At 38.7% G+C, this 58,781-nt stretch overlaps 1 protein-coding gene and 1 long non-coding RNA gene across 6 annotated transcripts; one reads left to right on the forward strand and one right to left on the reverse strand.

Annotated features, from left to right (window-relative positions):
* Positions 1-16,239: 16,239 nt before the first annotated feature.
* LOC103101640 (uncharacterized) lies at positions 16,240-22,379 on the reverse strand. Its single transcript, XR_465161.2, has 2 exons — positions 20,799-22,379; positions 16,240-17,520 (listed from the first exon to the last, which is right to left on the reverse strand). It is a non-coding gene; the product is annotated as an uncharacterized LOC103101640 (long non-coding RNA).
* Positions 22,380-28,651: 6,272 nt separating this feature from the next.
* Positions 28,652-55,178, forward strand: LOC100028661 (ribosyldihydronicotinamide dehydrogenase [quinone]-like). 5 transcript variants are annotated; one of them, XM_056823368.1, is made up of 7 exons: positions 29,601-29,740; positions 32,964-33,131; positions 33,819-33,983; positions 35,255-35,385; positions 40,917-41,030; positions 43,028-43,129; positions 51,371-55,178. In XM_056823368.1, exons 2-7 carry the CDS (start codon positions 33,125-33,127, stop codon positions 51,545-51,547), a joined length of 696 nt encoding a protein of 231 aa, XP_056679346.1. In that variant the 5' UTR covers positions 29,601-29,740; positions 32,964-33,124; the 3' UTR covers positions 51,548-55,178. The 5 variants fall into 5 exon arrangements, with proteins under 5 accessions (XP_056679343.1, XP_056679344.1, XP_056679345.1 ...); XM_056823365.1 differs by lacking the exons at positions 29,601-29,740; positions 32,964-33,131 and adding an exon at positions 28,652-28,918; XM_056823369.1 differs by lacking the exon at positions 32,964-33,131 and having other exon boundaries at positions 29,603-29,740.
* Positions 55,179-58,781: the final 3,603 nt, after the last annotated feature.

The raw sequence follows: 58,781 nt of genomic DNA on the forward strand, positions 1-58,781 counted from the left end.
CACTGCCTAATTGAAAGAGATAATATGAAGACAACTATGCATGAATGAGAGAGAGAGAGAGACAGAGACAGAGTCAGAGGGAGACAGGGACAAAAAGAGAGACAGAGACAGAGATAGAGAAAGGAGGCAGGGGGGGAGATACTAGTGTTAAGGGAGATCAGAAAAAAAAATTTCATATGGGGTTTTAGCAGGAATCAGAAGGAAACTAGGGAATCTAGAAGTCAGAGATGAGGAAGGAGAGCCTTCCAAGCAATGGGGTGTAGGCAGCAAAAATGCCTAGTACCAGGAAATGGAATGTCTTGTTGAAAGGACAGAAAGAAGACTGTGTCAGTTGATCAGAGCATGTGGGAAGGAGCAAGGTTTAAGAAGATTAGAAAAGTTGGAAGGGGCTTAAGAAGGATCTTGAAAGTCAAATGGAGATTTGAATATTTCATCCAGGAAATCATGGGGAATCACTGGAGTTTAATAGAGGGGCTGACATGGTCAGACTTACTCTTTAGGAAGACTCATTTGACAGCTGAGTGAAAGGATGGACAAGAGTGGTGAGAAATTTGAAGCAGGTAGACCCCCCCTCCCCTTGAAGGCTATTGCATAGTTCAAGCATGAGATAATTGAGGCCTGCACCAGAGTGTTGATAGTGTTAAGAAAATGTATACAGGAAATATTATGAAAGTAGATTTGACGGAACTTGGATATTATTGGAAATGGAGGTATGTGAGAGAGAATGAACCAAGGATGACATCTAGTCTTGGTGACTAGGAAGATGGTGGTACCTCAACAGTAACACAGAAATTAGGAATAGGGAAGAATCTGGGAGAAAGGATGTTAAGTTTAATATGTCTACTAGACATCAGTTTCTAAATGTCTGAAAGGCAATTTGAGATACAAGACAAGGTCAGCAGAAAGGTTAGAGCTAGATAAATAGATTTAAGCATCTATCAGCACAGAGATGATAATTGAGCCAGTAGCAGCTGAGATCACCAAATGAAAAAATATAGAGGGAGAAGAGAAGAGAAGAGAAGAGAAGAGAAGAGAAGAGAAGAGAAGAGAAGAGAAGAGAAGAGAAGAGAAGAGAAGAGAAGAGAAGAGAAGAGAAGAGAAGAGGAGAAGAAAAGAAAAGAGAAGAGAAGAGAAGAAGAAGAAGAAGAGAAGAGAAGAGAAGAGAAGAGAAGAGAAGAGAAGAGAAGAGAAGAGAAAGAGAAGAGAAGAGAAGAGAAGAGAAGAGAAGAGAAGAGAAGAGAAGAGAAGAGAAGAGAAGAGAAGAGAAGAGAAGAGAAGAGAAGAGAAGAGAAGAGAAGAGGGTCCAGGACAGAGCCTTGTGAAACCCCAGACACCCAGGGTTATCAGATACAATCCAGGTGAAGATCCATCAAAGGAGTCTGAGAAGGAGGGAGGAGAACCAGGAGAGCAATGTCTTGGAAATTTAAAGAGAGGAGAATATTAAGGAAAAGAGTGACCAACAGTGTCAAAGGCTACAAACATCTCTCTCTCTCTCTCTCTCTCTCTCTCTCTCTCTCTCTCCTCTCTCTCTCTCTCTCTCTCTCTCTCTCTCTCTCTCTCTCTCTCTTCACTTATTACCTATCTCCATTTCTTTGGACTTCTCTATCATCACCCCAGGAAACTCATCATCCTGCAAGATCAATTCAGCCTTGGTACTCACACCTCATCAATACCTTCTGTCCTCTGGGCAGTCATGAGCTCTTCACAAAATTTCTATTTAAGGAAGCTGACCACACCTTCCATCTCTGTTTCTCTCAGCTTCACTCTTTTGAACTTCTCTATCATACCTTCATTTCAGGTACCTTTTCTTCTTCCCTCTATCTGCCTTATCCTTCCCTTTTCAGCTTCCTTTTTGTGTGTTGTCTTCTCCCATTGTAAGCTCTTGGCAAAGATTGACTTCATTTATCATATCTAAATTCTCAGCACTTATCACAGTGCTTGGCACATAGTAGGCACTTAATGTTTCTTGACTATTTCTGTTTTTCTGTGTGTCTCTGTCTCTATCTGTGTCTCTTCTGTCATCCTCCCTCCTGCTCATCTGTATATAAATATTATAAATAAATATAAATAAAGATATAAATCTTTATTTAGCCCACTTGCCATCACTGGATTTTCTTGTCATTCATAGATTTGCATCCCTTTTCCTTCATGTCATATCCTCTCTTACTCTTATACAGTATCAGGTACACTATTGCATATGGCACCTTGTGATTTGACAAAAAGGTGTAACTATTACATAGTACAGCAATCATACCTTAACCTGAATTAGGAAAGGAGGGTACTAATCAAGAAATTAAGATCTTTACTTTTTTTATATATATACTGAGAAATTGCCATTCCATTTTCTCTTCCCTTTTTCTCCACAGAATTCTCATGGTTTTTAGAAATGTTATTCCTTAGTAGCTACTGCCAACAGAAACCAATGAATAGGTCATGCCCTGGGCATTGAATGTATTAATCCGGAATGGATTGGCTTTACTTTGCTGTTGATTTATTTCCTTCTATTGTTTACTCACAATTTATCCAATGATGAGATGAATAAAAAAAATAACCTAGTTTCCACTGTTTTCACTTTGGTTTTTGTGCAGCATTTCTGATTTTTCATTGTTACAGCTGTTTTCCTGTGGTGGGTGTAGCTGAAAATTGTTTTTACTGCTGAATACAAAATTAAGAAAGTTCAAGAGCTAACAAATTCTAGAATTAAACTAATAATGATTTTTTTGGCTATCTGTTCTTAGCTCTAACATCATCTTATTTCTCCACTTAGGAAATGGATTTTTCAGACAATTGAAATATATCCCTGTAAGCAGCAAACTTTTTTTTCAAATTGCATAACCAATTGGGGTAGAAATCTTTGTAAAGTCTTTCTGTTCTTCCCTACCTTCTTAAAGCCCACTTATTTTAGTGACTTACATTTATTATTAGGAAAGGAAGCATTGTTTAGTATGATTATAAAAATGATGCTTTCTTCTGGAGATACCCATGAACCTGTTATGGTCCTAGGCTGCCATTATAATGTTATGTCTACATTTTGTAGATGTTGGGTTTTGGTCAGTTCCCTTGCTATATTCACAGTTACTTCTGGCTGCTGTGAGTATGCTTCTCTGACTAATTCTTAACCCCCCCCCCCAAGTCCCACACCTCCACCTTCTCATTTTTTGCTTGTAATGGCCTTAACTCACTCCCTTGAGAATGTCTTTTTTTTTTTAAGGTCCACCATCAAATTTAAGTAAAGAACTTAGCACCTTTTAAATGGATAGAAAAGTGTAGGTACCTAGGTTGTGTAAGGAGAGTGAAATAGTCTTTCAAGAAGTGGTTGTTCAGCCATTTCAGTTGTGTCCAATTCTTTGTCATCCCATTTGGGTTTTTCAAGGCAAAGATCCTGGAGTGGTTTCCCATTTCCTTCTCTAGTTCATTTTACAGATGAGGAAATTTGGGCAAATGGGAGTAAGTGACTCATCCAGGGTCACACAGCTAGTAAGTGTCTGAGTCTTCCTGGCTCCAGGCCTGGCATTCTATAATTTAGGCACTATCTAATTGCCCAAAAAAGACCTAAGATTAAAATTTGCCTCACATGCTTACTAGCTGGGTGACACTGAGCAAATTACTTCACCGTGTTTGCCATAGTCTTCTTATCTGTAAAAGTGGCTAGAGAAGGAAACGGCTCCAGTATCTTTACCAAGAGAAGCCTATGGACAAGTCCACAAGATCATGGTGTCAAACACAACTGAATAGCAATATTTACATATGACAAAACGCATAGGTCAAAACAAGGATAATTGCACAGACTTTACCTCAACAGGTATTGGAATTCATTAAAATAGGAATTGTGAACAAACATTAAAAAACAGGCAGACTTTGAAATGGGAGTTTACTCTCCAGCGTGAGGAGGGAGAGAGAGAAGAAGAAGAAGAAGAAGAAGAAGAAGAAGAAGAAGAAGAAGAAGAAGAAGAAGAAGAAGAAGAAGAAGAAGAAGAAGAAGAAGAAGAAGAAGAAGAAGAAGAAGAAGAAGAAGAAGAAGAAGAAGAAGAAGAAGAAGAAGAAGAAGAAGAAGAAGAAGAAGAAGAAGAAGGAGGAGGAGGAGGAGGAGGAGGAGGAGGAGGAGGAGGAGGAGGAGGAGGAGGAGGAGGAGGAGGAGGAGGAGGAGGAGGAGGAGGAGGAAGAGGAAGAGGAAGAAGAAAGAAGAAGAAGAAGAAGAAGAAGAAGAAGAAAGAAGAAAGAAGAAGAAGAAGAAGAAGAAAGGGCAGAAATGTATAAAGCAATACCACTATACCTCTTGGCAATCTGGCAGTCACTATTTCTCTATACTGTCCAGAAGTGCTTCCTTAAAGTTTAGGCAATTTAGGCAACTGGCTATTAACTACAGAACTTATTACATTTTGTAAATGGACAGGCAGCTCTAGGCACCTGGGTTGTAGTAGAGTGTAAAGTGGACTTGGAGTAAAGAAAATCTGAGCTTAAAACCTGCTTCCCACACTTGGTGGTTGTGTGACTTAACCTCTCTCATCCTTAATTTTCTCACCTGTAAAAATGGGGATAATAATAGCACCTGTCTCTCATAGGGTTGTAAGAATCCAGTGGGATAACATGAAGAAAACTCTTGGGAAACATCAGAAAACTATATGATATATATAATGTATTTCATTATTAGCATGCCAGAAATGACAGTCATAAGTCTGAGAAAGTATATTTATTCTTCTGTGAGTAAAATCAATAAGCTTTAGTGCTTGGTCCTTGATATCCATTTAAACCTTTTTGTTTGTTTCTAAGTCTTGAGTCATGTTCCAAGTAGCTGGGTTATGTACAAGTGGGATCCAAACAGTTTTATAATTTGATTTGTTAATAGTAGCTGACAAATCAGTCACTTTTCTTCCAAGGGAACCCAGCTGGGTTTACATAGAAACTTAGAAGAGATTATCTCCTCATCCTATCTATCCTATCCTTTCTCTCTCTCTCTCTCTCCTCTTTCTCTCTCTCTCTCTCTCTCTCTCTCTCTCTCTCTCTCTCTCACACACACACACCACACACACACACACACACACACACACACGGAAAGTGGTAGGAGAAGGAGAGACAGAGACAGAAACAGAAACAGAGAAAGAGGGGGTAGGGAAAGGACAGAGAGAGGGAGAAAAAAGAGAGAGAGGGGGAAGGAGAGGAGGGGGAGGAGAGAGAGAGAGAGAGAGAGAGAGAGAGAGAGAGAGAGAGAGAGAGAGAGAGAGAGTCTGAAGCCTAGGAAAGTGTACCTTCATGGTCTCACAAATTTAAAAGGAATAATGTTACAATTCATTCATTTGATTCAGTCTCCATCCAACTTCTGTCCCATCCTTCAAGCCCCAACTACATACCTACATGCCTACATGCCTAAATGTGCCCTGTACTCGGTGCCCTGCAGCTCCTTCCCCTAAAATCCTCTCCTTGAGAGGAAGCATTTAGCCCCACAGAACCTGAGAGCATGAGACAGGCAGCTTACACATAGTAGCCGATTTTTATGTGATAAGGATGGAATTCAAACTAGCCTTTGTTCATTAAGCTTTGTGTGGTTTGAGGTTTTTGAGAACAACATTGTCTTTCACATACACAGAGACATCCCTCAGTATCTCGGTGTCAGAAGTCCTGTGCAGCCCCAGCTGTTGAGAGAGGACAATTAGCTTGGATAGAAGTGTGGACTCTTCAGCTGGTACCCTGGCAGGTCTCCAAGACCAGGGACAAGTGACGCAAGGTTGCCCATGGCCCTGTGCCGACTAGTGCCAAGCTCTCTCCTTTGGTCACAGCGCTCACTTACCCTCTGAAGCTTTTCTAAGGCTCCTAGAGACTACGGAGAGCTGCTGACAGCTTTCTCCTAAGTTTCTGCACAATCTCGGAGGGAGGTTAAGTCAAAGACTTTCCATGAGGAGCCTGTCCTGGATGGACAGGGCAGACAGGGCAAAACTAAAACCAAGGCGAATAAATGACAGCAAAGAACCCCAAAACATAAATAATCAATAAATGCCTTTTTGAAAGAAGTAGGTCCTGAAACCCCACTTCATTTAATCACACGGGCCACTTCCTGTGACACAGTAAGTCATGCAGAGCAGGCCCATCAAGATAGGTCCCTAAAAAGGTTAAGAAAAACTCCAGATCCAGAATTAAAAAAAAAAAACAACATGATCAAAAGGATGCTGAATCATGCCACAGTTAAAAAGGGGGGCTGGGGGAGGGGGGAGTTTCTCAACTTTGTCAATATATATGAAAAAGGTTTAAAAGTAGGTTACATAAAGGAAATTAGGGGAGGAAGAGGAAGGAGAGCTCTGCAGATGTACATTAAGGAAGTAACTTTTTGAAACAAGCAAGGTGTTTCTCTCCGTGGTGGTGGATCTGGGAGAATGATCACAATGTTTCAGGAAGTTGGGGCTGTCAGTGTGTAGGAGGGATCTGGTGAAGTGGGGATACCCCCCAAGGTGCAGTAATTTTTTAAACAACAGAAAATAGAATGTATAGATACATTTGTTCATGAGAATCTATCTCCTTAGATATTTCAGAAAGCACTTGAGACCTGTAGAATATTAACTCATTGAAAGTTGGGATTGTTTCATTCTTTGTGTACTTAACAACCTAGCACATAGTAGGTGCTTGATATTACTTGTTGATTTATTGATATAATGGAAAGAGGGCTGGATTTGGAGTCAGAAAACTTGAATTCAAATACCAGCACTATTGTTTACTACCTGTGAGTCACTGGAAAGTGAGGAGAATCATACCTGCCCGATCCTCTCATAGAGTTATTTGAGTTTTGTTTGTTTGTTTTGTTTTTATTGAATTTTACTTTTTCAATTACGTGAAGAAACAATTTTTGACAGTTGTTTTATGACATTTTGCTATTCAGATTCTTTCTCTCTTCCTCTCCCACCTCCACAAAGAGATAAATAGCCTGCTATAGGTTTATATCAGTGCTTTCATTCAATACATATTTCTATATTCTCACAGGGTTATTCATAAGGATTTAATACAATGTCACCTGTGAAAGTGATCTGTAAATTGCAATGGTTACACAACTGTAAGATGCTCTAAGCACTTGCCATATGATCTGTATTGCTTCATGTGTGCATTATCTCTCCCCAGTGGGATCCTAGAGATCAAGGATGATGCCATTTACTGCTGCTAACTTCCTTCACAGCAACTAGCAGAGGGCTGAGCATATAGAAGGTTCAATAAATGTATACTCAATAAATAAATGTCCAAGGAAGATATTCATTCATCTACTCATTTATTTACTCAACAAATATTTTTCTTAAACCTACAAGATATTTAATAAAGTTTTTGCTGGGGTAAATTGTGAAATTTAGTTAAATGACACCAAAGGGCAGAGTGCCAAGCCTGGACTCATCTTCCTGAGTTCAAATACTAGCTTTGTGACTCTGGACAAGTCATTTAATTCTGTTTGCCTCACTTTCCTCATCCATAAAATGAGCTGAAAAAGAACCACACTAGTATCTTTGCCAAGAAAATTCCAAATGAGGTCACAGAGAGTCATATATGATGGAAATGAGTGAAAAACAACAAAAAGAAGGGCTAGGATATAAAGAAGAACATTCTGTCTCTGATTTATCTGTCTCTTGATTTATTCAATAAACTATGCCCCTTTACTGTTCATCACCTATTGATTTCATTGTATGTCACTTCATTCCCAGTAAGCCCTCAAAACTATATTTTCTGCCCAATGTTTGACCTTCTAAGCAAGAAGTATAGCAAACTGGGCATTGGGATACCCCAAGGTATCTAACACTGTGAGATGACCTGAATTGCAATTCCTTTGTTTCCATTAAAGATCCTTATTGTTGCTTTGAAAAAAAGGATAGTAATCCTAGGTGTAAACCTCGACATGAAAGAATTCAATCAGCCAGAAGGTCAACCTGACCAATAGATGATAAAAGGTTGCAATGAACTCTCCTTTCACTCCTTACCAACCACAACTAGGTCATATCAACCACCACCCAGCAACCAGGTTGTTTTTTTTTTTTCTGTAGAATGAATATTTCTTTGGAGCCCGAGGTACAGTAGGGCTTTATGTGAGTAAATGGCCATCCTTAATGACTTGCATTTCATTATCTGTCTGCTCTAAAATTTAGCAGAACCAATAACCCATTATCAAGCATTTCATTTTGCAAAGTGATGACCTCAGGTCCACTGTCCTCTACCTAACTTCCTCTGGGTTTTGTAGTTGGTCTTACTTCCATCTTATTTTTTATTCACTTCACTTTGACCCTAGATTGGTCTTGGAAAAAAACAATAGTCATGTGACCTGGGCAAGTATTTTAACTTCTGTGACACTTCTGCCTCTGTAAAATGGGGACATTGATGTGCACTCTACATGCGTCAGGCTAATTGTGGGAGATCAGATGAGAGACTAGATGGAAAAATACTGTGTAAACTGGAAAGTACCAATATCAGACAAATAAGTAGAATGAAATTGGCATGAAGGTCATAGAAGTTTCTGCTATAGCCACTACTCCTAAAACAGTCCAAGTTACATGAATGCACCAATCCACTGATCATACCCATTAATAAATTTACCCATGGTCAAAGAATCTCAAACCAAGGTAAAAATTTGAAAGAAATGGAAAATGTGAGTCCCATGCATTGGTAACATATATCTTCATTCCAATAGTTCTTCCAGAAGTAGTTTCTTAACACTGTGGAGCATGAGAAACATAAGGGGTTTTTTGTATGAGTGTGTTCTTAAAGCAATGACAATATTATGTTTTGCATGATAATAAATAAAAAAGAAATATAGGAGAAATAATTCAAATTCATTGAATTTAAAGGTAAGACTTAGAACTGTAAAGTCACTCAAATATACATAAATCCAATTCTCTATGGGGGTCTTTGGGAGCTATGACAGTTAGTTTGAAGATGGCAGGACCCAACAGAACTCTTTTTCTTTGAGGCAGACAGAAGCTGGGTGGTGAACACAATTCTCTTCTATTCATAAAATCATGCAATCTGAATATTACAGGTGCAAGAGGTCTTAGGGACTAACTGGTCCAAACTTTCTGGTTGATAGTATTATTGTAATTTCACTCATTTATCTATTATCCCAGCACTGAAATAAATAACTCACGTAGGCAACTGAGAGGACACTTTCTCCCATGTTGCTTCCAGTCTGTCATTACCACTATTACTCAGTAGTAGTTGTTCCACAGTGGAGTAGATGGCTCAAACATCTGCTTATCCCCCTTCTTTCCTCTAGTATCTCACTGCATCCCGGGCAATATTTAGGATATCTAAAGTGAATTCTGATAGCTTTAGAGATACCTAGGAAAACGATATAAACTAATTTCAGAGTAAAGTGAGAAGTTTATATAATATATGAGAACAATTTATATAATGACACTCTAAAGACAATCAACTTTGAAATATTTAAGAATGCTGATCAATATAATGACCAACTATGATTCCAAAGGGCTGATATTGAAGAATTCTACCCACTTCCTGACAGGGAAATGATGGATACAAGGAACAAAATGGATACATAATTTTTTTGGACATGGCCAATGTGGGAATTTGTTTTGCTTGACCATTCATATTTGTCTTGAAGGTCTTTTTTACATTAGTGAAGAGGAGAGAGAATATATGCTCATTGACTGAAAAAAAATTAATTAAAAAAATTCTTATCTTCTGTCTTATTATCAGTTCTAAAGCAGAAGAGCAGCAAGGGCTAGGCATCAGGATTAACGATTTGCACAGAGTCACACAGCTAGGAAGTGTTAGATGGCCTGATTTGAACCGTAGGCTTCCCATTCTAACCCCCTAGCTGTCCCTACCATTTAATTTTAAAAGTAAAGTGGGCCTCCACTTGAGAAAAGTTGAGGAGCTACAGTAGGAAATGGCCTGGCTTAATAATATTCATCCTGGTCCTTTGTCCCACAGATAACCCTCTGTAAGTACTTGACACATCACTTAGTAAAGCAGTGGGAAATTCAGAGGTAAGGCCTCGTCACCCCTCGGTTCCCTTTTCCCTCCCCTAAGCAGCACACATGGTCCTTCGGGGGTTTCCCCTTTCAGAAGCCTGTCTTTCCAGTGCCCCCTGCCCTAGCAGGGGGAAGCCACCATCACTGTTGCCAAAGGTGTCCATGAGAGAGATGGAGGTCTGAACGTATGTAACTCATGTGCACACACCAGATGTAGGAGAGCAGAGGAGGTCTGTTTGAGAGAGCACAGAGAGGTCCTGGGATGGGGTGATGGTGGGACGTCCATCCAGACTATTAACCAAATTTGGGACAAACTTAAATAGTAACTTTAAACAGTAGCACATTGATCTTTCCTTAAGGGTCAAACCCTTTAGGGTGAGAGATGTGTGATAACAGAAAAACGGGTCTGGCGGAGGGAAGACTAGTACTATAGTGTTCTAACTCTTCTCCTTTCTCCTCTGCCTCCTTCTCCTCTTCTCCCTCAACACTACAACACTCAATAATCATTTACATGTATAGTGCTTTATATACTTAACAAAATCAGCCCTTTGGAAGCATAGCTGGCCATTATATTGATCAGCATTCTTAAATACTTCAAAGTTGTTTGTCTTTAGAGTGTCGTTATATAGCTATGTGACCCTGGGCAAGTCACTTAATTCCCATTGCCCAGCCCTTATCACTCTTCTGTCTTGGTACCAATATACAATATTGATTATAAGGTGGAAAGTAAGGGTTAAAAAACAAACCAACAAACCAAGGCATGTCCCATACATATAGGTGTGTGCTGGAAAATGCTTAATAACCAGCACTCCAAGGGGGAAAATGTAGGCGTGACATACTTTTAGGTCTAATTTGTGTTATAAATATTTTTGCTATTTTTTTTAGTCTCAACATTCAATAAAACAACAAACCAGGTCTTGACTTACAGCATTTTCCAATTTTCAAGGCTGTATAGGGTCACACTGAAGATTCAATCATCAGCTCTCATCATCTTGCTCCAGCTGGTTTGAGCTGGCTCCAGCACTCCCTTGTACATGCCCCACTGTGATGGAGATAGGGCACGAGTACCATCCCTTTACTTAACAGGTGGTTCTGAGAGATGAGTGATTTGTCTAGAATCACATAGCTACTATGTGCCACAGCCAGGATTCAAATCTAGGTCTTCCAATCTTCAGTTTGGAGTTCCTACCACCATGTCATGGGACTTTGAACAAGATGCTCAGTCTCTCTGGGGAAGAGAAGTTTTCTCGTCTGTAAATGATGATGATCTTCAAGTCCCTTTTACCTCTAAGTGTCTGGGATTCTGTAATAGAAGTCCATGAGACAAGTAGACCTCCTCTTGGGAGCCAGGGGAGTTCAGCCAGAAGGATAGTGTTGGCCCATTTTCTTCTCTTATCCAAGAGGTAGTCTACTTTCTTTTAGTTGGCCAAGTAAGGAAGAGAACAGGGTTAGCAGCCAGTCTCAGGAGAAATGGTGTCACCATGCTTGCCAACAAGCAGAAAATCTCTCAATTACTAAATCCTTGTCAACAATCATTTCATGAATAGCTCCACCAGAGAATATGTAGCATGATATTTTGGTATTATCAATCCAACTATATTTAATGAATACCTACACATTGTCCAATATGAGAGAGGAGGGGGAAGAATTCAAGAGATGCCTAAAACAAGGTCTTTGACCTAGATAATACTATAGTCTGAATGAGGAATTAAACCTATCATACATAAAATAATAAAGGAACAAATATGTTCATTGTGTGGTACTGACTCTAAGTGTCATTGAAAGTTATAGAGACCAGAGTCATTAGAGGGGCTTTATAAAAGTAGTAAAAATATGAGCTGGTCCTTGCAGCAAAGGTAGAATTTAGATAGGCAGGGAGGCATTCTGGGTGGAGACATAGTTTAGGTAAAGGTGAAAAAACAAAGCCCAGTGAAAAACCCCCTGCAACTAGAACAAAAAACTACCTTTTTAGGAGCATGGAGAACTAAGATGGCATAGCTATGGAAGGCTTGACAGTGAGACAGAGAATTCATTGATTACAGTGACCAATTGTGGTCTTGGAGAGCAGGTGAAGAAACATGCTTTCCTCTTCTTGGTGGAAGAGTGGAAAGATGGAAGATTGGGTGTAGAGAAAGTTGTACAGGTATAGTCAATTTATAGGTTAGATTTATTTAAGTGCTTCTCTTTGTCATAATAGAGCAGTCAGTTGGAGGGGAGGAACACTTACCTCCAAGTGATTTGGAGGGTAACTAGGTGGCTCAGTGGATTGTGAGCCAGGCCTAGAGAGAGAAGGTCCTGGGTTCAAATTTGGCTGAAGACTTTTCCTAGTTGTGTGATCCTGGACAAGTCATTTAATCCTTATTGCCTAGTCTTTACCCCTCTTCTGCCTTAGAACCAATATACAATGTTGATTCTAATACTGAGATTAAGGATTTTTTTGAAGAAGGAGGAGGAAGAGAAGAACAAGAACCAGGAGAAGAAGAAGGAGAAGGAAGAGGAAGAGAAGAAGAAGAAATTGATTGGGGTAAAAAACACAAGACATCAATAATATGTTTAAGTAAAAAACATTTGGGGATCAATTTCACAAGCAGTAGACTAATTCATGGGGTAAATTTCCATGGCAATAAAAATCTGTTTTCTCAGTTCTCCTCAAGAAGCGAAGAACAAAATGTTCTCTTTCACTCTTCAAATTTCATAGAAAATTAACCAGGCCCTACTCATTTGGGTCATAGTATCTAAGGACCACGAAGGAATTTCAGTGACACATTTACATTATTACTCATTTATATAGTCACAACCCCAACAGCCTGGGGGGCCTCCATATGAGGTTGGACCACTTCAAGGTGTTTGTCATAGGTGAATTTAAAGCTCTGGTCTAATGCACACAATTACCATCCATCCTTCTCAAAGGGCAAGTAGTTCCCTTTCAAAGTGTTTTCCACAGATGTTAGTAAGTATGGGTCCATGAAATGGGGCAAAAGTTGGCGCCCTAATGGGTAATAAAGGACAGACTTATCACCAAGGGCTTGTTTGTGCCCTTCAAGAAACACCTGTGAAGATGCTCATAAACCAGTGTGAGAAACTGCATTCAAATGAGAAGAGAGCTGAAAAGGTGGTAGGTGCATGGGGCAAGAAGTCTAGATCACAGAACTGCCACTATCCACCTTTATGGAACAGCATGGAGAGGCTAGTATAATTAATTAGATGGCATTAACAGGCTCAAAAGTAATTGTCAGAGCAAACAAAGGCTTGTTTTAATAATATTGGAGTTTTTTTTTAAAGCCCAGAATGTCAGAATCACTGATGATTCATATGATGACTTGATTCCTAAGGGCAACAATGCCTAAAATGTACTCAAATTACACCATGCTTTGATTTACCCCGACCACCACCCTTTACTGCCCTTAGGATGGATGATGCTAAAGCACTATGATTAGCCTTTGTATCAGGGAACCTAGTTTTCTCTTTCATAATTCTCTGGCTCCCTCTGGTGTATCTTTTCACTCCACTTTTTCCAAACCCAAGCTTTCTATCAAAGTAACTAGCTGTTCCTCTCATCCTTCTCATCTCCCCGTACACTTCTCTCTGCCATGTTCTCATTCTACACCCTTCCTCTCCTATAGGTTGAAAGGATTATTTGTGAAATAGACACTGATGTTTCTTTGGGGATGGCGCTTAATGGACTAAAGAGCTATTTGAGGAGGAGGCAAGCTGTTGGGTGGTAGAAGTGGCTCCTACCCTCCCTCTCTCTCTCTCTCTCTCTCTCTCTCTCTCTCTCTCTCTCTCTCTCTCTCTCTCTCTCTCTCTCTCTCTCTCTCTCTCTCTCTCTCTCTCTCTCTCTCTCTCTCTCTCCTTCTGGGCTATGCTGGGACTCAAGAAATTGGGGTTCCCCTGTTATAAGTGGGTGATGGGAAGATGAAAGTCTCCCATCAGGTGATGTAAGGGGTATCCCCAAATTTCTTTGCACGAAAAGCCCAGAAGGATAAGCCTCCCCAGAGTCCACTAATTTAGCGGGGAGGCATCTTGATCTGCACTCCGTTATGGCTAATCTGTAGCCACTGCAAGTTGCTTTCCTTTAGCTCCTTGAATAAGCCACTTGAAAATACCTGACTGCATGTAAAATGATTTAATGGACAATGCCTAAAAGGAAAGATGGGGAGTTGGGTTGAGGGAGTCAGGGTCCCTGATATCTATGTCCCCAAAGGTCCCTCACTCTGTCAGCTGAGGAGCGGGGCAGAGTTTCACCTTGCCTTCCCGCTATCTCTCACTCCTAAATAAGTACTTAGAGGGCCAAGGAATAAACAGGGCAGGTGCAATAGGTTAAGAGGGGGTCTGGCCTCTCTGGCCGAGAGTCCTAGACCCTCAGAGGTCTGAAGAGACTTGACTCTAGTTAGATGTCCGAAGTATTATGATGGTGAAATACTCTTCAGAAGAAATCTTGGAGTTGGACACTTGGAAAATCTTTGGTCAGGCTCTTGGCAAATCTCTGCTAAGGCCAGATGCTTCCGCCCACCTTGAGATCTCCACACCAAAAGCCCAGAATTCCTTTTGGAGTTCCTCCAGATCAGTTCTCTCCCATGATCCTCTGTTACCAATGGTCTCTGGTTGTCAATCACCTCTTCTTTCAATGTTCCATCTTTTCCTTTGCAACCTGCCCTTACAAGGTACAATTATCATCTCTATGTAAATAACTCCCAAATCCAAAAATTCAGTCCTATACTCTGTCCTGAGTTCTAGGTCCCCATTGTCAGTTATTTATCTTGTTATTATTGTTCAGTCATTTCAGTCATGTCTGATTCTTCCTGACCTTATTTGGGGTTTTCTGGGTAAAGATACTGGAGTGATTTGCCATTTCCTTCTCTAGTTCATTTTGAGGCAAATAGGCTGAAGTGACTTGCCCAGGGTCACACAGCTAGTATCTGAGATCACATTTGAACTCAAATCTTCCTGGCTTCAGGTCCAGAGGGATATGAAGGAGGCATCTCAAAGTTAACATTTTCAAAATAGAAGTCATTATCTTTCACAAGAAACAGCTTTTTCCCTAACTTCACAATTTCTGCCAAGAATACCATCATCCTTATAGTCACCCAGGTTCATAATGTTGGGGACTTGATTTCTCAGTCTCCCCTCATATCCAATCAGTTTCTAAGTCTTATCATTTCTATCTCCACCGTATCTCTTACAACTATATCTTTCTTCAACTTTTTTTTTAACAGTCAGGGATCACTTTATTTCAAAATGTGGACAGTTACCATCTGTCGTGGTTAAAGCAATTGAACGTTGGGCTTTTGTAAAAGTAGTCCTTACTATAATGTTATTTGAGAGGTTCCAGGAAACCTCTCTGACAGAAGTTCTACCCTTAGATAAATACTCTCAGACTTGATTTAAATGTGTACTCCCCTTAGGAGCAGAAATACATTGTAGGATATGACAAAGGAATACTGGTAAATGTTTAACAACTAGCTCTCTGGGTGGAAGATGAATATAAGGCATCCTCTTAAATTTGGTCTATATTATTAATATTGTCTCCATCACTTTCTTTAATCTAAACAACCAAGAAAACAATAGAGCAAGTTCTGGTTCATAGAATTTGCCAATCTGCTATTCCAAGGTCTAAATGCTTACACATAAAATTTAACAATCTATCCTCACTCATAAGCTGACTTGAGCTTACTTCAGCACAACTCTGGTTTCTAAATAAGCTGATCAGATCATCTTCCTTCTTATCTGCAGAAATTATGACAGTCCCAAGCACTGAGCAAGAGAGGTAACTGAGCTTTGATGGTTCTCTTGAGTTTTGTATTTGAATATCAAATTTTCTATTCAGCTCTGATCATTTTATCAGGAATGCTTGAGTCCTCTATTTCATTAAATATCTGTTTTTTTCCCTTGAAGGATTGTATTCAGTTTTGATGGATAGGTTATTTTTGGTTGTATTCCTAGCTCCATTATCTTCCTGGATATAATTTTCCAAACCTTCCACTTCTTTATAGTGGTAGATGCTAAATCTTATGTGATCTTCATTTTGACTCCTTGGTATTTGAATTATTTCTTTATGGCTGCTTGAAGTATTTTCTCTTGATTTGGGAGTTCTAGAATTTGGTTTTAATATTTCTGGGAGTTTTCATTTTGGCATCTCAAGGGGTGATTGGTAAATTCTTTACTTTTCTACTTTACCCTCTGGTTCTATAATATCTGGGCAGTTTTCCTCTATAATTTCTTGAAATGTGATGACTACATTTTTTTATCACAGGTTTCAGATAGTTCAAAATTCTTAATATCTTCAATCTATTTTTTCTAATGACATATATAACATTTTCTTCCATTTTTCTATTTTGGTGTTATTTTATTTTTTCTTGATATTTCATGGAGTCATTAGCTTCCATTCGACCAATTGTAATTTTGAATATTCTTTTCTTTCATAAGGTTTTATACATCTTTTACCAAATTATTCATTCTTTTTTCATAATTTTCTTGTGTTTTCATTTTTCTCAAATTTTCCTCCACTGCCCTTATTTGATTTTAAAAATTATTCTTAGTTCTTTTTTAAAAAACCTCTTTAGCTCCTCTAAGTATCCTTGTTGGGCTTGTGTCCATTCCACATTTTTTTCCTTTGAGACTTTGCTAATAGATATTTTCTTCTTTTGAGTTTGACTTGAGTTTCCCTATTTCCACAGAAGGTTTTTATCATCAGATTTTCCCCCTTTTTAAATTTTTCTAGACTTTTTTGATTTTGAACTTCATGTCAGAGTTGGACTCTACTGACCTCTGGAGGGCATAGGGGGAATAGAAGGGGATAGCTAGTCAAAGCTTCTAAGTCACAGATTTTCAGTGCTTCCTAGATGGGGAGGTCTAAAGAGAGTTCTGATCACTATCTTCCTTGTCTACACTCTGGGCCTCTACTCCCTCATGACTACAGACCATAAGTTCTCCTTTTCACCTTGGACTTGCAACCAAGAACTGGGTAATAGGTAAAGAAACTGCCAAATAGTTCTTGGTCCTATGCCCAGTATTATAATAGGCGTTGTCTATAATAAATTCCTGCCCAGGTGTTCACTCTCCTTACCACCCTTAGGTGTTCAACACTCTTGGAGCTATCACTGCCAGCACTGCTGCTACCACAACCAGTGCTGCCTTCTCCATACATGATCCCAGCCAGCCCCTATCCCAGTGTCCACTGGCAGACCTCTCTTCCAGTCTTCCTATGTTGTCCTGGATGGAATAATGAGATTCTGTGACTTTTTCATTGTTTTCTCCCACTCAGAATTTTTTTGAGGCATACTTTAAAAAGGTGTTTGGAAGTTTGGACTGGGAGAGCCCAGCAGAAATGCTCAGTTATCTCTACCATCTTGACTCCAACTCTTAGTTTCTCTAAGGGGAAATGTCCCCAAATCTCTAGTGCAGCAAGCTGAGAATAATGACTTGATAGGGCCTGCTGGCTCTTCTTATTTCTTCCCAGAATCTTTTCCTTCAGCAACCTGAAGTGAACAGTTGGTTTATTCCATCTTATCTCTTGAAGCTGGAAGCTCATTCAATGCTGTTCTTGCAAGAGATGCTCAAATGGATAGTGCTGAAAGGGAAGTAAAACAGACTGTAGCCCCCAAAAGGAGACTAGCAAAGGTGGTGTCCTCTCACTTCTTTTTTTTTTTAACCCTTACCTTCTGTCTTGGAGTCAATACTGTGTATTGGCTCCAAGGCAGAAGTGTGGTAAGGGCTAGGCAATGGGAGTCAAGTGACTTGCCCAGGGTCACACAGCTGGGGAGTGTCTGAGGCCAGATTTGAACCTAGGACCTCCCATCTCTAGGGCTAGCTCTCAATCCACTGAGCTACCCAGCTGCCCCCTGCCCTCTTACTTCTCATGAACTCTGCTCAACCTCTCAATGACCATTCCCTTCTTTCCATTCATAATCACCACCCTAGATCAGAGTCTTTTCTCATCATTCGGACTATTATAGTCACATCTTAAATGGTCTCTCCCTGTCTCATCTCTTTTCTTTTACATTTCATCCTTTACATTTGCGCATGTGATAATCCTAAATCACAGGTCTGACCATTTCATTTCCCTTTTCAAAAAGTTTCAGTGGGTCCTTCTTGTGTCCAGAATAAAATACAAAATCCTATTTGGTATGCAAAGCCTTAGCTAACAGCTTACCTAGAAGGAGTTGGTGGTGCCATAGAAAGAGTGCCGGGTTTAGAATAAAGAAAAACTTGAGTTCATATTTGGTCTCAGAAACTTACTTATGAGTCATATAAGTCAGGACAAGCCACAACTTAAGTTTCCTCAATTGTAAAATAGGTATTATTATAATGACAGCACCCTTTTACAGGGTTGATATTCTATCTGATGATACAATGATATAAATTGTGCCTGGCACATAGTTGGCGCTATATAAATGTTTCCCCTCTTATTCTCTTTTCCTCTTTCTAGATATCTTGAACTTGAGAGAAGTACCCCAAAGCTCCTTTGAATTTTGAGCTAGCTTTAATCTGCACATGAAAATTCTAGAAATAAAGTAAGACAGGAAGACAGCCAAGACTGTGATCTTGTCCCTTTGGCTTAGCTTACCCCTTCATCTTTTCTTCTGTTCGACTTGAAAACTGGGGAATCCCATACCACAGAATTGTTTGGTAGTTGAATAAAGTACTATTACTTGTAGACTTACAGGCTTATAGACTAGACTTCTGAGATAAAAAATGGAGAGGCTTACGGAATACTTATCATAAGCTAGAATGAGCCTTTGACAGAGAGGACAAATCCCCCAGACCACAGAGAAAACATCCAAAAGGAAAACATCCCCCAAAAGACTACATCTAAAAACTTGGCACCTGGGCTAAGAATCTCCTTCTGGGGAACAAAGATACCTCCCTAGTTGAGACTCTAAGGGAATAAGATGGAGGAGATTTCTTAAAGAACTGTGGAAAGCCTGTTGAACGCTGATAAAGCACAAAAGCACTCCTTTTTCCTGTTTAGAAAAAGACAAGGATTTCAGCTGAACTAAAAGCTACAGGTTCCACATCTGGAAGAAACCATGTGCCCAGCTGATCAGCATCTGGTAGAGTGGCAGAATATTATCCAACATGACCTGGAGAAGTAGGCTTGGTTGACAATTTCAAAACATTTGTGACTCTAAGACATTGGAGATGTGTGCTATACCCTGAAAACACATGCTCTCTCTGCGTGTGCCCTTTATGCCTTCCCTGATTACCCGGATTCCCTCTATTTACCCACTCTTTTCACTGCTTGCTGAGTGTATTCATGGGAGAGAGTACCTCTCATTTATGGCTGAAGTGTGTTTGTTGCTACTTTTCTTATTATGCCATTTCATTAAATGCTTTAGCTTTGAATTAATTATGTTGTTGGGCTGATCATCAAAGATAAATATATGACTTTAGGGGATGCAGACAGTATATCCTGTACCATTGCTGGGGAACCCATCTTGTGAGCTAGGACAATGCTGGTCCTTAGGTGCAATAGTATCTCATTCTCCTTGATATCTTCTACATTTCAGGCAAACTAGACTGCCTTGTGCTCCTTATACACAACCTGCTTGCTTCTTTCCCAGTGCTTTCTTTAGACTGCTCCCTTGCCTGAATACACTTTTTCCTCTGCTTTTTAGAATCCAAAGCTCCCTTCAAATCTCAACCCAAATACCACTTACTACATTGATCTTAGCTATTGTTGTTCAGTCATTTCAGGTGTGTCTGACTTTCCATGACCCCATTTGGGGTTTTCTTGGGCACAGATATTAGAGTAGTTTGCCATTTCCTTCTCTAGCTCATTTGACAGTTGAGGAAGCTGAGGCAAACAGAGTTAAGTGACTTGGCTCAGGGTCACACATCTAGGAAGTATAAAGCTGGATTTGAACTCAGGTCTTCCTGATTTTAGGCCCCTCCCCAATCTATCCACTCACTGTGCCCTCTAACTGCCCATCACTTTTTTTCACAGTACATTTTCATCAGTAAAATAAGTTTTGATGGGAAGGGGGAGGCAAGGAAGAGAGGGAGACAATTCAGTTCATATAAATTCAGAAAATTTAACAAGGAAAATTGGTATTACATGTAATTTGATAAAATAAAATATCTTTATCCAAAAAAAGTTTTGAGCATGCATTCCCATATATGTGCATTTACTTCCTTGCCAGTTATATTCATGGACTACTGAACTAATAATTGGGAACATTTTAAAGCTTTTAAAAAAAAGTGGAAAATTTTTTTTATTTTTAATTTTATTTAATCAATGAATGCTATTAGAAAAATGCTGTAAATTACTCCTTTTTAGAAGCATATTAATTCTTTTAGACCATGGGGATATTTAGTTTACTAGAAAATGTCTTCACTTGCTTGGTGGACCTTAGAGTTCTGAGATATCCTATATCTATAAAGAAAATATAGACAGTATACAACTTACAGATGGGTTGTTTTCCAGAAATGGGCTTGTGTAAACTCAGTAGTTTAGAATTTGGAAAGCATTTGCCTTAAAAATCAATTGTTATGGCTAATATGGAAATATGTTTTGCATGACTTCTAATGTAAAAATGATATAAAGTTACTTGTCTTCTCAAAATACAGTGGGAAGGGTAGAATTTGGATCTCAAATTTTTAAAAAATCAATGTTAAGAATTATTTTACATGTAACTGGGGAGTATTTAATGAAATAAATTTTAAAAATGGAAAAAAGTTAAAACAAATGTTATATAGCATGGTTAGGTCCTCGGGGTTAGTCCACACACACAAAAAGAAAACCCTAATAAGGACAAGTCCATGGGATCATGAAAAGACAGATTCAACTGAACAACATTCATATATAACAAAATACCCAGGTCAAAACAGTGGTCAAGAATACTTTACCTTAGCCAGTATTAGTGGTAGTCTCTCGGTGACCGAGAATGACAATTCTCGAGAATTCTCAAGAGAGAAAGAACATTGGAATAGAAATTTATTCTCCTGTAGAGGGGAGAAAGAGAGAATGTAAAAAGGGAGAGACATAATGCAATGACACCTTCCTTCTTGGCAATCTGGCTACAGTTTGTCTTTCATATGTGCCAGTTGAACTTCCTTCTGGTTTAGGCACCTTCATTGTGATTATAGCAGAGGCTGCATAGCAGCAAACGTTTCTTCAAGTGTCTCCAGTTCTTTCCTTGAATCAAACACTGCCTGTCTACCCCCCAACACTAAGTCCTAGTAAAAATTAGCATCCCAGTATCTTCCAGAGATAGGAGAAAATTGATGTTGTCCCTTTAAGACATAACCTCTTGGGAGCAGCTAGGTAGCTTAGCACATAGCCTAGAGACTGGAGGTCATGGGTTCAAAGCTGGACTCAGAAACTTTCTAACTGAACAAGTCACTTAACCCCCCCTCCCCATTGCCTAGCCCTTTCTGATATCCTGCCTTAGAACACAGTATTGATTCTAAGACAGAAGATAAGGTTTTTGTTTTTTTTTTAAAGATATGACCCCCTTTGCCCAACAGAATGTCTTCTCAATGTGGTAGAAAAGGACATTACAGAAATGAAGACAACTTTAAATGGTAAGAAGACTTAGATCAAAGACATTGACAACTTTGATATTAACTTTAAAAGAACACATCGGCTTTTCTCTTAATAAACGACAAACCACCAAAGCATAGAATTGCATGTCACATTCATTCTTTTGTGACGTTTTGTTTGTTTTATGAGGATGAGACACTGTAGAGGATTTAATTATGAAAATGGTGGAATTTTGTATATGTCAAACCAAAATTTATCAACAGAAATGTTAGCAATGTTATCAAGAAAACTATACTGCCCTTAGTTTAATTTTACATTGCAAAATTTAGGGTATGAATATTTTCCCTATTTGATTAAGATGTAAATGATTTCTAGTTGGAGTTTTTGTTGAAGGTTCACTTGTTGGTCGCTTGGTATTTGTTATTCATATTCACTTTAATAGTTTTATGTGTTATTATTCAGTTTTGTCAGTTATGTCTGACTTCCTGACTCCACTTGGAGTTTTCTTAGGAAAGATACTGAAGTGGTTTGCTATTCCTTCTCCAGTTTATTTTTATAGATGAGGAAACTCAGGCAAATCAGGTTATGGGGCTTGCCCAAGGTCACACAGCTAGTAAGTATCTAAGTCCACGTTTGAACTCAGGAAGATGAATCTTCTTGGCTTTAGGTCTGGTACTATATCCACGGTGCCACCTAACTGCCCCTAGTTATACATAGTATATATAACATATAGTATGATGTTACTGTCAATATATGAATTAAATGAGTATATAATACTATGATAAATTATATAACATTGTTACAAAACATGCAGCATAGTACATAATATATACTACATACTATACTATAATATATGTAGTATAATGTATGCTACATTGAACAGAATATAGTATAATCTAGGGGGCAGCTGGGTGGCTCAGTGGATTGAGAGCTAGCCCTAGAGATGGGAGGTCCTGGGTTCAAATCTGACCTCAGACACTTCCCAGCTGTGTGACCCTGGGCAAGTCACTTGACCCCCATTGCCTAGCCCTTACCACTCTTCTGTCTTAGAACCAATACACAATATTGATTATAAGATGGAAGGTAAGGGTTTAAAAAAAAAGAATATAGTATAATCTATTATATATGTAATATAGTATAATTTATAGCATACATAATATAGTATAAGCTATAGCCATGTTGGCAAACCTATGGCATGTGTGCCAGAGGGGGCTGCTCCCCTCCCCTTCTCCACAGGTGCCTGAAGAAATTTCTCCCATCACCCACCCCTCTGCCCAGCAGCCCAATGGGAACACTTCCTCCCTCCCCTGTCTGGGGTAAGGGGGTGGCTCAAATGTGGTGTGAGGGTTGCAGTTTGGGCACTCAGTCTTTAAAAGGTTTGCCATCACTGATCTATAATATACATAATATAGTATGATCTCTAGCAAATATAATAATCTATATAAAGTATACTCCATTATATATGTATTTATCTGTGTGTATGTGTGTGTATATACATATATATGTGCAAATATCATAGTATACATATAATAGACTAATAGCCCATGTCAAATACGTGGCATGCATGCCCTGATGGTTTGGAGGGGGCTGCTCCCTTCCCCCTCTTCACAGTGCCGAAGGTCATTTTTGCAAGTCCCACCCCTTGCCCAGCACCCCAGTGTGAGCACTTCCTCCCTCTGCTTTCTGGGGAAATGTGGGGGATGGGAGCTCGAAGCTATAGCTTGGGCATGTGATCTGTAAAAGGTTCGCCAACACTGGTATATACTATCAGCCTATAATCACATTTAAGCAGGGAGAACAACAATTCTGGTGCCCTCAGGAAGGCAGAACAAAGGTCATCTTTCCATGCCACCCCTAAGTCTTAAAGTCTAAAGACAGACCCACGGTTAATTTGTATGAACTCAGATGGGCAACCAGTGAATGATGGAAGAAAAAAGAACTGACTTCAGAAAGTGAGGCCGAATTCTTCCAAAGAGTTAAAAAGACAGACTTAACCTAGGATGTTAGCTTGATTGCTGAGTGTAGCAATAGGGTCTAATTCACAAAAGAACTGAAATGATTACTGAAGCCAAGTTAAAAAGAATGAAGACTTCCTTGGCTACTCAGCCGCTGAAGTTCAGGTGAGTGCCAGCAGTGGGCAGCAGAAAGAAGCATAATGGAAAAATCCAGCAGAGAACAGTTCAGAGTGGGAAGCAGCAGAGGGCAGGACTAGAGGACCAGCTTATAAGCAGTATAGCAAAAGAAGTAGACCAGCAGGGAACTCAAGAAGCCTGAAGGACTGCAAATAAGGCTGCATGAGGCTATGTTGAAGGCAGTCAGGACATAAAACTGCCTTGTCCCTGAATCCATCATGCTTACATGTGCTCTAGCCACATATATTCCTTGTACATGCCATTCTCTCATAAATACTGTAGGAATTGATGGGAGAATATAATCTCAGATGAATGGAGGAATTTTCTTTATTTATCTTGCCACATTGTTTTAAATACTTTTTTCTCTGAACAAATGTGTCTTCTTGTTGGTCAGGTAAAAAAGAAAAATTAGCAGGAACTTGTGAGTTACAGTTTTGAATAGATAGATGCTTGATTCATCTGACCCACTTTTTTCCATTTCAAATCCTTTATTTAATAACCTTAAACATTAATAAAAGTCCATCAGACTGCAAATTAAAGACTGGTGAATCTGTTCAATTCAAACAGAATATTCAGAAAAGGGGACTTTCCTTCTAATTTAAAAAACTTATTCTAGGGTAACAAACAGCACAGAAAGGCAAGTGACTTAAAAGCTGTGAAGTTCCCTGAATAATGACTTTAAAATTTATAAAGATACATACATATTCTTCCAACAATTCAGTACTGGCCTGCAGAAAAACTTCTGATTTTATTTAAATTTATGCTATATAAAGGCTAGATGCAACTTCCCAAATTCCAATTATTTTTATTCCACAAACTTATTTTTTAATAATATATATTTAAAAATCTTTACTTCTTGTCTTAGATCAAATCAAAATATTTGTGCCAAGACAGAAGAGTGGTAAGGGTTAGGCAGTTGGGATTAAGTGACTTGCCCAGGGTGATATGGCTACGAAGTTTCTGAGGTCAGATTTCAACTGTAAGGGTTAAAAATTAAAGGGTTGGACTAAATATATGAGTGTGGTCACCAAAATTAATATATCTCAAGTCAGAATGACTTTTTAGCACTTTATTTATAAAATAGAGGGAAAATAAAGAAATCAGAGAGGGTAGCTAAATACTCTGGCCTGGTCTGAACCAGGCAGGGCTTCAGAGGCCCCAGCAAAAGGGGCCCAGAGGTAAATTAAGCAAGGGTTTTAGCCGCAAGGCCTCTTCCAAGTTGAGGGGCCTCTCTGGAGGCTAGTAACTCCAGAAAAGCCAGGTAAGGGAGTCAGCCTTTTTTTCACTCACCCACATGGTGATTCTACGGGAAAATCGAAGAGCAGTCCAAGGTCCCAAGCTGGAGCTCCTTCAAGGTCAAGTTCCAAGGCAAAAGACCTGGTCACAGGAAGTTCTTCCACTTTTAAAGACCATTCCCTTCATCACTTCCTGTGCCTTCCTTCTAGTTTATGAGGACCAATTGCAGTTATAGTTTTGCTTAGGACTGCCCAAGAGGCAGTCAGTCAATTCCCCTTTCATCATCCACTATCACACACATGGGTCACAGACCTCCCCATACTTAAGGATAAGTGGGGTGTAAAGCTTCTGGTGATTAAATCTAAAAATGGGTAGGGCAGATTTAATCCCATCTTCACACAACTCAGGCCCTCTATTGTCCAGGCCTGGCTCTCTATCCACTGAGCCATCTAACTGTCTCTTGCATAGTATTTTTATTCATTTTGTTAAACATTTTATTACAGTTCAGCCAGATAACAGGTTGCAAGTTTAACACCCCTCGTCTAAAGCATCACCTGAAAGCTTGGGTATTGGGAGAAAAAAAAATTCTTGGAGACTTGAGGAGAGAAGTAAAAATGTGAACACATTATATGGGAAATGTGGGTCTGAATTAATTTATAGTTTCTTTTTGGTTTAAATACTAAATTTTCCAGGAAAGTATATACTCTGAAATTCTATTGCTAAACATTATATTCATGAGACTTTAGAAAGCTTCTAACTCCAATATGAATCCTATAAAGTTGAGTAAGCACATTACTCTTGAAGAAAGCTATAACAGAACCACTACATTACTACTTAGTAATCACTACATTAATAAAATGTTTCTCCAGTATAAATTGTACTATGGTACTTGAGTCCAGTTTTCTAGAACACATTCTTCTTCATATATTTCATTCCTAAATTTTTTCTCAAGGATGAACTGTCTAATATCAAGTAAGTTATATTCTCTAGTAGAAGGCTTTCCCATATTTATTCTGTATCTAAGGCTTATTTCCTGAATGAATCTTATGATGATAAGTAAGTTATGATTTTTAAGGGAAAGGCTACTTACATACACTACAATAATAAGGTTTCTCTCCAGTTTGAACTCTTTGATGATGAATAAGTTGTCTTTATGGATGGAAGGCCTTTTGCATTCATTTGCATTCAATTTATTGATAAAACTCCTCTTCAGTATGAAATATTTCATGTTAAATAAGTTCTATGCTCTGCTGGAAGGACTTTTCACATTCATAAAAGTGATGATTTTTCTTCACAGAAATGATCACATGTTGGTAAGTTCTGTACTCTGTGGAAGGCCTTCCCAATTCATGAAAGTAATAAGACATCTCTAGTATGTACCCTTTGACATTTAAATAAATCCTATTTTCCATTGAAAAAAAATCTTTTATATTTATTAGATTTTTAAGATTTCTCTTTCCAGGATTGAATTCTCTAATGAGTAGTAAAGTCCAGTTCTAGATGGAAGGCAACCCTGCATGAAGCAAGTCAATCCACACTATTTTTCCAACAGCATATGTTCACACTATTTCTGCATTACATTTTTAAACTCTTACCTTCTGTCTTAGCATCAGTTCTAAGACCAAATAGTGTCAAGAGCTAGGTAATTGGGGTTAAGTGACTTGTCCAGAATCTGAGCCCAGATTTGAACCCCAGTTCTCCCAATCAGGCCTTGTGCTCTATCCTAGCTTCTCCTAAAAGCCTGACTTCTAAATAGGAGAAGCAGCTTCCCTCAAATGTCATTGATATTGGCTCATTAATCCTTATTCCCTAGCTACTCTGGAGACAATCTGATCCTGTTAGGGGTTAAAAATTTTGAGTAGGAGTTTGATAAATATACGGAGAGAAGTTTGGTAAACCAAGATACTTAGTTGTTCTCAGGAGAGGTTAGGATAGGAAATAGGAGGAAGGAAACTGAGATTATAGCTCTTAAATCTTATACTATGCCTAAAATCCAAACCTAATCTAAAAATCCTAAAAATCCCTAAATCTGTCTTCTTGGGCAAGATCTTCCTGTCTGGCAAAGCAGGCCTACTTTGCTACTACTCTACTCTATCTAATTTAGATTATAATTTGCTCTCTATCTACAATGAGCATTAATCATCAAACAACATTAAAGTAGTTTTTCTCCCTCAATGGTGAAACTATTTGTCAGACCCTACTTTCTCAAAGTTCTGAAGAGAAAAGCCTTCAGTCAGGCTCCTTCTCAAATCAGTATCTAACTCCAAACTCTCAAAAGTTAACTGTCAGATCCTCTTGACAGAGAGAGACCAACACAGAACCCCTCAGAACTCCTGCTCCCTCAGAAGCCAGAGAAAATGGAGTCCTTTCTCTTAACTCACTCTTTCCTTTATAGTTGGTCTCTTAAAAAGACAAAGGGCCAGATCTGTCTGTTATTGCCTCTTAAAGAGACAAATTGAGATTAAGAAAACTCCTTATCACAAATCTCTAACTCTAAAACCAGAGCATCCCTCACAGAATGTAATAAAAGATGTACCCAATATCCATATGAATCAATCACAGGACCATTTATTTTATTCCTAGACAGAAAGAGGAATACCATTTAAAAATGCATCATAGTCTAATAAAATGACTTCAAATACGATCCTGTTAATTTGAAGATAGGGCATGTCTTTTGCCTCTTTTTTTATCACCTGCACTTAGAATGGTGCAATGTACATAGCAGGCACTTAATATTTATTGAGTTGAATTGAATTTGGCAGGGTAATATTTTAACTTTTTCAGGACATACAACAGTTGAACAACACTACTAACTACAATTGATAATTTCACAGTTTACCTTATCATTGGACATTCACCCAACAGCCAAAACTGATCGTCTTTTTAGTGGTCCTGCCTCTTCTCTTACTATCATTTTGCTGCTGTGATTGGTTATAAGACAGAGACTCTAAAAGACTACTCTGGTTGTCAGTGGAGCCTTTGCCTCCCTAGACTCTCAGGACTTCCTGATATCTACAAGGTTTTCTGGACTCATCCATTTTGACACTGCTGCTCAATCACTTTGTTGGAGGAGACAAAAAAAGAGAGGTGATTCTATCCCAGCTAAAAGCAGGAAATATGCTCAAGGTTGGCTGCTGGATAGGGGCTACTTTCCTCCCCAGCCTTCCTGACAAATTGTTGAATTTACACTCAGGGACCAGAAGGGATTCGAAAGACCTAAGGAGGATCTCAACAAGGTTCCAGAGCTGCAGAGAATCATGGAGCCTCAACCAGTCCATAGCTAAAAGCTCTCTCCATCCTCAAACTTCTAAATGGTTCTCAGGAATAGTGACTTGGCACAATACTAATGGGGAGGACACCCACTACAAAAGCAGTAAGCAAATAAGACTTATTGTTTTCCTTTCTGTTTTCTTTCCAAACTCATAAATTATAAAAAGTTATCTGGATAGTAAATTATATAGACAACTTACTCTACCTTCATTTTACATTGTAATAATAATAATAACTAGTCTGTATATAGTCCTTTCATATTCACAAAGTATTTTACTAATATCTCATTTTATTCTCAGAACGACCCTGGGAGGTAAGTGTTCTGATTATCCCCATTTTACAAATGAGGAAACTAAGACAAAGGGAGGGTATGTGACTTGCCCAAGATCACACAGCTAGTAAGTGACTGAGTTTGGATTTTAACTAGGTCTTCCTGACTTCAGGTGCAGTGCTAAATTGTCCATGTTTATGGGGGCGGGGGGGGGGGGGAGGAGGGAGGACTCTCCAATAATTAGTTCTGTGATGTCAAATATCATACTCATACTGTATTGGTTTTTCCCACATTTGCATACTGCCAAGTGGCATTTGAAAGAAACTTTAGATTAAAAGACCAATTTCCTTAATTAGATTGGAAAAGTATCAACTTTGACATAAATAAAGCTGCTGTCATGCTTATCTTGCCCATATCACCAAGAGAGAAGCTGTGCGCAGACGCATTGAACAGGCACCCCCTGATTCTCCTCCCAAAGGCATGAACGTCAGTAAGACGGCAGAGTTATCATCAATGACACATCCCTTTGTGGTAACTAATGGCAGCCAGGGAACCTGGAACCAAGACTATGGAGGTAACACCTCGGGCATTTCTACAGCTTTAAACCTCTTCTCTTCGGGTCTAGCCTCGCCTGCTACAACGGCGAGCAGAATTTCAGCACTCCTCATTCCCAGATGAAGGGAACCACTGAAAAGACCTCCATGACCATGAAGACAGCAAAGACCACAGGACCGATCATCACTAAAAAACCTGTTTCTATTACCCTGCAAACAAAAAGCTACCCCAAAAATGAACATCGGAGCTTGAGAGATGCCCCAGCAGGAATGGGAGTCGCTAGTCCAGAGGCTGTCAGGAACTCGACCATCCAGGATCTGCCCACACATTCTGAGATCAATCTAACATCCAGCCCGCAGATACCAGCCCACGGTGAGCTCATAGATGCACCGACGAAGCCAGAAACCCCAATCACTATCACCACCTTAACTCCAATCTCAGCAGCATCACTGTTGAACAGCTCACCTATCTTGGAAAGAGCTCCATCTGCTCCCCCGGAGACAGATTCCAAAACCACATTGGTGACTGCCTCACCAAGCACTTCACAGGTTACAGAACGGAGTGTCCTTCAAAGCACCGCGAGACCTAAGACCGTCACAATCCCAACTGGGAGCTCAGTCACCTCCTCCAACACCTCGGTTCAGTCAGCCATCGAAAGTGAATACATCCGGCTGAATGCTTCCCCCTTACGGCAGTACTGGGCCAATCAGAACTTGCTCTTTGCTGCGCTATTAATTTGCGCCATATTTTTCATCAGCGTCCTGGTTTTGTTGGCCATGCAAGCCTATGAGAGTTACAAGAGCGGAGATTACACCCAAGTGAACTATTTAATTAATGGAATGTATGTAGACTCAGAAATCTGAAGGGTAGACAAAAACATGGGTTTTAGTTTGTTTGTGGAGTGATTCAAGTCTGTGGAACTATTCTCTCTTTTTCAGTTTGTCTCTAAGACCAAACCAAGTACTTCCACATTATTACGGTTCAACTTAGGAAAAATAACAGCTACTTATAAGGTTTTAATTTATACCTATTTCCATCATTACTAAAGAATTGCTGCTTTATCATTATTTTTAGAAAATCAGGCCAGGCCAGACTAGTAATCATTGTTCCAGATTAGGTGATGCTTTCAGAATCCTATCATGGGTTGCTTCCTTTTGTCTGGCATTTTTAATGTCATGGTCAGCAACCAAGTTATTGGAGTTTCTGATGTACTTTTTTTCTGAGCCCATTTCTATTTATGTAATACAGTGTGCTGCATTCATTGAAGTTAGATCCTTTTGGAGAGATATAATGAGTAACATGGTTTATTTTTGTAAACACTCATTTAACAAAACATGCCATCTTGGGGGAAAAATTCTTCACATACTCAAGTGTAATCTGGAGAGCTGAACTCATTTAAATAACCAGTTACTCTCTTACCTCATCCATTTTAGAATTCTACTCTCTTAAAAAAAAAAAAGTTGGACTGTTTTTTTGTGTTCGTGTTTGTTTGTTTGTTTAAGTCTAGGTCTCCCTATTCTCACCAGACCTGTCACAACACTTTTCAGCCACGAAGCTCTCCTTAGGCAGCCTGGTAGCTCTCCACTCCCAGGAGCTCATCACATCATTGCAGACACCTTCTGGCTTTAGTCCTACTGTAGCTCAGAACTCCTGAGCTCAAGCAATCCATCACTCTGCCTCCCCCAGTAGCAGCAATTCTAATTGTATAACACCACACCCATATTGTACTCCATTTCACAGTGTTTGTTCTTTTCCTTTGAATTTCTCCTTTTGATCATGAAGCCAAATATGAATTGAACAAATTGAATTATTCCATTTCTGTTCTTTGTCTTATGTTAATATGGGGGGAGGGGGGGAAAGGAGGGAGAGATGTCAGAATGGATAGATTACTGGCCCAGCAGTTAGGGAGACCTGAATTCAAGTCCTACCCCTCATGCATGTGTGACCCTGGGCAGCTCACCTGGTGCCCTCTGTGCCCAAGTCAACCTAGATAATTTTATCACCAAAGAGTTCCCTGCAACAGTGAAATAAGTATGGTGCCTATCCTTATATTAACATTGTACAAGGGGACCCATTACAGTTTCAAAGGATTCATCATGAAACATGTTATCTACCTCCAAATAAAGAAGAAATGGACTCAGAGTGCAGAATGAAGCACATTTTTTCTTTCTTTTTTGTGGGGAAGAGAGAAATGGCTAATGGGGAAATTTGTTTTGCATGACTACATATATTTTTGTTTACTTGTTTGTTGTTTTTGTAAATGCTCAATATTATTTATTGTTTCCAAGGTAGAAGAGCAGTAAGGGCTAGGCAATGGGGGCTAAATGACTTGCCCAGGGTCATATAGCTAGGAAGTGCCTGAGGCCACATTTGAACACAGGACCTACCACTGGGCCATCTAGCTACCCCCCACTCATTTACTTTCAGATGTTTTTTGCTTCTCACTGGTCTCTAGATAAATTATAGACTTAATTAGAGAGAAGTTTTGTGAGCACTCAGTCAAAGGATTTTTTTGTTGTTGTTGTTGAATTCAATAACCATTTATTAGGTACCTACTATGTGCCAAAGCATTGTGTTAGGTGCTGGAGATATCAAGCAAAAAATAAATGTTGCTCTGCACTCAAGGAGTCTACTATCTTAATTACCAAATAATTTGGGGGTGGATTTTAGGAGAGAGCATTAACAACTATGGAATGAGAAAATGCCTTGTGTGAAACTGATTGTATTTTTACCAAACTAGCCCAGCCAGATGAATGGTGTGCTGGATCTGAAGTCAAGAGGACTTGAATTCAAATTTGACCTCAGATACTTCTTAGCTGTGTGACTCTGGGCAAGTCACTTAAACTCTGTTTTGTTAGATTTCTCTCAACAGTAAAATGGAGATAATAACATTTTCCTTATAGGTTATTATGAAGATCAAATGAAATAATATTTGTAAAGGACTTAGCATAGTGCCTGGCACCTAGCAATTGCTTAGTAAAGCTTAGGGAAAGCTAGGTGGTATTGGTGGAAGCGGACAGTGTGGTTGGGCTTGGAGTCAGGAAGACCTGAAAAACTGACTTTTAAAGACTTTCAGAGTGTGGAACAAGGTGATAATCCTGCCAAAGAGACTTGAGAAGGAATGCAGACAGGTAAGGAAATGAACCAGGAGACAGGAGTGTCAAGAAACCCCATGGAGGTCATATTCAAGAGAAGTAGATGGTTAATAGCATCCAGTGCTGAAGAGAGGCCAAGAAGAACAAATTCTGAGAAAATGTCTCTGGATTTAGCAATTAAAAGATCTTTGGGAGAGGATGATTTAAGAAAGAAGAGAGGGATGGAATTAGAGTCAAGATCTGGGTTCAAATCCTATTTTATGGCACATAGATGCTGTATTTAGAGCTCTGGACATGAGTCAGGAAGTCCTAAGTCTGAATCTGGCCTCAGACACTTACTAGCTGTGTGACCTTCCACAAGTCACTAAATTTGAGTTTCCTCATTTGCAAAACAGGGGCAAGAATAGTACCTTCCTCTCAGGGTTGTTGGGAGGATACAATGTGATGACATATATAAAGCACTTCACAAACCTTAAACACTCTATACACACTAGCTATTATTACTACTGTGTGGTGCTCCTTTTGGCAGCACATATACTATTATTACTACTATGTGACCATGGGCAATTACTTGACCTCACTGCCTCAATTTCTGAATTTGCAAATGGATTTGCAATTGATTATAAAAAGGAAGATAACATCCTACCTCACAAAGTTGATATGAAATGCCAATAAGAAAATGTTATGAAGATATTTCAGCTATTACTATTTTTTCCACTCTACATAAAATTGTGGAGTCAAATAAATCAATGTTTGTTGCCTGATTGATTGTTGCCCTAGCTGGGGCTAAAATCTGAACAAGACTCTCCTCTGATTTTTGGGAAGGTTCTCCTAGTTTCCGCATCTGCCTCCAAACAGCAGCAGATTAGTCAGGCAGTCCTTTCATTTCTTAATCTCTAGCTGTCCCCACCCCTCACCACTATTGGTGCCTGTTCGGTGAACACGTGACTTTTCTTTTCCTCAAAGTAGTACTCCCCAGATTGTGTGAATCAGGGTAAAGGCTGACTGTTCTGCTCCGTTTGTGGCTGAATCCTAATTAACATGCATTGTCACTGGCGAATCTCTTGACGATGATATCCAGATAGGGAAAATATTTTTTGAAAGGAAAAAAGTCTTCACACTTCTAGGAAATGGCAGGTAAGAAATTCTGGCTTTTTTTAAAAGTTAAGGTTAAATATTAATCATTAGTAGACTCATCTGTCTCAACCTCTGCATTTTGTTAAGTGACTTAAAAAACAACCTTTCCAGCGTCATCATGTGTTTTTTCTTGGGTTTTGTACTCTGAACAAGAAGATGAAAATCATGAATGGAACAGTTTAACTTTAGAAGGGAGGGACAGAGGGAGAGATAGACACAGAGACAGGGAGAAGGAGGAATGAAGGAGGGATAGAAGGAATGAAGGGAGGGAAGACAGAAGGAAAGAAGAGGGAAAGAAAAAGAAAGAAAGAAAGAAGAGAGGGAGGGAGGGAGGAAAGAAATAGAAAGAAAGAAAGAAAGAAAGAAAGAAAGAAAGAAAGAAAGAAAGAAAGAAAGAAAGAAAGAAAGAAAGAAAGAAAGAAAGAAAGAAAGAAAGAAAGAAAGAAAGAAAGAAAGAAAGAAAGAAGAAGAGAAAAAGAGGGAAGGAGGGAAGACTAGAAGGAAAAGATGGAAATTCTTTCATATAAGAACTGACTACAAATCAGACTGGACCAACCAGTTATGCATGAAGTACTTTAATCCTGGCCTCACAGGCTTGATATGTATATTCATGTCATGGCTTTTTCTTCTGAATCATGAGAAATTGATCTTCAAAGAAGATTTTTTTTTTTCCATTCTATAATCCAGGCAAAAGAGTCCTCATAGTCTATGCTCATCAGATGCCCACTTCTATGAATGGATCCTTAAAGGATGCAGCTGTGACTGAACTAAGCAATCAGGGCTGCCAAGTCACTGTGTCTGATCTGTACTCCATGAACTTTGAGCCAAGGGCCACAAGGCAAGATTTTCTGGGTGAGTGGTAGGTTCAAGACAACAATCTTAGTTTTTTAAGGTGCTTGTTTCCTTTCTCTCAAGAGATTTATCAACTGCAGTTAGTCCTTGGGGGGATCACAGTTCAAAAAAAAATTTTTTTAACAAATCAACAAGCATTTATTAAAGATCCACCATGCACCAGGCTACATGCTGGAGAAAAAAAAGACAAAAATGAAATAGTCTTTACCTACAAGGTAGAAAAGAACTGGAATAGGGGAAAGTACAATGAATGTTGAATCAAATGACCTGGGTTCAAATTCAGAACCTCTTGTTTAATTGCTGATTATAGCCCAATCTTAAGAAGTCCAAAGAACAATGTGACAGGATAGAAGACATATTTTCAAAAAAAGCAGAGGGATTAAAGACCTCTATCTGGAAAACATTTCTCTTAGTCAGCTTGGGAAAAGAGAGAAAGGAAGGAATGAGGGAGACAACAGGATACACAGATGCTTTCTGTTCTTGAAAAGGGGCTGGTTTAAGTCCCCCTTGTTCAAAAACATCTCCACTAAGAAATATTCAGTCACAATGAGTAAAATTCAATTAATTTAAAATGTATATATGTTCATATGCCTCTCTTTGAAAATATAAACCTTTGGCAAATGGTGAGGAGTTGGGAAGGGTTTGCTGAGGGATCTTTCAGTCATTCAAACCTTACTGTAAATTAGTAGTGTCAAATTCAAATAGAAACAGATCTCTACAAAAAAAGTGGTATATTGACTCAGAAAATAACAAATTAACATTATCTATGTTGTATTGTATTTATTTAAAACCCTTACATTCTTAGAAATGGCAGAAAAGTGGATAAGGGCCAGGTAACTGGGATTAAGTGACTTGCCAAGGTCACACAGGAAGTATCTGAGGCCACATTTGAACCTAGGATCTCCTGTTCATCCACCTAGCTATCCCTGTTTTTATTCATTTTGCTAAGCAGTTCCCAATTACATTTTAATCTTCCTTGGATTGGGTTTTGCCAACAGGTATGTTTCACAAATTTGACACCTCTGGCGTCTTTCTTTCCATCTGCCACATAGCTTAGATTTATTAATGCCAAATAAATGTATTGGTCAAAAATAAATGATCTTTGGCTGTAGCACTAAAAATTCTGTGAATTATCACCTGACTCTTGGAGGAAGGCTATTAGTTCCTAGTCTTTTGGGGAGCATCTGTGACTTATTTTAAGGGATCATTGGAACCAGATTTTTTTATGCTACTGGAATAAGAATAATTAGGCATAGTGAATTTCCCCACAGGTGCTTCAAGCAACTCAGAATTCTTCAACTATGCTGAAGAAGCACACGAGGCCTATAAGAAGGGATGTCTGTCCAAGGATGTGGTTGAAGAACAGAAGAAAGTTCAAGAAGCTGATCTAGTAATATTTCAGGTAAATTCTTCCTTTGGTCAGACTTGTTGAACTGGATTCTTCCAGGGCACTTCTAGGTAATTTCTCTCTCTCTCTCTCTCTCTCTGTTTTTCTGTTTTTCTCTGTCTCTCTTTCTAAATCTAGCTCTGTCTCTGCCTCTCTCTCTTAATAAACTCTTGCTTTCTATCTTAGAATCAGTACTATGTATTGATTCCAGAATGGTAAGGGCCAGGCAATGGGGGTTAAGTGACTTGCCCAGGGTCACACAGCTAAGAAATCTCTGAGGCCAAATTTGAACCCAGGACCTCTTGTCTCTAGGCCTGGCTTTTACTCCACTGAACCACTTAGCTGCCCCCTGATAATAATATCTCTTAATATTAGAAATGTCATTAATCTGTCCACTCAAGCACACGTCAGAGCATCATTTAGTGAGTTATAAATAACTTTATTAGTTTAGCACAATGCCTGGCACATAGTAAGCAATTAGTTAATGTTTATTAATTATTTCCTTCAAAAGTTGTATCTACGAATGGAAAAAAGAATTGATATCATTCTAACTATACATTTGGATCTTAGAATCTCATGCAAAATATTAATAAAGGGTCCTGTACTCTGTGTATGAGTCCAAGAAATGCCCTGTCCATATACCCTAAAGCATTCTCTCATCTTCTGAGCCCTCCAAAACTGCAGCAGCCACTAATTGGGTCCACCCAGGAAACTTATCCAGACAGTTCACATTGAAAAAATACTTTTATCTGAATTAGGAGGCCATGGAAGCAAAAGTCTTCCTTTGTTTCATTTCTCTGCTTATTTGGATCAGCTTTCCCTTTCACCTCAGCATCTATCCTTTTGAAGTCTAATTTATCTGACAGTCATAAACACAGGCGCACCTCATTTTATGATGCTTGTTTTATTGAAGCTTTGCAGATATTGCATGTATTTACAAAATGAAGGTTCACGGCAACCCTGTATGTGCCATTTTCCCAGCAGTATGTGTTTTCATCATATTTCTGTATTACATTTTGGTAATTCTCACAATATTTCGAACTTTTGCATTACTATTATTGGTGATTATTGTTGTGATGATCTGTAATCAGGAATCTTCATTGTTACTATTGTAATCATTTGGGGGGGTACCCATATAAAATGGTGAATTTAATCAATCAATTTATGTATTTGGACTACTCCACCTACTGGCTATTCTGGGTCTCCCTCCCTCCCCTCTGGCTTTCCTGTTCTCTGAGATCCAACAATATTGAAATTAGGCCAGTTAATAACTCTGTAAAAACCTCTAAGTGTTCAAGAGAAGGAAAGAGTTAATTGATGTGGCAAATTTCATTGTTGTCTTATTTTAAGAAATTTTCCCAGCCACCCCAGTCTTTAGCAACCACCACTCTGTTTGGTCATCAGCCATCATCATCAAGGCAAGACCCTCCACTGGCAAAAAATATTACAACTCACAGAAAGCTCAGATGATGGTTAACATTCTTAGTAATGTTTAATATATAATTTTATTTTTAAAAACATTTTCCCCATGATTATATGATTCTTGTTGTTTCCCTACCCTTTTCTTTTCCCCCTCCTGGAGCTGACAAGCAATTCCACTGGGCTATGTGTGTATCATCACTTAATACCTATTTCCATATTATTCATTTTTGTAATAGTGTAATCTTATAAAGCCCAACCCCAAATCCTATAACCATATAAACAAATGATAAATCATATGTTTTCTTCTGGATTTCTACTCCCACAGTTCTTTCTCTAGTTGTGGATGGTTGCTATTAGTAGCAAAGTCCCACGATGTTTCTGTTACTGTGTGTAATGTTCTCCTAGTTCTGATTATTTCACTCTGCATCCATTCATGGAGGTCTTTCCAGTTCTTTAGGAACTAACCCTGTTCACCATTCCTTATAGCACAAAAGTATTCCATCACCATCATATACACAATTTGTTTAGCTATTCTTCAATCAAGGGACAATCCCTCATTTTCCAATTTTTTTGCCACCACAAAAATCTCTGCTATAAATATTTTTGTACAAACAGGTCCATCCCCATTTTTTATGTCTTTGGGGGGTACAAACCTAGTAGTGATATTAGCAATATTTTTAATTAAAGTATATGCATTGTTTTTAAAAAACATAATATAATATTGTACTGTAGTGTAAACCCAACATATATATATATATATATGTATATATATATGAAAACCAAAAAATTCATGTGACTCCCTTTATTAAGATACTTTTTTTTTATGGCATTGGTCTGGAACTGAACCCACAATATCTTCAAAATATACCTGTATGCCTGATTCCCAGGGTCCTGAACCAACCATTCAGTGCCCTGTATTTCAACCTACTTAAAACCAATTTGAGTAAAGCAGTGAGCTCAGAAAATGCTGATTCCTCAACTATAATTGTAACTTTAATGGGAAAAATCGTAGAAGCTTAAAAACCTGTCTGCTAACTAAATCCAAGTGGATCAGGGTTGTACCCCAATATATGCCCCTTCGTACCTTATCTGTGCTAGGAACAAGGGTACAACAGCCTGGACCTGGAAAAGAATGGGGAAGTGGATGCCCTCTTATGGATGTTGTAGAGCTCTGGGTTATCAATATATTAAAAACAGAGCCAGCCTGTAGACCAAGGATCCTTTTGAAAACTCATGAAATTTGAAACGCTTTACCACCTCCTGGATCAATGGGCATCCTTACTCATTAATATAAATGAAAATTTTATGGATATCTTTATTTTTTCATCACCTTCATTTCTGAGCATATCCTTCCTACCTTGCACCCTTATAACAAAAGGTAAAATGAGAAAAAGTCAGTTTTGCAAAACTAACCAAGACAAATCAACCAAGTCTTACAGTTTATGCCACATTCTCACACCTATTCTACCTCTCATTAAAACATAACTAAAAGGATCTGCTAAGTAGTTTTTTTTCCCATTCTAACCAAGTGGGAATTTGACATAAATATTACAAATTAATGCAAAATACTAAGTGTGAGAACATGGCTTATACTGTAAGACTTAGCTGATGTGTCTTGGTTAGTTTTTCTTATAATAGTAGGAAATGAAGAAAACTAAGAAAGCAAAACTTCTTAAGGAATTCAGTAAATTGAAAAAGGAAAAAAACTCAGCTAAAATCAACCATCTGTGGCAAAGAATGGAAACTGAAGGGATAGCCATCACGTAGGGAATGGCTGAACAAGTTACAGAATATAATAGTAATGGGATACTATTGCACCATAAGAAATGACAATCAAGATGATCACAAAAAAGATTTATATGAAGTAATGCAAAGTGAAAGAGAGCAGAAGCAGAATATTGTACATAGTAACTGTAATAAAGTACAAAGATCAACTGTGAATGGCTTAACTATTATCAGTTATGCAAGGATCCAGGACTACTTCAAGGACTCATGACAAAAAAAAAAAAGCTATCCACTGCCATAGAAGGAACTGATGGAGCCTGAATGCAGATTGAAGCATACCATTCTTCACTTTATTTCCTCCTTGAATTTTTTTCTAGTGTGATAGGTGCCTTCTTTCACAATATGATGAACATGGAAATATGTGTTGTATGATAACACTTTACAAACCTAGATCATATTACTTGCTTTCTTGGAGAGGGCAAAGGGGTGGGAGGGAGGGACAGAGAGATTATGGATTGCAAAATGTCAGAAAACAATTATTTAAAATTATACTGATGTATTCTGGGAAAAAAATCAACCATCCAGCATTTATTACCATATACGAAATGCAGCGCAGAGCTAACATATTGTTATATAATCTTGGGCAAGTCACTTAACCTCTCAGTTTCCTTAACTATAAGGTGAAGTGGTTAGACTTTTAAAAATAAGGTTTCATATAAATAAAATTAATGTAGTGAAGATTAGAAAGAAAGCAGAAAATTGGGGGAAATTTTTATAGATTGTGTAGGGATAGGAGGGAGGGAGGAAGAAACATAAGAACTTTAATGTAACAAACAAAAACATTAACAAAACCCTTTTTGTTATAAGGGATATTGAGGGTAAGAGGTGGAAAGGGTATGTTTGGAAATGAAGGTGATAAAAAATAAAGATATTAGTAAAATTTTCGTGAATGTCAATGCAAAAGCACAAATTTCCACCCACCCTTTTTAACACACTCTAACCCATGTCCTACTCAAAGATGAAGCTTAGCTAGTATTAAGGCTTAAGACAAACCACCTGTATACATGGACATAAAAGGCTCCTAAATATAGTAAAACCTGGGAAAAGTAGTTCAGATATAATGTTATATTATCAGTTTCCTTGAGGGATAGGAAGAGCATTTTTAAAAATCCAATTCCATTGCTTGATTTCTATAAGAACTGGAAAAATATGCATGAACTGGTAAAGAATGAAATAAGAAGAACCAGGAGAACATTGTACATAGTAACAACAATATTGTGGGATGATCAAATGTAATCAACTTTGCTACTAATAGTAATGCAATGATCCAGAACAATGCTGAGGGACTTATGAGAAAGAATGCTATCCGCATCCAGAGAAAGAACTGTGGGAGTAGAAATGCAGAAGAAAACATGATTTATCACTTGCTTATATGGGAATATGATTTGGAGTTTGAGTTTTAAAAGATTATTCTATTACAAAAATGAATAATATGGAAATAGGGTTTGAGAGATAATATATGTATCATCCAGATTGAATTGCTTGGCAACTACAGGATGGGGGAAGGCAGAGAGGAGGGAGACAACATGAATCATGTAACCATGGAAAAATTAAAAAAAAAAATCCAGTCCCACTAAGTTCTCTTTATATTCAAAAATTTTTTGCAGTTTGGTCATTTAGCCAATAGAAATTCCCAAACACTCTGAAAATATCAAGGTTGACTTATTATTTTTTTAAACCCTTACCTTCCATCTTGGAGTCAATACTGTTTATTGTCTCCAAGGCAGAAGAGTGGTAAGGGCTAGGCAATAGGGGTTAAGTGACTTGCCCAGGGTCACACAGCTGGGAAGTATCTGAGGCCAGATTTGAACCTAGGACCTCCCATCTCTAGACTTGACTCTCAATCCACTGAGCTACCCAATTGCCCCCAAGGTTGATTGATTTTTAATAAATATCATTATAAGAGACAGTTAGAGCACTAGAATAGTTAGAGCACTAGGTCTGAATTCAAATCTAGCCTCAGACACTTCCTAGCTGTATGACCTTGGGCAGGTCACTTATCTCCAAATGCCTATCCCTTTCTACTCTTCTGTCTTAGAAATGACACTAAGATGGGTGTTAAAAAATAACATCATAAACCATATTTCAGACCCACATTAAAACAAATGAAGCCTATGATTGGCTTTGGTCACAGAATAAGTCACAGAATTTCAAGATGGATTTCAGTTCTGGTTTTCCTGACTCCAGGCTCTATCCACTGAGCCACCTAGCTGCCCTCAAGGATCCATTTATATTTAGAGAGATTAAAAATAACTCATGTCAAAGACATTTTCCTTTATTTAAGGTGAGGTGTTTACCTCTGACTTGTGACCAATGGTTTTCCTATTTCCTTTCTCTAGTTTCCTATGTATTGGCTTAGTGTACCTGCCATCTTGAAGGGCTGGCTAGATCGAGTGCTCTGCAAAGGATTTGCCTTTGACATCCCAGGATACTTTGACAAAGGTTTCTTAAAGGTATGTGTTATGGATACATTGGATTTTTCATTTTTGGAAGGAAGCTTTAACATAGTGCAGGTTTCTAAGACAGTTTCTAAAACTGGCTCAAAATTTGAGTCTGCAGTCTTCTTTCATCCAATCTGGCTTGTTTCGAGATGAGAAGGAGCTTTTGCTTCTTTTTAATGATATGAGACACAGCTTGCACTAAACTAAACTACATATTTTGAGGTATTTTTTAAAGAGCAAGGATTTTTATATATTCAAACCAATTAATTTTGTTGTTCAGTCATTTCAGTAATATCTGACTTTTGTGGCCCTTTTGGGGTTTTCTTGGCAAAAATACTGGAGTGGTTTGCCATTTTCTTCTCTAGTCCATTTTACAGATAAGGAAACTGAGACAAATGGGATTAAGTGACTTGCCTAGGATCATATAACCAGTATCTAAGGCTGGATTTGACCTCAGGAAGATGCCTTCCTGATTCTGGGTCCTGTACTCTGCCCTATCTAACTGCCCCAGGGACCAGTTAATGGTACTACATTTTTTCTTATCTCCCTAAAGTCATTAATAACAACAATAATAAATAATGTTGATGATGACGATAGCTCACGTTTAGTATAACATTTTGCAGAAAGTTGCAAAAATGCCTTATATACATTTTCTCAATAAGCTCTGAAAATAGTTCAGGGGAATATCATAATTATTCCTATTCAATTAATGAAGAAATTATAGGTCAGAGAATAAATGGCCCCCTCAGGTCACACAATTTGCAAGTGTCTGAGGCAAGATTCGAACCAGGTGTACTCTAAGTACAGTGTTTTATCTATTATACCATATTTCCTCTCCCAGATATTCTTTTCCTCAGCGACATCTATGCCAGATCTCATCTTCCCTCTCCAAATTATTTCCTTTTACTTTCATTTAATAGACCCACTCTTTCAGCTCCTTCTTGATTGCAATATCCTAACTTTTTCAAACTGATTATTAATTGTTAATGGAGGAGATTTTTGCTAACGGGAGCTAAAAGCCAGTCTAATGGTACATACTTGAAACCACTGCAACTGGGGAGACTGAGACAGGTGGATCAATTAAGTTAGGGAGTTCTGATCTACAAGTGGGCTAAGCAATTCTGCAGTCCATTGATCGACAAGTATTTGGTGAGAGCTCACTTGGCAGCCAGGCCTAAAACTCATCAAAATGGTAGATCCCAACATCAAAGTAGGAGAGTACTAAGCTGCCTAAGGAAGGGAAAACCAACCAGGATAGAAAAGAAAACAGGTCAAAACTCCCATGCTAATGAGTAATGAGATCAGGCCAGTTTGTGGCTACTATATTCTGGACCAGGCAAATAGGGAGAAATGGTGATAGATAGATAGATAGATAGATAGATAGATGGATGGGTGGGTGGATAGATAGATAGATAGATAGATAGATAGATAGATAGATAGATAGATAGATAGATAGATGGATGGATGGATGGATGGATGGATAGATAGATAGATAGATAGATAGATAGATAGATAGATAGATAGATAGATAGATGAATGGATGGGTGGGTGGATGGGTGGACGGACAGATGGGGGGACAGACAGAGAGATAGAAAAAAGACAGTTGAATAGATAAAGCAAGAGAGAAAGAAACAATGACAAATAGTGATAGACAGATAGTGATAGAAAAACAGGGAGAGGGAGGGGGGAGAGAAATGGAGGGGGAAAGAGAGGGAGGGAGAGAAAAGGAAGGGGAGAGAGAAGGAGAAAGTGCTAAACATAAACTTGCCCATGCCCACTTGGGCAATCAATCACCATTTTATGGTTTTCCTCAACAAAAACATACCTTACTTTAGAATTTCATTTTTTTAAGGTAAGGTAGCTGGGAGAGAATAGATAAGAGAATCCTAACTTAGTTGACAGATCAGGAACATGGGCAACTGTACACTTTTAAGTGTAAATTTATTGTCATATTCCCAAACCAAAATTTCTTTAAAATGTTTTAAAATCTTGATCTTCTTTAATTACAGGATAAATCAGCCCTCCTTTCATTCACTACTGGAGGGACTGCTGAGAAATATTTTCAAAAAGAACTTCGTGGAGATATTAAATACATCTTGTGGCCCCTACAGGTAAAGCACAAATACTTGGTTAGTTCTAGATGTCCCATTACCTCATTTCATATGCTGTTGTAGGAAACACTACAACCCACAGAACAATAAGTATGTGGTGAGAGCTCACTCAGCAGCCAGGCTTGAAATTCCATGCTCCCCAGCTGCAGACCTAGAATTGTGCCTTGCACCTACTAAATCACAGAATCACAGATTTTGAGAGTTGGAAGGTCCTTAAAAGGGTTCAGACCCTGTCTCTGACATCTGTATAACCTCAGAGAAGTCCCTTGAACTCCCTAGACCTGAGTTTCCTCATCTGTAAAATAAAGTAGTTGTACTAAATGACCTTTGGTGTACCCTCCAGGTCTAGATCTATGGTCAATGTCTATGGTATCACTGAATATGAAATCAAAGACCTCAAATGAGGAAGAATAAACTACCTTCTAAGGTAGCCCTATTCCACATTTGGGTAGTTCTAATTGTTCCAAGGGGCAGCTAGGTGGCACAGTGAAGAGTGCCAGGCCTGCAATCAGGAAAATTCATCTTCTTGAGTTCAAAATTGGCTTTAGATAATTACTATGTGACCTTAGGCAAGGTACTTAACCCTGTTTGCCTCAGTTTCCTCATCTGTAAAATGAACTGGAGAAGGAAATGGCAAACCACTCTGGTTTCTTTGCCAAGAAATACCCAAATGGGTTCCCAAAAAGTTGGAAATGACTCAAATGGCTGAACAACAACAAAATTGTTCCCAAAATCTAAATCTGCTCCTCTACCACTTCCATCCCTTGCTCTGAGTTGTGTGCTATGGAACCAAATGGCACAAATATATCTATTTCCTCTTACCTATATCAACCCTTCAAATATGGAAATGCAATTATCATCCCTCCAGATCTTCCTTTCTCACTTCCTTCAAGCTCTCAAAATGGTTTACCTCCTTCAAAGTTCAGCTGAATTTTCACTGTTTCTGTGAAACTTCCTTTGAACCCGCCTCTCCTATAATCTCATTAGCATCATCTTGGTTTGGATTTACTGCATCATTTTATGTGTCATTTCTCCCCGTAGGATATAAACTCCTTGGAAGCAGGAGGGTTTCCATTCCCTCTAACAAGTATGTTTTAAAAGTCCTTAAATATGTCTAAGGGTATACAAAGGTCTGGCCCCAAAGAGCTGATATTTGTCTCTTTATTCCCTGGCCTCATACTACCTTCCTTTCATTGCTGCTTCACCATTCTGGTCATACTTCCACCAATCAAATGGGTGAATGAGAACACTGTTTCAATGGCTAAATCAAGGGCTATGGAGCTCTTAGAGCTTGGCCAGACATTGAAGACACCAACACCATCTACTGCATCCTGGGCCATTACCAGTCATCTTGATTTTTGTCTTGCCATTGGTCTTTGATCTCTAGCAGCTGGTGGCTCAATGGATTGTGTATTCAGTGGATTCTGCAGCTTGGGAGTATGGTTTCTGGAAGAGAAAGTAAAGCTGATGACTGTGAAATTCTGTCTCACTTAAATCCAACTGATGTACAAATGAAGACATCACCTGGTGATGTCATAGTTCCTCTTTAAAAATAAAGGACTAACGTAGACTTCTGGGTAAGCATGGCGGCAGATTAGACATGGCTTGCTTCCTCTCCTCAGACCCAATGATACAGACAATCTCAAAAGACCCCCAAAAAAACATCCTCATAAGAGTGGAGGGAATCTACAGCAGGGAGCAGCACTGAAGGTACGTGGGATACGGGCATTTCCACACTATAAGGGAACGAAAACGCTCCCACCCAAACCTGAGTGGACCTACCCTCCCCCACCACACCTACAGAGCCAGAGTTAAAGTCAGCTCGCGCCAGAACCAATGACTGAGGGAGGGGTACACCAGGAGTGACCAACAGGAAGCTCCAGGTCTTGGGAGATACTAAGACCACCAAGGACTTACCTCTGAGAGTAGTAACACCCGAAACCCAGGCAGATGGGCAAGGGGAACTCTGACCTCGGATGCTCAGAACCATCGCACCATAATCAACGAGTGTGAGAAATGTACCCCTGAAGTGAGCAAGGGGCACCTATAGGTCCTGAGAGTTGACTAAGACCACCAAGGACTCACCCCTGAGAGCAGTAACACCCGAAACACTGGCAGGCAGGGGAGGGCAGACCTTAGGCTCCCCCTGGAAGATAGCCCAGCTGCGGAGAATTGAGAGTTGTCCTGAGGCAAAAAGCCTTGACCATTAGATCCATACACAGAGAGCCAGTCTTCCTCACTCAGATTCCTGATTGGAAAGGGAAGGAAAAACCATAGAGATGGCAAACAGTGCCCAGGAACAACTTCCCAGCACCAAGAAAAGCAAGAAGAAGGGATTGACTTTGGATAGTTTTTTACGGAGGAAAAATACAGAATACAGAGGAAATAGCAGAAGAGGAAACCCAAATAAATGCTCCAAAACCTTCCAAAAGAAATGGAAATTGTCCACAAGCTGTTGAAGAATTTAAATTGGAGGTTATCAAAAAGATGGAAGCCTTCTGGCAGGAGAAATGGAAAATAATTCAAAGAGAATTTAACAATCTGAGGGACAAAAACTCCCAATTAGAGAAAAAGCTAGAAGCCTCAAAAAGCAGGAAAGACCAAACTGAAAAGGAAAACCAGTCTTTAAAGACCAGAATTAGGCAACTGGAAGACAGTGATCTTGCAAAACAGCAAGAATTAGTAAAGCAAAGTAAAAAAATTAACAAATTAGAAGAAAAAATAAAATATCTTACTGACAAGGTGACAGATCAGGAAAACAGAGGAAGGAGAGACAATCTGAGAATCATTGATCTACCTGAAAAGCCAGAAATAAACAGGAATCTTGACACCATAATACAAGATATCATCCAAGAAAACTGTCCTGAGAATCCAGAACAAGGGGACAAAATAGACATTGAAAGAGTTCATAGAACACCCTCTAAACTAAATCCGCAAAAGAAAACTCCCAGGAATGTAACTGCCAAATTCCAAAGCTTTCAAGCTAAGGAGAGAATCCTAAAAGAAGCCAGAAAGAAACAATTCAGATACCAAGGAGCTCCAATTGGGATCACACAAGACCTGGCAACTTCCACATTGAATGACCTCAAGGCCTGGAACACGATATTCAGAAAGGCAAGAGAGCTGGGTCTTCAACCAAGCATCACCTATTCATCAAAACTGACTATATGCTTCCAGGGGAAAGTATGGGCATGCAACAAAATAGAAGATTTCCAAGTATTTGTAAAGAAAAGACCAGAACTCAGTGGAAAGTTTGATATCCAAACACAAAGAGCAAGAGAAACATGAAAAGGTAAATAAAGGAGAAAAATTTTTTTCTTTTATTCAAACTCTCTTCTATTAGGTCTACATTTAGATCAAATCATATATATTAATATGTGGGGAAAATGTTATGTGTAATTCTCAAAAATTGTATGCATTATTAGAGTAATTAAAAGAATCACTCATAGGGAAAGATCAGGGCATAAAGATGATATGGAGAAAGGGGGGAAAATAAGAAAGAAAAAGGGAGGGGGGAATCGATGATGGTATCAAGATATACTTGAAGAAATAGAGATAAATTAAATAGAATAATCCTTGTCACACAAAGATACACATGGGAAAGGTAGGGGAAGAATTCTCTTATAAGAAGGAGAGGAAGAGAGTGATAATTGGTACTACTTAAACCTTACTCTCAGTGAAATCAAATCTGAGAGGGAAGAGCATCTAGATCCATTGGGATCTTGAATTCTATCTTCTCCAACAGGGTAAGAGAGAAGGTAAAATTAAGGGCAGTAGGGGGGAGGGAGTGCAAAAAGGGAGGGAAGGAGAGCAGGGAGGGAAATTAACAGACCCTAAAAAAGTAAATAAAATACTTTTTTAAAAAAAAAATAAGGGAACAAAAAGGGAGGGGCTAGGAAGGGAAGCATATCAAGGGAGGGAACTAGGGGGACTGATTTAAAGTAAACCACTGCTTTAAAAGGTTATAGCAAAAGAAGAAAGGTCAGAATTAGGAGAGGAGATCAAAATGCCAAGGAAGTAACAAGTGACAATCATAACTTTGAATGTGAATAGGATGAACTCACCCATAAAACATAGACGAATAACAGAGTGGATTAGAATCCCAAACTGTACCATATGTTGTCTTCAAGAAACACACATGAGGCAAGTAGATACTCACAAGCTCAGAATTAAAGGTTGGAGTAAGACCTATTGGGCCTCAACTGATAGAAAGAAGGCAGGAGTTGCAATCATGATATCTGACAGAGCCAAAGTAAAAATAGACCTGATTAAAAGGGATATGGAAGGGAGATACATCCTGATAAAAGGGAGTAGAGACAACAAGGAAATATCACTAATCAACATGTATGCACCAAATGGTATAGCACCCACATTTCTAATGGAGAAACTAGGAGAATTGAAGGAGGAAATACATGGCAAAACTATATTAGTGGGAGACCTGAACCAACCACTATCAAATTTAAATAAATCAAATAAAAAAATAAATAAGAAAGAGGTAAAAGATGTGAATGAAATATTAGAAAAATTAGAATTAATAGATATATGGAGAAAAATAAATAGGGACAAAAAAGGAATACACCTTCTTTTCAGCAGCACATGGCACATTCATAAAGATTGACCATGTACTAGGTCATAAAAACATAGCAAACAAATGCAGAAAACCAGAAATAATAAATGCAACCTTTTCAGATCATAAGGCAATAAAAATAATGATCAGTAAGGGTACATGGAGAGCCAAATTAAAAATCAATTAGAAATTAAATAATGATACTCCAAAATCGGTTAGAGAACAAATCATAGAAACAATTAATAATTTCATTGAAGAAAATGACAATGGTGAGACATCCTTTTAAACCTTATGGGATGCAGCCAAAGCAGTAGTACTCAGAGGAAAATTCATATCCCTGAGTGCATATATTAACAAATTAAGGAGGGCAGAGTTCAATGAATTGGACATGCAAATCAAAAAACTTGAAAGCGAACAAATTAAAAACCCCAGAAGAAAACCAAATTAGAGATCCTAAAAATTAATGGAGAAATTAATAAAATTGCAAGTGATAGAACTATTGAACTAATAAATAAGACTAGAAGCTGGTACTTTGAAAAAACAAACAAAATAGACAAAGTACTGGTAAATCTAATTAAAAAAGGAAAGAAGAAAAGCAAATTAACAGTATCATAGATGAAAAGGGGGACCTTACCTCCAATGAAGAGGAAATTAAGGCAGTCATTAAAAACATCTTTACCCAATTATATGGCAATAAATATGCCAATCTAGGTGATATGAATGAATATTTACAAAAATATAAATTGCCTAGACTAACAGAAGAAGAAATAGAATTCTTAAATAATCCCATATCAGAAAAAGAAATCCAACAGGCCATCAAAGAACTCCCTAAGAAAAAATCTCCAGGGCCTGATGGATTCACAAGTGAATTCTAAGCAACATTCAAAGAACAGTTAATCCCAATACTATACAAACTATTTAACATAATAAGCAAAGAGGGAGTGCTACCAAATTCCTTCTATGACACAAATATGGTACTGATTCCAAAGCCAGGCAGGTCAAAAATGGAGAAAGAAAACTACAGACCAATCTCCCTAATGAATATAGATGCAAAAATCTTAAATAGGATACTAGCAAAAAGACTCTAGCAAGTGATCAGAAGGGTCATTCACTATGATCAAGTAGGATTTATACCAGGAATGCAAGGATGGTTCAATATTAGGAAAACCATCCACATAATTGAACACATCAACAAGCAATCCAACCAAAACCACATGATTATCTCAATAGACGCAGAAAAAGCCTTTGATAAAATACAACACCCATTCCTATTAAAAACACTAGTAAGTATAGGAATTGAAGGGTCTTTCCTAAAAATAATAAACGGTATATATCTAAAACCATCAGCAAACATCATCTGCAATGGGGATAAACTAGATGCATTCCCAATAAGATCAGGAGTGAAACAAGGATGCCCATTATCACCTCTATTATTCAACATTGTACTAGAAACACTAGCAGTAGCAATTAGAGAAGAAAAAGAAATTGAAGGTAGTAAAATTGGCAACGAGGAGACCAAGCTGTCACTCTTTGCAGATGATAGGATGGTTTACTTAAAGAATCCTAGAGAATCAACCAAAAAGCTAGTGGAAATAAACAACAACGTTAGCAAAGTAGCAGGGTACAAAATAAACCTACATAAGTTATCAGCATTTCTATATATCTCCAACACATCTCAGCAGCAAGAATTAGAGAAATTCCGTTCAAAATCACCCTACACAATATAAAATACTTAGGAATATATTTGCTGAGACAAACACAGGAACTATAAACACAACTACAAAACACTCTCCTCACAACTAAAACTAGATTTGAGCAATTGGAAAAATATTAACTGCTCATGGGTAGGATAAGCTAATATAATAAAAATGACCATCCTACCCAAACTTATCTATTTAGTGCCATACTCATTGAACATCCAAAATTTTTTTTTACTGAATTAGAAAGAACCACAACAAAGTTCATTTGGAAGAACAAAGGATCAAGGATATCCAGGGAAATAATGAAAAAAACACAAAGGAAGGCGGCCTTGCAGTCCCAGATCTCAAACTATACTATAAAGCAGTGGTCATCAAAACAATTTGGTACTGGCTAAGAGACAGAAAGGAGGATCAGTGGAATAGACTTGAGGTAAATGACCTCAGCAAGACAGTCTATGACAAACCCAAAGACCCCAGTTTTTGAGACAAAAATCCACTATTTGATAAAAACTGCTGGGAAAATTGGAAGATAGTGTGGGAGAGATTAGTTCTGGATCAACACCTCACACCCTACACCAAGATAAACTCAGAATGGATGAATGACTTGAATATAAAGAAGGAAACTATAAGTAAATTAGGTGAACACAGAATAGTATACATGTCAGACCTTTGGGAAGGGAAAGACTTTAAAACCAAGCAAGACTTAGAAAGAGTCACAAAATGTAAAATAAATAATTTTGATTACATCAAATTAAAAAGGTTTTGTACAAAGAAAACCAATGTAACTAAAATCAGAAGAGAAGCAACAAATTGGGAAACAATCTTCATAACAAAAACCTCTGACAAAGGCCTAATTACTCAAATTTATAAAGAGCTAAAGCAATTGTACAAAAAATCAAGCCATTCTCCAATTGAAAAATGGGCAAGGGGCATGAATAGGCAATGTTCAGATAAAGAAATCAAAACTTAGCACATGAAAAAGTGCTCTAAATATCTTATAATCAGAGAAATGCAAATCAAAACAGCTCTGAGGTATCACTTCACACCTAGCAAATTGGCTAACTTGACAGCAAAGGAAAGTAATGCTGGAGGGGATATGGCAAAGTGGAGACATTAATGCATTGCTGGTGGAGTTGTGAATTGATCCAACCATTCTGGAGGGCAATTTGGAACTATGCTCAAAGGGTGATAAAAGACTGTCTGCCATTTGATCCAGCCATAGCACTGCTGGGTTTGTGCCCCAAAGAGATAATAAGGAAAAAGACTTGTACAAGAATATTCATAGCTGCGCTCTTTGTGTTGGCCAAAAATTGGAAAATGAGGGGATGCCCTTCAATTGGGAAATGGCTGAACAAATTGTGGTATATGTTGTTGATGGAATACTATTGTGCTCAAAGGAATAATGAACTGGAGGAATTCCATGGAGACTGGAACGACCTCTAGGAAGTGATGAAGAATGAGAGGAGCAGAACCAGGAAAACATTGTACACAGAGACTGATACACTGTGGTACAATTGAATGTAATGGAATTCTCCATTAGTGTCAATGCAATGTCCCTGAACAATCTGCAGGGATCTAGGAGAAAAAACACTATCCACAAGCAGAGGACAAACTGTGGGAGTAAAAACAATGGGGAAAAGCAACTGTTTGACTACAGTGGTTGAGGGATATGACTGAGGAGAAACTTTAAATGAACACTCTAATGCAAATACCAACATCATGGAAATGGGTTCAGATCAAGGACACATGTGATATCCAGTGGAATCATGCACTGACAATGGGAGGGATGGGAGGGGGGAGGAAAAGAAAATGTTTGTTTCCAGTGAATAATGTTTGAAAATGACCAAATAAAATAATGTTTAAAAGGAAAAAAAATAAAGGACTAACAACACACTCCTCTGAAAACCTTTTAGCTAAGGATTCATGCAATGGGTACCATTTCTCATTAGTTTCTTTTTCCCTTTTTGAATCTAGCATGGTGTGTTACACTTCTGTGGTTTCCAAATCCTCAGGCCACAGATCAACTTTGCTCCTGAACATGCATCAGAAAGCAAAAGAAAGGAGATGGTGGCATCTTGGGCAAGGAGACTGGAGACCATTTGGGATGAAAAGCCAATAAACTGCACTTCTTCCTGGTACTTTGAAAAATAATATTTCATATTGCATTCAAGTTTTCCTCTGATCTTTGAAAGATGCAAGCAGCTTCTCAGAGTACATGAGTATTTTTAAGAGCCCAATAAACCTTACAACAAAATTAATTATATTCACGTAATAATTTCTATAACAGGCTATCCAGTAATTAGGCATAGACATCAGTAAATACAAATTATTTCACCTGATATTTTACCTAGGCAAGTAAAGAGTTTCTAGGGTCAACATTTGGGAGAGAGGACAGGAGAACTGAATCCATAATGAGTGGGCTTTTCCTTTCTCCCTCAGGAAACAACTGTGGCCCCAGGTTAAGGTCAGTAAGGACTAAGAGTACATGGAGACCCAAGCTTCTTTTATCTTTACAGATGTCAACTTTTTTTTTTTCTTTTTGCAGTAGGAGTTATACTGAGGAATCACTTTTAAACAGGACAGCATAAGCCTTAAGCTTCTGATAGAAGGAGCTTGAGAAGACCTCAGTATCTACCCTGGGACTCTCTTTTCCTTTCCATCTCCTTCATTCCATGGTATGTAGGAGAGTTGATTGAGTGGAATAGTTTAAGGGTTTTTAAAAAGAGAAGGAAAAAAAGTTTGTTTACTCCTTTTTAACTTTTGTATTACGCACATAATTACATAACCTCGAGCAAATTGCTTAATCTCTTTGACCTCAGTTTTCTCATCTGTAAACTGAGAGGGTTGGGTTAGATGTTCTCTGAGTTCTCTTTTAGCTCTAATTCTGTCATTCTATGAGGAACAAAGCCAAACCATGATAACTATCCAAAGACTGGATAGAAAAAGGCCAGAGAAAATAGGAACAACAACAACAAAAAGATAAAATGATATCAACAAGTTGGAAGGAATGGAAAAGTTGTATTAGATGAAACTTCCCAGCTGGCCTTCAAAAAAGAGAATAAAAAACAAGAAGGATTTGCTCAGAGAAACAAACTGGGTTTTAAGAAGATAATTAGAGAACATTTAGACTTAGGAGTAGGTGGTGGAAAGATAGATGGGAGACAGTGGTACTTTCCCTAATTCATCTTGTTTTAGTAACTTGTAATAACTTCAAAAGCTGCTCCCTCTGGAGACCCAGCTGGGTGGAAAAAAACAGTAGAGTACTTAGAAAGCAACTTGGTTAAATTCTTCTTTCCAGGCATCTTTTTACTGGTTCCTCTTAGAATCTGGCTTTTGGAACAATTATTCTCCTGTTGCACTGTAGCTGATGATGAGTCTGGTCTGAGAGTCCACAGATGTTACCCAGCACATGTAAAGCATATGAAAAAGACCAAAAAAAAAACCCAAAAACAAAAAGAACAGCTCCCAATTTAGATGCTGCAGTTTCATCCCTGTTGCTTTTTCTCTTTTCATCATTTAAAAAACTTAATCAAGGACAGATCTCAGAGGTGACATCTCTCTCGACTTGAAATCTAGTCAATGCAATAGTATTCCTTGGATTTTAGTTAACATATATTTGGTTCTTTTTTTTTTTTTAACCCTTACCTTCCGTCTTGGAGTCAATACTGTGTATTGGCTCCAAGGCAGAAGAGTGGTAAGGGCTAGGCAATGAGGGTCAAGTGACTTGCCCAGGGTCACACAGCTGGGAAGTGTCTGAGATCATATTTGAACCTAGGACCTCCCATCTCTAGGTCTGACTCTCAATCCACTGAGCTACCCAGCTGCCCCCTCAACAAGTATTTGTTAATTGCTTACTTTGCGCCAGGCACTTTGCTAAGCCCAAGAGATATAAATATAAACAAGAAGAAAAGCAGTCCCTGCCCTCACAGAGTAACCACTGAAACAGGAAAAGATATTAAAGGGAGCTAAAATCTGAAGAGCTAGGAGAGGAATGAAGGATGACTAGCCTGGGACTATTCCTCCAAAAAGATGTTCTGAAGGAACTCACCAATGAGAGAACAGGTCACAGGGGCAGAGGGATGAGGAGACAGCTGAGGCAGGCTAGTAAAGTCCAGAGCAGAGCCAGGAGAAGAAGCCTGGGGCATTGAATTTTAGAGCAACTCTGTGTTAGATTGTTGAAAGACATTTCCTCCCTCACACACACAACGTTTGATGATGGTAGTGTTGAATGTCCAGGCAAAGTCATTGAGAATACAAACATGGGAAAGTGAGGAAGAAAATGAAATGAATATTAAAATCTTTAGCTAAATGAGGCAACATTTCCAATTATGCTTAAAAAGTATAGGCTGCTATGAATGGAGTTACAAATGCTTTTCAATGACCTAAATTGAAAAAATATTCAGCTATAAGTAGGATGAAATAAATGAAAAGTGAGTGGGGAAAAGGGCTCATTTAAATCAGGAACAGGGGTCATAGTTTATCTTCTCCCATTATCCTATTCCAAAGCACCTGTTGCTATGGAATCCTCTTATCCACAAAAGAGGATTTTAAAGGCTAGGGAGAACATTAAAAGAAAAAGGCTGTTTCACTCTTCATAATTTCATGTAGGTTTTTCCATGTTTTTCCAAAATTAACTTGTTTGCCATTTCTTATGGTGCAGGAGCATTCCATATAGCAACAGAAATATTGTTTGAAGAATGTCTCATGTATGTCCCTAGAGAGAACATTGATAAACAGAAACGAATAAGACCTAGTTTTATGTATACATATATATTTTTGCCAAATGATGCCTTCTCTAATGGGAGAAGGGGAAGGAAGCAGCTTGGTGGCTCAGTGGATAGAATGCTATATCTAGAATCAGGAGATCTGAGTTCAGATGTGACCTTTGACACTTATTAGTTGTGTGACCCTCGACAAGTCATGTAACCCTGTTTTCTTTAACTTCCTCATCTAGAAAATGAACAGGAGAAGGAAATGGCAAGCCACTCTAGTATCTTTGCCATGAAAATTCCAAACAGGGTCCCGAAGAATCAGACATGACTGAACAACAAACATTTCAGTAATATCATTTTGACAACTGAGTAGAGGCAGTGAGGAAGGACCTTTGGCAGTTTTACCAACCAGCAGGCTCCCAGGCATGAGGCATGAGGCTTATACTAGGCAGGTGACCGTCAGAGGAGAGAAGGAAGACTATTTGAGAATTATTAGGAAGGGAAAATCAATAGACCTTGGCAATAGCTCGGTTATATGTGACCCTGGACAAGTCATTTAAGTGCTTAGGGCTCTAGGCAATTCTCTAAGCCTCAAAGGAGAAAGTGCAATGGCAGAGGGCTTTTCCTGTCCAGATCCAGAGACCTACACCCTTACACAAGAGATTCAGTGGCTAATTTTCACAATGCTGTTTCAATAGTGACTCCATTTGAGGGTTTTTTTGGTCGAATTTCCAATTTCCAAATGTCCATATTTCCATATATTTCCATGCTTTTTATTTTGTTAGACTATAGGGTGTACAGACTGAGCCATCTAGTGGTGGAAATGGGTGTGGCCTCAGAATTGGACTAGGAAAATTTTATCATGAAACCAGAAAATGAACAGCCCCTAGAGCAGTAATGGGTGACCTTTTGAGCTTGGTGTGTCAAAATTCGCCAAAAAATCGAGAATAACTTGGGTGGTGTGTCACTTCGGAAAAAAAACCATAATTTTGTGATATTTATAGTTTAAATAACAAAAATATATAATTGTAATATACAACTATTTAATAAACCAAAAACTAATTATTTCACTTACCTGCTTAATGACTTCTTTGTTCATCTGTCAGTCTGTTTCTTTTCTTGGTCTTGATATTATTTAACTTGTGTGGGATGCTATGAACTAAAATAAGTGAGGGGGAATTCTTTAACTAACCTGCCTATTAGTGACTTTTTTGTTGCTGAATTTCACTGGCTAAATCTTCAATTGAAGGTTGGTATTTTGTACAATTCAAGCCCAAAGAAGCACTACTAACTTCATCTGTCAATCTGTTTCTTTTGTTGGTTTTGATATTATTTAACACTGAGAATAAGGTCTCACAAAAGTACGTAGAGGGAAAAATTATGAGTAAAGCCATTGCTCTATTTTTCAGGGTGCTAAAAGTGTCTGGTAATTGGTTCCAGGCACTCTTCTGTTGCACGTGGGCTGGAGCCCCATCCAGTCTTTCAGGGGCCCAGCCTGGGCCTGCCCAGCCCCACCCCTCCCTAGGCGGCTGGCCAAGGATAGCAGCAGCTGCCTCCCACCAGCTTGCCTGCCCATGATTGTTCCTTCTGTGTGGGCTCCTCCTCCCTGCCCCCTGTGGGAGCCCCATGCACTGCCCATCACTAGCCCCTTGCCTCTTCCCACCCCACCCAGGTCAGGGCATGGCCATGGCCACGACTGTGAGCACATGTCATTGAAAACGACTATGCATGACAGTGCTGACACATGTGTCATAGGTTCGCCATCTTGGCCCTAGAGACTCAGCAGAAAAGAAATATCTCCTCTGAGTCAGAAAGAAGCCACATTCAGTGACAACAGAAATGAAATTTCTAGCCACCAAACACTTTCTATCTTTCTATCAAGAACAGTCTTACAGTGCAGACTCCAATGCCCTCACATTCTGGCAGAAAAATGGCCTAAATGGGTTAAAAAACAGCCCAATGACAAGATTTCTCAGAGTGGCTTCAGAAAAGTCTATAGGCAGAATGTCCACCACTAAATAGCAGGTAATTGGCAAACTCCAGTTTGAATCCCTCAAGTCCCTGAATGTGGGATACAGGTGCTGGCCAGGGAAGGCTGGGACTCCACTGGATTTATTTCTGGTATGATTTGCAAGGACAGCTGCCACTTTATCTTCTCAGAGAGATTTACATTTCAGTGAGATTCTCATAGCTGGAAAAGAAAGAAATCTCTACTCGAAGAGTCAAAGTACTATAATCAGCTACATTTTTCTCATTTTTCATTTGCTTGACAGTTGTTTCTCTTATTCTCCAACCTATCCCTCCATCGCCAATAGACTGGAAACTCCTTTAAGAACAATAACAAAAACAACAAATCTCTCAAGCCTTGTCTTATACATAATGGACACCTAATAAATACTTGTCAAATTGATTTGAATGAATTTTCAGGGGGAAAAATGGCAATTTCCTAGCAGAAGCTACAACTAGTTGTAGAAATGATGAGAAGGAAATCTACAAGGATAGTCCTGAAGAAAATTTCAGAGTAAATAGATTTTGCCTTTGGGATCTTCCCATTTCCCTTTCTGGACCCACTCTCCCCAAGGGGCCAAAATCCAACTGCTGCTCTGCCCCCTACTCTGCAATGCTCACCCAAACTTGCCCCATTCTCTCCAAGATCACTCATTCTTTCTTTTCCAGAATAAGAGGAGTGTTCTATCTAGAAGACAAGACTAGAGAGTCCATACACCCTTTCATTCCTAAAATATTCCTTAAGGAAATCTTGCTGCAAGAGAGTTCATCCACATACTGGCCAGTTTTCCTATAGACTTGGCAAGATCAAGCAACAGATTAATCCACAATTTTGTATTCAGCATCATCCATGGGCAGCTCGATGATTTTGATAGAGCACAGAGCCTGGAGTCAGGAAGATTCATCTTCCTGAACTGAACTCCGGTCTCAGATACTCACTAGCTATGTGACCCTGGGAAAGTCACTTAATCCTGTTTGCCTCAGTTTCCTCATCTGTCAAATGGGCTGGAGAAGGAAATGGCCCATTTCTGTGTCTCCAAGAAAACCAAGAAAACCCCAAAGGGATCATGGAGACACAACTGAAACAAATCAACATCATCTGAATGCAGTGTAATTATGGAGCCACCAGGAGGCTACAGTACCTTTTGGCTTATGTTCCAAAATTAAATTTTCTTTTGAACGTCTGTGTGAATTTAGTCATGAACACAAACATTTTAACATAAAAAGAAAAGGTTCATATAATGAACTTTTGCTATATGCAATTTGTTTGTTCTGTTGTTATTTAAACCCTTACCTTCCATCTGAGAATTAATATTGGGTATTGTTTCCAAGGCAGAAGAGAGATACTGGCTAGGCAGTGGGGGCTGACTTGCCCACGGTCACAGAGCTTAGGGAGTATCTGAGGTCAGATTTGAACCCAGGACCTCCTAAGCCTGACTCTTAATCCACTGAGCTACCCAACTGCCCCTATTTAAAGGAATAGTAATAAGAACTGCTCTATTTATGTTACCATTTATACTTTTTTACTCTCTTCTGTATATATATACACACATATATATATATACATATATATATTTTAATGTTTTGTTAATGATCTGAAGATGGGTGAGAACATATCTATCACTATCCCCTAACGGCATCCATATCTCCACCTTCCAAGCCAAAATCCTCCCTTGTAATAAATAAATAAATATTCATATATACTCATACTTATATTCACACATACACATACATATATGCAAATATTGGAAATATGTGGGTATGTAGAAAATATGTGTATATAGAAAATATATGTATGTAGAAAATAGGCATATATAGAGAAAAATATGTATGTATAGAAATTATGTATGCACATACAAATCTTTGTATGTAAAAATGTGTATATATGGAAATATATATGTAGAAAATGTGTATTTATGTAGAAAAATGTATGTATAGAAAAATGTGTACATAGAAAAATGTGTGTGTAAAGAAAATATGTTTGTGTAGAATATGAGCGTATATAGAAAAACAAAACAACCCACTGGCCCTGCATCAGAAAGAACACATATTTCATTCTTCATCCAAAGTCCCTTACTTCTCCCATCTATCGGGCAGTTAACAAACTCCTTTGCCAAACTCCAGGAGTGCCATCTATCAATCTGAACTTAACTCTGCCTTCACTTCTGGGGTCCCTGTTACACATGATTCTCCTCCATTCACCCAGTGTTCCAAACAAAAGGGGACTGCTTGCTGTCACCCAGCTCACAGAGAGTTTCTGCCTCTGTGCCTTTGGGAGGGCCATTGTCCTTGACAGGAATGCACTCTTCCTTTACCTCTTTCTCTTGGAATCTCTGGCTCCTTCAGTGCTGCCTCCCAAATGAAACTTCTCCAAATCACTAGTGCATCCTCTCCAATCTACCTTGGTTTTATGCTCAGTATGCTGTTATTTTTCAGTCATTGCAGTCCCATCTGACTCTTTGTGACCCCCCTTGGGATTTTCTTGGCAAAGTTATGAGTGGTTTGCCATTTTCTTCTCCAACGCATTTGACAGATGAGAAAACTGAGGCCAACAGGGTTAAGTGATTTGCCCAGGATCACACAGCTAGCAAGTGTCTGAGGTCAGATTTTAACTCAGGAAAATGAGTTCCTGACCCCAAGCTCAGGACTATGCTCCCTAACTGCCC

Source organism: Monodelphis domestica, chromosome 3 (assembly GCF_027887165.1).
Source record: "Monodelphis domestica isolate mMonDom1 chromosome 3, mMonDom1.pri, whole genome shotgun sequence".
In the NCBI taxonomy this organism is placed as follows: domain Eukaryota; kingdom Metazoa; phylum Chordata; class Mammalia; order Didelphimorphia; family Didelphidae; genus Monodelphis; species Monodelphis domestica.

Excerpts from the sequence above, each read along its gene's own strand:
- LOC100028661 (XM_056823365.1), top strand. The coding sequence starts at position 28,825 with ATGAACGTCAGTAAGACGGCAGAGTTATCATCAATGACACATCCCTTT. Across the intron at positions 28,919-33,818 it reads CTGGAACCAAGACTATGGAG|GCAAAAGAGTCCTCATAGTC; the intron begins GTAACACCTCGG and ends TCTATAATCCAG. Across the intron at positions 33,984-35,254 it reads CACAAGGCAAGATTTTCTGG|GTGCTTCAAGCAACTCAGAA; the intron begins GTGAGTGGTAGG and ends ATTTCCCCACAG.